Source organism: Oncorhynchus clarkii, unplaced genomic scaffold, assembly GCF_045791955.1.
Source record: "Oncorhynchus clarkii lewisi isolate Uvic-CL-2024 unplaced genomic scaffold, UVic_Ocla_1.0 unplaced_contig_14137_pilon_pilon, whole genome shotgun sequence".
Taxonomy (NCBI): Eukaryota; Metazoa; Chordata; class Actinopteri; order Salmoniformes; family Salmonidae; genus Oncorhynchus; species Oncorhynchus clarkii.
The window spans coordinates 1-71,844 of NW_027260864.1; the positions used below are offsets into that span (position 1 = coordinate 1).

Consider the following 71,844-nt stretch of genomic DNA (forward strand, 5'->3'; position numbering starts at 1 on the left):
CCATTAGAGGTCCTGGTGGTGTCTTATCCTTCTGTAGTTGCCATTAGAAGTCCTGGTGGTGTCTTATCCTTCTGTAGTTGCCATTTGAAGTCCTGGTGGTGTCTTATCCTTCTGTAGTTGCCATTAGAAGTCCTGGTGGTGTCTTATCCTTCTGTAGTTGCCATTAGAAGTCCTGGGAGTGTCTTATCCTTTTGTAGTTCCCATTAGAGGTCCTGGTGGTGTCTTATCCTTCTGTAGTTGCCATTAGAGGTCCTGGTGGTGTCTTATCCTTCTGTAGTTGCCATTAGAGGTCCTGGTGGTGTCTTATCCTTCTGTAGTTGCCATTAGAAGTCCTGGTGGTTTCTTATCCTTCTGTAGTTGCCATTAGAAGTCCTGGTGGTGTCTTATCCTTCTGTAGTTGCCATTTGAAGTCCTGGTGGTGTCTTATCCTTCTGTAGTTGCCATTAGAAGTCCTGGTGGTGTCTTATCCTTCTGTAGTTGCCATTAGAAGTCCTGGTGGTGTCTTATCCTTCTGTAGTTGCCATTAGAAGTCCTGGTGGTTTCTTATCCTTCTGTAGTTGCCATTAGAAGTCCTGGGAGTGTCTTATCCTTTTGTAGTTCCCATTAGAGGTCCTGGTGGTGTCTTATCCTTCTGTATTTGCCATTAGAAGTCCTGGTGGTGTCTTATCCTTCTGTAGTTGCCATTTGAAGTCCTGGTGGTGTCTTATTGTTCTGTAGTTGCCATTAGAAGTCCTGGTGGTGTCTTATCCTTCTGTAGTTGCCATTAGAGGTCCTGGTGGTGTCTTATCCTTCTGTAGTTGCCATTAGAAGTCCTGGTGGTGTCTTATCCTTCTGTAGTTGCCATTAGAGGTCCTGGTGGTGTCTTATCCTTCTGTAGTTGCAATTATAAGTCCTGGTGGTGTCTTATCCTTCTGTAGTTGCCATTAGAAGTCCTGGTGGTGTCTTATCCTTCTGTAGTTGCCATTAGAAGTCCTGGTGGTGTCTTATCCTTCTGTAGTTGCCATTAGAGGTCCTGGGGGTGTCTTATCCTTCTGTAGTTGCCATTAGAAGTCCTGGTGGTGTCTTATCCTTCTGTAGTTGCTATGTGTTAGCTTATCCATCTATACACCTGCTGTGTGTCCTTGATGCCAAACAGAGGACAACAATCTCTCAGTGGGGGAGGAGCAGACATATACTGACTTTCTGTCTCTCTCTCTGCAGCATACAGAAGGGTTTAAGAAGCGTTGGTTCACCCTGGACCACAGACGTCTCATGTACTACAAAGATCCCCTGGTAAGACTGGTTTCACACACACACACACACACACAGGCACACACATAGGCACACACACCGGCACACACACACTTCTCCCAGATAGGCTCTTATAGGCCAGTTACTAGAGAGGACCTCATGTTTTATATGCATCTGATTGATATCAAAAGGTTTGAAAGGACTTCATAATGACGGATGAAGTTTCCTCTTGCTGTATCAGGTCAGTACAACATGTTCTCTGTTAGTTTTAACAAGGAGCTGCTATGTAGAGGAGACTCGCTAGACAGTAATCTGATACTTCTATTAGAAGACCATCAAACCACACACACACACGCACGCACGCACGCACGCACGCACGCACGCACACACACACGCGCACACTCTCTCTCACACACACACACACGCACACTCTCTCACACACACGCACACGCACACTCTCTCTCACACACACGCACACGCACACTCTCACACACACACACACACACACCCCAAACCACGACTCCAAAGAGGCAGAGAACTCACTAGCACCCTCTCTCAAGTCACCTCACATCAACACCTAAACTAATATTGGCTAGATGTAACACTATGGAGATTCTGTAGAGTGTGTATGAGGGTGATGTCGTGCTCTACTTAGCGTGCCTGGTTTGAATCATTACACACAACGATGGAAAGTGAAAGCCCAGGGGAGCGTACTAGGGAGGGCCAGACCTGGCCACATGAGATAGAACAGACGAGGGGAGCCTCACACTACAGGCTCAGATGCCATATGTTGAATACAGCAACGTTAGGACAGCTGCCTTCATCAAGGTTTCACACTGGGGCTGTTACAGAGAACCATACACAGGCTGTAGTGAGGTGTGGAGCCCGTATGGAAATAAAGAGATTGAAGACTTCTTCTCCATCCTAAATGGCCCCCTATTCCCTTTATAGTGCACGGCAGGGTAGCCTAGTGGGTAGTGCGTTGGACTAGTAACCAAAAGGTTGCAAGTTCAATTCCCCGAGCTGACAAGGCACAAATCTGTCATTCTGCCCCTGAACAGGCAGTTAACCCACTGTTCCTAGATCGTCATTTGTTCTTAACTGACTTGCCTAGTTAAATAAAGGTCAAATAAAAACTCCTTTGGACCAGGGATCTTAAGGCTCTGGCCAAAAGTAGTGCACTATAAAAGGCATAGGGGGCCATTAGGGATGCAGCGTTGTCTGTTTGATGAAGTAGACCAAGTTGTGTAGCCAGCCAATGCAGCCAGCCAGAGACAGGCTTTGACCAGCAGAATATAAATACATGAGCAGTGTTAGAGATAAATGCTGTAAAGGTTTGAAGGAAGCGGGTCAGTGAATGGCAGTTTGAAGAAGTAGAGTGTGAGAATAAGTCACCGCTACAATGTAACAGTATGTATGTACTGTACAGAATGTAACGTGGCAGGTTAAGTTGTGTGTCGACTGTATATTGTTATGGTGCCTGTTCTCTAACCTCACCCCTCTCACCACACCCCATTTAACTCATCCTCACCCTGTCTACCTCACCCTACCTCACTCTCACCTCACCCTCCCCTACCTCACTCTCAACTCACCCCCTCTACCTCACCCTCCCTCCTCTACCTCACCCTCCCTCCCTCACCTCCCCTACCTCACTCTCACCTCTCTACCTCACTCTCACTTCACCCCCTCTACCTCCCTCTCACCTCACCCCCTCTACCTCACCCTCCCTCCCTCACCTCCCCTACCTCACTCTCACCTCTCTACCTCACTCTCACCTCACCCCCTCTATCTCACTCTCACCTCACCCCCTCTACCTCACTCTCACCTCACCCCTTCTACCTCACTCTCACCTCATCCCCTCTACCTCACCCTCCCTTACCTACCTCACTCTCACTCTCACCTCACCCCCTCTACCTCCCCTACCTTGCCAGGATGCCTTTGCCAAGGGTGAGGCATTCCTAGGGCACCAAGACCATGGTTACAGAGCTAGCCCTGGCCTTCCCGCCGGAACCCACTGCAACGGCGCCTGGCAACACGGCATCACCATAGTAACACCTGAGCGCAGCTTCCTGTTTACCTGCGAGACGGAAGTTGAGCAACAGGATTGGCTGAAACACTTCAATGATGTCATCAGCATCCAGATGTCCCCTCAGGAGTACTCCAGTAAGAGATTACAACCTCTTATTAAGGGTTTATATTTATTAACATCTATGTGTGTTTATAAGCATGCCGATGTCCCCTCAGGAGGACTCCAGTAAGAGAGGACCATGTTTTACTATTTATAAAGGGTTTATAAACATATATTGCTGTTATTGTTTGGTTATAAAGTGTTTATTAACATCTGACCTCATGTTTGTGTTTTGCAGTGGAGGCTATGTTCAGACACAAGCATTGATGGACCCTTCCTTCCCCCATCCTCCTCTCCTCTACCTGTCTTCTGTTCCTCCTCTCTCCTCCTCTCCTCTACCCGTCTTCTGTTCCTCCTCTCTCCTCCTCTCCTCTACCCGTCTTCTGTTCCTCCTCCTCCTCTCCTCTACCCGTCTTTTGTTCCTCTCCTCTCCTCTACCTGTCTTCTGTTCCTCCTCTCTCCTCCTCTCCTCTACCTGTCTTCTGTTCCTCCTCTCTCCTCCTCTCCTCTTCTGTTCCTCCTCTCTCCTCCTCTCCTCTACCTGTCTTCTGTTCCTCCTCTCTCCTCCTCTCCTCTACCCGTCTTCTGTTCCTCCTCTCCTCCTCCTCTCCTCTACCCGTCTTCTGTTTCTCCTCTCTCCTCCTCTCCTCTACCTGTCTTCTGTTCCTCCTCTCCTCCTCCTCTCCTCTACCCGTCTTCTGTTCCTTATCTCATCCTCTCCTCTACTTGTCTTCTGTTCCTCCTCTCTCCTTCTCTCCTCTACCCGTCTTCTGTTCCTCCTCTCTCCTCCTCTCCTCTACCCGTCTTCTGTTCCTCCTCTCTCCTCCTCTCCTCTACCCGTCTTCTGTTCCTCCTCTCTCCTCCTCTCCTCTACCTGTCTTCTGTTCCTCCTCTCTCCTCCTCTCCTCTACCCGTCTTCTGTTCCTCCTCTCTCCTCCTCTCCTCTACCTGTTTTCTGTTCCTCCTCTCCTCTACCCGTCTTCTGTTCCTCCTCTCTCCTCCTCTCCTCTACCCGTCTTCTGTTCCTCCTCTCCTCTACCTGTTTTCTGTTCCTCCTCTCCTCCTCTCCTCTACCTGTCTTCTGTTCCTCCTCTCTCCTTCTCTCCTCTACCTGTCTTCTGTTCCTTATCTCATCCTCTCCTCTACCCATCTTCTGTTCCTCCTCTCTCCTCCTCTCCTCTAACTGTCTTCTGTTCCTCCTCTCTCCTCCTCTCCTCTACCCGTCTTCTGTTCCTCCTCTCCTCCTCCTCTCGTCTACCCGTCTTCTGTTCCTCCTCTCTCCTTCTCTCCTCTACCCGTCTTCTGTTCCTCCTTTCTCCTCCTCTCCTCTATCCGTCTTCTGTTCCTCCTCTCTCCTCCTCTCTCCTCCTCTCTACCTGTCTTCTGTACCTCCTCTCCTCTAACAGTCTTCTGTTCCTCCTCTCTCCTCCTCTCCTCTACCCGTCTTCTGTTCCTCCTCTCTCCTCCTCTCCTCTAACTGTCTTCTGTTCCTCCTCTCTCCTCCTCTCCTCTACCCGTCTTCTGTTCCTCCTCTCTCCTCCTCTCCTCTAACTGTCTTCTGTTCCTCCTCTCTCCTCCTCTCCTCTACCCATCTTCTGTTCCTCCTCTCCTCCTCTCCTCTACCCGTCTTCTGTTCCTCCTCTCTCCTTCTCTCCTCTACCCGTCTTCTGTTCCTCCTATCTCCTCCTCTCCTCTACCCGTCTTCTGTTCCTCCTCTCTCCTCCTCTCCTCTAACTGTCTTCTGTTCCTCCTCTCTCCTCTTCTCCTCTACCCGTCTTCTGTTCCTCCTCTCTCCTCTCCTCTACCCGTCTTCTGTTCCTCCTCTCTCCTCCTCTCCTCTACCTGTCTTCTGTTCCTCCTCTCTCCTCCTCTCCTCTACCCGTCTTCTGTTCCTCCTCTCTCCTCCTCTCCTCTACCTGTTTTCTGTTCCTCCTCTCCTCTACCCGTCTTCTGTTCCTCCTCTCTCCTCCTCTCCTCTACCCGTCTTCTGTTCCTCCTCTCCTCTACCTGTTTTCTGTTCCTCCTCTCCTCCTCTCCTCTACCTGTCTTCTGTTCCTCCTCTCTCCTTCTCTCCTCTACCTGTCTTCTGTTCCTTATCTCATCCTCTCCTCTACCCATCTTCTGTTCCTCCTCTCTCCTCCTCTCCTCTAACTGTCTTCTGTTCCTCCTCTCTCCTCCTCTCCTCTACCCGTCTTCTGTTCCTCCTCTCCTCCTCCTCTCGTCTACCCGTCTTCTGTTCCTCCTCTCTCCTTCTCTCCTCTACCCGTCTTCTGTTCCTCCTTTCTCCTCCTCTCCTCTATCCGTCTTCTGTTCCTCCTCTCTCCTCCTCTCTCCTCCTCTCTACCTGTCTTCTGTTCCTCCTCTCCTCTAACTGTCTTCTGTTCCTCCTCTCTCCTCCTCTCCTCTACCCGTCTTCTGTTCCTCCTCTCTCCTCCTCTCCTCTAACTGTCTTCTGTTCCTCCTCTCTCCTCCTCTCCTCTACCCGTCTTCTGTTCCTCCTCTCTCCTCCTCTCCTCTAACTGTCTTCTGTTCCTCCTCTCTCCTCCTCTCCTCTACCCATCTTCTGTTCCTCCTCTCCTCCTCTCCTCTACCCGTCTTCTGTTCCTCCTCTCTCCTTCTCTCCTCTACCCGTCTTCTGTTCCTCCTTTCTCCTCCTCTCCTCTACCCGTCTTCTGTTCCTCCTCTCTCCTCCTCTCCTCTAACTGTCTTCTGTTCCTCCTCTCTCCTCTTCTCCTCTACCCGTCTTCTGTTCCTCCTCTCTCCTCTCCTCTACCCGTCTTCTGTTCCTCCTCTCTCCTCCTCTCCTCTACCCGTCTTCTGTTCCTCCTCTCCTCCTCCTCTCCTCTACCCGTCTTCTGTTCCTCCTCTCCTCCTCCTCTCCTCTACCTGTCTTCTGTTCCTCCTCTCTCCTCCTCTCTACCTGTCTTCTGTTCCTCCTCTCCTCCTCCTCTCCTCTACCCGTCTTCTGTTCCTCCTCTCCTCCTCCTTTCCTCTGCCCATCCTGGAGATCACCAAGACGTTTGAGTTAGATTAGGCTGTCCTTGCCTAAGTAAGACAGATGTACAAACACACTAGACTGCAGCAGGACCTGTCATCATGGTCAACCACTGTGCCTTACACTATGTCATTACTTTAATCTCTCAGATCAATGTGATTTAAATGTGTACTTTTAAAGTTCCCTATTAATATCTTAGAAATTGACATTTTAGATGGGTGAGTTTGGTTAGGAGATATGTAAAGATATACATTTGAATATAACTATGGATAATGTTCAACTCTCTTATGGGTGTGTATAAACAGATAGTGGGGTTTTTTGATAGTGCCATTTTGTGGTGTTTCAAGAATATGACAGATCTCTCTTTCTACATATCCTGTATGACCGAAGATATTTTAAGGTATTAGACAACCTATTTAGACTGAGGAGACATGCAAAGAACATCATTGATTGATACATACTTGTCATTCCTCCCATGTCGTGCTTTTATTTGTGTTATCAAGGGTGTTTTCCAATATAGAAGAAGATTGGTTGTAAATGTTCATGTTTGAGGTACTACAAACTATTTTTTATAAATCCGTACATTGGTCTCCTCTTGTTTTAAATATGTAAATGATTTGAAAATGACATCTAAAGAGTTCATGTGTAAAATATAGAGATCGAATGATATGTCAGTGTGTGTGTGTGTGTGTGTGTGTGTGTGTGTGTGTGTGTGTGTGTGTGTGTGTGTGTGTGTGTGTGTGTGTGTGTGTGTGTGTGTGTGTGTGTGTGTGTGTTTTAGCGCCAGCGAACCAGGGGTGTTTAAAACTGCACCCAGGTGTTTAAAGAGAGCAGGACCGGGGCTGAGGTGAATCACTCATAAATCCAAAGAGTCATCCTGGGTTACACCTATATGAGAGAGAGAGAGAGACGGGGAGAGAGAGAGAGAGTGAGGGGGACGGGGAGAGAGAGTGAGAGAGAGGAGAAACAGAGCAAGAGAGAGGTAAAGGGGACAAAGAGGAAGAAGGAAAGGGGTCAGAGGACAGAGAGAAGGAAAGAGAATAGAAGACTGCAGTTGAAGGAAAGAAGAAGACGGACACAACAAGACGCCTATGAAGAGCTCTGGAATTAAACACTAGAAGGGGCCCCAGTTACTCTATTGGAACAGCCCAACATTGACCTTTTGAGAGGTACCAACAATGACCATCCACCGTGCCAGTTGAGAACACAAGACAACCTAACCTCTGGATACAGTCTGAGAGCTTCTGAATCACCACAAACTGACCAATGACAACACACTGTCAACACAGGACATCAAGCTACTCCCAAGTCACCGCTGCGGTTCAAGTCCACTAGAAACTGAAGCGTCTGTCTGTTCTTCTGTATCGCCTGGGCTTCGTCCGGTACCCGCAGGAAGGAAAGGATCATGGGAGCTTGGAGGAGCTGGAGTGGGGACGTGGAAACATCGGGAGATAAGAGACACTCGATGAGGTGGACTTGTCAGCCATGTCCTGGTTCACCTTAAAGCTGCAGGTTAACAGTCGTAGTGGAACTGAAGCCACTGTTGAAGCATCACTACACACGGCCTGTTTTCCTATTGGATTTAGATTCAATTTAGATAAAGAGTCAGAAGGCCAAAGACGATTTATGTGTTTTCAAGTCAAATGTTACTTGTCACATACACAGTTTCCAGCAGGTTTAAAATGTGCAGTGACATGCTGACGTGCTATCTCCCTCAACAATGCAGAACAACGTGCTATCTCCCTCAACAATGCAGAACAACGTGCTATCTCCCTCAACAATGCAGAACAACGTGCTATCTCCCTCAACAATGCAGAACAGTTGTTGTTTTTGTCTGGTTCTGTCTGTTTTTCACTGGATCTTATGCAGTGCGCAAAGTCACTTCACATTCTTTATGATTCTCTATTCACTCCAACATGGAGCACTTTAAAATCCGTTTGGAATCCATAAGCAATTCTTTAAAATCAGTTTGGAATCCATAAGCAATTCTTTAAAATCCGTTTGGAATCCATAAGCAATTCTTTAAAATCCGTTTGGAATCCATAAGCAATTCTTTAAAATCCGTTTGGAATCCATAAGCAATTCTTTAAAATCCGTTTGGAATCCATAAGCAATTCTTTAAAATCCGTTTGGAATCCATAAGCAACTCTTTAAAATCCGTTTGGAATCCATAAGCAACTCTTTAAAATCCGTTTGGAATCCATAAGCAACTCTTTCAAATCTTTCTGAATACTAATAGTAATAACAGTTTATCCCAGTAAAGTGATCACTTCATTGTAGGGACGTGCTGGCCTTATTTATGAACTCAAACCTTTCCCCAACGATGAACCAGAGCCAGACACCCATCGTGACCTCCATCTCACCCCAGTCAGGGCATGGTTCTGGGGGCTCGGGCGGTGTCTCTGGAGGGGGTAGCTCCGGGGGTGGGGGTTTGTGGGTGACCTCTCTCCTCGGCGCTACCCTCCTAATCATGCTCGCCATGGGGGTGGCGGGTAACATCTACACCCTCTTCATCATGCGTTCCGCGGCTCTCCGCCGATCCGGCTCTATGTACGTCTATATACTCAACCTTGCCCTCGCCGACCTCCTCTACCTCTCTACGATCCCATTCGTCATCTGCACCTACTTTGCTCACGATTGGTTGTTCGGCGAGGCCGGTTGCCGGGTCCTCCTGAGTCTCGATCTCCTCACCATGCACGCCAGCGTCTTCGTCCTGGTCGCCATGTCGTTGGAGCGCTACCGGGCCGTGGCGAAGCCGTTTGACGCCCGGCGATCCAGCACGCGGGGACGGAAGGTAGTGGCGGCCGTCATCTGGTTCGCGGCGTTTGTCCTGACACTACCCATGATGATTATGATACGGCTGAGGGAAGGGAAGTGGAACGCGGCCGGGAACGCCAAGCGGATCTGTTACCCGACGTGGACCCAAGAGGCCTTCAAGGCCTACCTCACCGTCCTGTTCCTGACCAGCGTCCTCGTACCCGGTTTAGTCATTGTTGGTCTCTACGCTGGCCTAGCACGTCGCTATTGGACTGCTCAGGCTAGCTTGGGACGAAGCAGCCGTTCAGCGAGAAGACGAGGCTTAAATCAAAAGGTTGTAACAATGATTTTTTGTATCATTGTAGCGTACTGGGTGTGTTTCCTGCCTTTCTGGGGGTGGCAGTTGGCACAGTTATTTTCCCCGCAGTCCCTCGGGGCTCTGTCTCCTGCCACTCACAGTTACATGAATTTCTTTGTAACGTGTCTGACCTATGGGAATAGCTGCATTAACCCTTTGTTGTACACCCTCCTGACCCGGAACTATAAGGACTATCTGGCTCAGAAGGGTCAGAGCACAGGGTCAAGTAGGGGAGACCCGGCAGCCGGAGCACCCCTACAGGATCTATAATCAGAGTAGAGGTGACCTGGGGTCAGCAGCCGGAGCACCCCTACAGGATCTGTAATCAGAGTAGAGGTGACCTGGGGTCAGCAGCCGGAGCACCCCTACAGGATCTATAATCAGAGTAGAGGTGACCTGGGGTCAGCAGCCGGAGCACCCCTACAGGATCTATAATCAGAGTAGAGGTGACCTGGGGTCAGCAGCCGGAGCACCCCTACAGGATCTGTAATCAGAGTAGAGGTGACCTGGTGTCAGCAGCCGGAGCACCCCTACAGGATCTATAATCAGAGTAGAGGTGACCTGGGGTCAGCAGCCGGAGCACCCCTACAGGATCTATAATCAGAGTAGAGGTGACCTGGGGTCAGCAGCCGGAGCACCCCTACAGGATCTATAATCAGAGTAGAGGTGACCTGGGGTCAGCAGCCGGAGCACCCCTACAGGATCTGTAATCAGAGTAGAGGTGACCTGGGGTCAGCTGCCGAAGAACCCCTACAGGAAATATAGGAGAAGAGGGGGGAAAGTATTTTGACGTGACACAAGTAGGACCCATTATATTTGACTTAAATCCTTTTTATCCTGGGGAGGATAGGTCATCCATGCAGGAACTATAAAAGAGGGGGAGTTATTCTGACAAGAGCACTATTGCCAAAGCATTTCTGATACAGCATTTTTATCTTTTCACTCTGAGGAGTACCTTGGATTTGGTGAAAACATGAGGACATTTCTTTATAGCTGTTGGGGCAAGAGCAGCCTCCAAAACAAACAAATCGTTTTGTGAGTAGTTAGTGCAGCATAAACTTGCCCTAACAACATGGCTTACTCTAAACTCAGTAGTTTTTGTATTTTTACATCATCTGAATATTATTGGTATATAGTTAGTTATACAGGTGTTGGATCTTAATTTGTGCCAGTTTGCTACAGCAGGAAAATAATCCTGCAGCAACAGGAAAAGTGAATTATTATGTGGATTATAATTAATGGACGTTTTCTGTGGGGATTGATAGTTTTTTCGTAAGGGAAAATCAAGTTTGAAATGTCAAAGTGGAAATTACAAATTTAAGAAACATTTTTATGACTCAAAGGCTTGTTAAACCTCAAACCTCTAATTGTTTAATTTCACACATTACAGGAAAGTTGTCCTGCAACAGAGTGATCAGATTAAGATCCTACATCTGCAGCAATAGCTGTTTGACATATATTTTGCCAGGGGATTCCAGTTTGCATTCATCATGTCGGCTGCAGTATTTCTTGTGACATATTGACATGACATTTAACCAGTCACTATGTATTTCTGGTGACATATTGACATGACATTTAACCAGTCACTATGTATTTCTGGTGACATATTGACATGTCATTTAACCAGTCACTATGTATTTCTGGTGACATATTGACATGACATTTAACCAGTCACTGTGTATTTACTTCTTACTTCGACGTTGTTGTCATATTGCCAAAAATGTGTCAAGTTAATGTTCTTGGTTGGTTTTTCTCATCTTGTATTCTTTTATTACATGATTGTTCTAATAAAGTTTTGACAGATTGATTTAGAGGTAAAATGACTACGATATTGCCCTCTGCTGGCAAAGGTTTTAGAGTAAGTTAACTTTCACATACAAGTGTAATGTGTGGCAATCATGCCATCACATTTATCAGCGATTGTAAGAATGCACTGTGTGTCCTGTTGGTGGCTAGTTTCCTCACTCTAGGTGTCTATGATGGACCCCACTGACACACACACACACACACACACACACACACACACACACACACACACCTACCCCTACCTCAGCCCCCCCCAACACACACACACACACATTCCCTATCCCCCCTACACACACCTACCCCTTATCCCCCCCACACACACACACACACACACACTCCAGACCGCCGCCTCTCACCAGGGAATGTGGTCCCACCATGCAACATTCCAAAGCCTTGAGGCAGGTCTCTTCGTGTTGTCCTGTAAATTGTCTCTCAGGAATGTCTAGTGTTATTCATCCTGCCAAAATAGACTAACAGGACCTACAGAACCACAACACAGACTGGACAGCGTGGATACAGATTATATGAGCCATTTGGTCTGAATAACTTGAGTTGATTGATGTTAATACTAACAGGACCTACAGAACCACAACACAGACTGGACAGCGTGGATACAGATTCTATGAGCCATTTGGTCTGAATAACTTGAGTTGATTGATGTTAATACTAACAGGACATACAGAACCACAACACAGACTGGACAGCGTGGATACAGATTATATGAGCCATTTGGTCTGAATAACTTGAGTTGATTGATGTTAATACTAACAGGACCTACAGAACCACAACACAGACTGGACAGCGTGGATACAGATTATATGAGCCATTTGGTCTGAATAACTTGAGTTGATTGATGTTAATACTAACAGGACCTACAGAACCACAACACAGACTGGACAGCGTGGATACAGATTACAGTTGAAGTCAGAAGTTTACATACACTTAGGTTGGAGTCATTAAAACTCGTTTTTCAACCACTCCACAAATTTCTTGTTAAACTATAGTTTTGGCAAGTCGGTTAGGACATCTACTTTGTGCATAACACAAATAATTTTTCAAAACATTGTTTACAGACAGATTATTTCAATTCACTGTATAACAATTCCAGTAGGTCAGAAGTTTACATACACTAAGTTCACTGTGTCTTTAAACAGCTTGGAAAATTCCAGAAAATGATGTCATGGCTTTAGAAGCTTCTGATAGGCTAATTGACATCATTTGAGTCAATTGGAGGTGTACCTGTGGATGTACTTCAAGGCCTACCTTCAAACTCATTGGAAAATCAAAAGAAATCAGACAAGACCTCAGAAAAAAAATGTAGACCTCCACAAGTCTGGTTCATCCTTGGGAGCAATTTCCAAAGCAATTTCCAAACTGAAGGTACCACGTTCATCTGTACAAACAATAGTACGCAAGTATCAACACCATGGGACCACGCAGCCGTCATACCGCTCAGGATGGAGAAGTGTGCTGTCTCTTAGAGATGAACGTACTTTGGTGCGAAAAGTGTAAATCAATCCCAGAACAACAGCAAAGGAACTTGTGAAGATGCTGGAGGAAACAGGAACAATAGTATCTATCTCCACAGTAAAACTAGTCCTATATCGACATAACCTGAAATGCCTCTCAGCAAGGAAGAAGCCACTGCTCCAAAACCGCTATAATGTCACGCCCTGGCCTTAGTTATCTTTGTTTTCTTTATTATTTTGGTTAGGTCAGGGTGTGACATGGGGATTTATGTGCTTTGGCTTGTCTAGGGGTTTTTGTATGTTTATGGGGCTGTTTCCTTTCTAGGTAGTTGTGTATGTTTATGGGGCTGTTTTCCTTTCTAGGTAGTTTTGTATGTTTATGGGGCTGTCCCCTGTCTAGGGAAATTGTATGTCTATGGTTGCCTAGATTGGTTCTCAATTAGAGGTAGCTGTCTATCGTTGTATCTGATTGGGAACCATATTTAGGCAGCCATATTCGGGTATTTTGTGGGTGGTTGTTTCCTGTGTGGAAAGCTTGTGGAAGGCGACCTGAAACGTTTGACCCAAGTTTTAAACAATTTAAAGGTAGTGCTACCAAATACTAATATAGTGCATGTAAACTTCTGACCCACTGGGAATGTGATGAAAGCTGAAATAAATCACTACTATTATTCTGACATTTCACATTCTTAAAATAAAGTGGTGATCCTAACTGACCCAAGGCAGGGAATATTTACTAGGTTTAAATGTATTTGGCTAAGGTGTATGTAAACGTATGACTACAACTGTATACGAACCATTTGGTCTGAATAACTTGTTGATTGATATTAATTGTCCTTCAACCGACAGTTACTTAATTAAGTTAACGTTACTTAATCACTTTAACTGAAAGTTAGTTACTTGAGTCCAGTTTATGTCAATCAATATCTAATCAAAAGCTGGTCCTCTGTTAACTGAATTATATTTGTCCTATACACATGTGTGAAATGGATAAGTGTTTTTTTACCCAACTCCCCCTGAGACACTCAGAGAGACACCTATCAGAGAGGGAGGTCACAGCCAATGATCAACGACAACCCTGGAGCAACTAGGGTTAAGTGCCTTGCTCACAGCCAATGATCAACGACGACCCTGGAGCAACTAGGGTTAAGTGCCTTGCTCACAGCCAATGATCAACGACGACCCTGGAGCAACTAGGGTTAAGTGCCTTGCTCACAGCCAATGATCAACGACGACCCTGGAGCAACTAGGGTTAAGTGCCTTGCTCACAGCCAATGATCAACGACGACCCTGGAGCAACTAGGGTTAAGTGCCTTGCTCACAGCCAATGATCAACGACGACCCTGGAGCAACTAGGGTTAAGTGCCTTGCTCACAGCCAATGATCAACGACGACCCTGGAGCAACTAGGGTTAAGTGCCTTGCTCACAGCCAATGATCAACGACGACCCTGGAGCAACTAGGGTTAAGTGCCTTGCTCACAGCCAATGATCAACGACGACCCTGGAGCAACTAAGGTTAAGTGCCTTGCTCACAGCCAATGATCAACGACGACCCTGGAGCAACTAGGGTTAAGTGCCTTGCTCACAGCCAATGATCAACGACAACCCTGGAGCAACTAGGGTTAAGTGCCTTGCTCACAGCCAATGATCAACGACGACCCTGGAGCAACTAGGGTTAAGTGCCTTGCTCACAGCCAATGATCAACGACGACCCTGGAGCAACTAGGGTTAAGTGCCTTGCTCACAGCCAATGATCAACGACGACCCTGGAGCAACTAAGGTTAAGTGCCTTGCTCACAGCCAATGATCAACGACGACCCTGGAGCAACTAGGGTTAAGTGCCTTGCTCACAGCCAATGATCAACGACAACCCTGGAGCAACTAGGGTTAAGTGCCTTGCTCACAGCCAATGATCAACGACAACCCTGGAGCAACTAGGGTTAAGTGCCTTGCTCACAGCCACATGAACAGATGTTTCACCTTGTCGGCTCTGGGATTAGAACTAGTAACGTTTTGGTTACGGGCCCTACGCCCTAACCGCTAGGCTGCCAGCCATCCTTGATAGCTTGTTGCTCAGCCTTAGTCATGACTCAGCATAGAATAACATATTTCGTAAAGAGAGTTAGCATTGAATTGGTATCAACCACTACCACTACTAAAAAGATACTAAAATTCCTAGAAGGCCAAGTGTGAGTTCACTCCACTGATGTTCTAGTTCACCCAGGAGACAGACAGACAGACAGGAGGCAGGCAGGCAAACAGGCAGATAGACAGGCAGGAGGCAGGCAGGCAGACAGACAGGATGCAGGCAAACAGACAGACAGGCAGGAGGTAGACAGACTGACAGGCAGGACAGTGACAATAGACTGTATAAGTGAGTACACTGACCTAGTGAGTTCACAGTCAATTATTTTATGGTGGGAGACCATGGTTAACACCCAGGCTACACTAGTGTGTGTGTGTGTGTGTGTGTGTGTGTGTGTGTGTGTGTGTGTGTGTGTGTGTGTGTGTGTGTGTGTGTGTGTGTGTGTGTGTGTGTGTGTGTGTGTGCAGAAGAGGATTAACACCCAGGCTACAGTCTAATAAACAGTAATGTGTCTCGCTCTGATGATGTCATGCCTGACCGCTGTACGAGTATGGGGGGGGGGGGGGGGGTGAGAGAGAGAGGGAAAGAGAAAAAGAGAATACACTAAATCAAATCGAAGTTTATTGGCTGCGTACACAGATTTGCAGATGTTATTGCAGGTGCATTGGAATGCTTGTGATTCTATCTCCAACACTAGTGAGTAAGGAAATAAAGATTCAGCCTCTCGTTAAGGACATACCAAAAGTATTCAAAGATTATACAAAGGCCACATAAAGATATTGAAAACATTGTTTGCTTTCACGGAGGTTTTATTAACACATCTGGAATGGTCTCTCCACAGGTTTCTGGTAGAAGTGTGTTTGACAGTGGCGCCACCTAGTGGATTTTCCTCTCACTACACAACGTACACAATAAGAGCTCAGAGTTGGTATAAATAAATTCACAGGTATTGTTTCAAAGGATTTAGACAACTGTCAGAGGTTAAAGGTCAACCTCTATTTGATCTTGAAGCTGATGACCTTGACATCTCCGTCAACCATGATGTGTTTGTACTTGCAGTCGCCAAGGCGATTGGGGAAGTCCATCATGTGACCGTCTGGCAGCTTGATGTAGAACTGCTCATTGGTGAAGTTGAGGACCAGCTGGACGGAGGGATGAGAGAGAGAGAGAAAGAGAGAGAGAGAGAAATGTTTAGAATCTAATTTACCAGCCATGTGTCTTGTAGTCTGCAGTCTGTAGCAGTCAGGCACGGGAGGCTAGAATCTTTGAGGCAAGTTATAATGATCTACTGCTTCATTTCTGTAGACGTTATTTGAATGGCTCCTGGTTAAGGACTTATTTGTAATGATTCAATTCAACAGTTAGGCGGGCTTACACTGGCTTCCTAGTGAGCCAAATCTATGAGCCATTGAGATGACTCTATCAGATGTACTTATACAATAGATGCTGTTATAATCACCAGTGCAGACTAACTGTGGACTCTATAACTGTTACATATTATATTTGCAGTTAGAGTCAACAGACTGTGTGACCAGACTGACCTATGACCAAATGTTAGACTGGTGATTATTACCTTATCACACACACACGCGAGCACACACACACACCTTGAACTGCTCTCCATCCTGGAAGGGGAAGTGACCTTCCTTGAGTTCGTCTCCCCAGCTTCCTCCAGACAGAGAGTTACACACGATGTGCCCGTGGCTGAAACGAGGGTTGAAGTGGAGGGCGTAGTTGTCACTGTCGTGGCCGATGTTGATGGTGAAACTATGGGGGGGGGTAGAGATGGAGGAGGGGGGAGATTTAGAGAGAGTGAGAGAAAGATAGGGAGAGATGGGGGGAGATAAAATGAAACAGGAAATGAGATATGATAATTCAGTCCAAAAAAAGTAACACAATAAGTTCTCCATGAGCGTGGTTTGTTTTTGCTTAGCCAAATTGAATTGAAACCATGTCAATAACCATGACAACCTTTTGGTATGTATATTGTGGGCTGCAAAGGCCCCCAATGTGACATCCAGGGCTACAAACACCGAAACCAGTAGTTGAAACCAGTAGTTGAAACCAATAGTTGAAACCAGTAGTTGAAACCAGTAGTTGAAACCAATAGTTGAAACCAATAGTTGAAACCAGTAGTTGAAACCAGTAGTTGAAACCAATAGTTGAAACCAATAGTGACTTGTACGTGCACTGTTTGCAGTGTTTCCCATATACACTTGGTGGGCTGCGAAATACCCGAAAAGTACAATCAGGGCTACAAGCACCAAAACATTGAATTGAAACCAAGAGTGTCAGGGTTCTGCTAAATCTTGGGAGTGAGAAGTGAGTGAGGCACTAGGAGTGTCTCAAGGACTAATGCTAGGGGAAACACTGTGTTGGGTTTGGGTTGAATGGTGAAGTGTCAGGATCTTACTTAGAGGCTCCAGACTTGGTCTTCCCTGTGAACGTCATCTCCTGACCCTGCTTGAAGGACATGTTTTCCACACGGAACGTCTAGGAAGGAGAAATTAGACAACTAAGGGGTTAACAAATGGGATAAATGCACAGTAATAAGCGTCTTACTGCACTGAGCTCATAGAAAACAGTTACCTTGCCAAATGAACAGTGCAAATAGCAGAGACTAAGAGTAAATGAGAAGTGGGGAAAATAAATCTCATTGGTCTGCAGAGTTTGGTTCCCATAACAGGGATAATGTTCATCTCGGCCCAGTTGATATGACGATGGAGTTGACATGACGATGGAGTTGACATGACGATGGAGCAATTAACCTTTAGTTGATCATCCTTAAGTGTCAATGACATCAGTATGAACGTTGTATGACCTTTGTGTTTTTGAAAACGTTGTTCCCCATAACGGACATGTACTACCTCATAAACGTTACAGCTCAGGAGGCTGCTGAGGGGAGGACATCTCATCATTACGGCTGGAAAGGAGTGAATGGAAAAGTATCAAACACGTGGAAAACCATGATGAGTTCCACACCACTCCATTCATTCAGTTCCAGTCATTACTATGAGCCCGTCCTCCCCAATTAAGATGCCACCAGCCACCTGTGTTTTCCAGATTCGTATCAGCATGTCTGTGGTGCACATGGAACCACGGTAACAGAACCTACGGTCAGGTTATCTTGTTCAGTGTTAATGATCAACCTTATTGGGGTAGTGAGTGAAACACCCATGGGCAATAAAACCATATCCTGGTCCCAGATCTGTTTGTACTAGACGACTCCTACGGTCATTGTCACGCCATGTTTGCACAATCATATCTGGGATCAGTCATAAAATACCGAACACAGGGTCATAAAAGCAGCGAAACAGGACCTAAACGTTGTTTGAATGCTGTTTGACCGTTGAGATGGTCAGGAAGTGGTCACAAGGAGACAGTGAAGTCATAAATGGTTTACAACAGTGAGACTAAAAAAAATAGAGGATGAAACTGGTGATTCAAAGACGAGCTAAGACCCTACCACACCCTCTGTCTGTACTACAATCCGTGGTGTGTGTGTGTGTGTGTGTGTGTGTGTGTGTGTGTGTGTGTGTGTGTGTGTGTGTGTGCGTGTGTGCGCGTGTGCACGTGTGTGCGTGTGTGTGTGACACTGCATCGTCAATGATGCTATTGACATTCACATAATACCTCCCTTCAAACAATCATTGATTGGATCTAATAAATGGTAGTCATTGTGTCCTCTGTATCAGTGGGTCAATGTCCCTGGTATCACATGGTAATAGTCACGTAGAAGATATGGTAGTTAGACCCTGGGCCGCACCTTGGAACACTGCATCACCTGTCTCTGTATCTCAGATCAATAATGACGTTAATCATCAAACAGGTGGAGTCTCCAGTCAATTCTCAAAAACTCTGTAATTCGTTGGGGATAGAATCCATTGACGTTGTACATTTCTTGTGGTTCAAAGCAACAAAGTTAGACACATTTATATTGTGACACAGAATATTTCTAGACTGCTGAACTATTGGGTATCCTACGGTCTACAACCCTAATCTAGCTCACCTGATTCTAATAATTAGCTGGTTTATAAGCTGAATCAGGTTAGTTACAACTGGGATTGGAGTGAAAACCTACAGGATGGTAGCTCTCCAGGAACAGAGTTTGAGTAGAAACCTACAGGAGGGTAGCTCTCCAGGAACAGGGTTGGAGTGAAAACTTACAGGAGGGTAGCTCTCCAGGAACAGGGTTGGAGTGAAAACCTACAGGAGGGTAGCTCTCCAGGAACAGGGTTGGAGTGAAAGCTTACAGGAGGGTAGCTCTCCAGGAACAGGGTTGGAGTGAAAACCTACAGGAGGGTAGCTCTCCAGGAACAGGGTTGGAGTGAAAACCTACAGGAGGTTAGCTCTCCAGGAACAGGGTTGGAGTGAAAACCTACAGGAGGGTAGCTCTCCAGGAACAGGGTTGGAGTTAAAACCTACAGGAGGGTATCTCTCCAGGAACAGGGTTAGAGAGCCCTGATCTAAAGGCTGTAGAATATACAGGTGTCATCCTCTTACTTTTTACAACCTTGAATCCAACTAATCTCCAGACTCACCTCTCACAGTAATTCAAAGTACATCAAGATAAGGAACACTATTGTAAAAGACTACAAAGAATCACATTTGGATTTTATGGACTGCCCCTGTAGTAGAAAGATAATATTGGCAATGAAAGTAATTTAATCACAGACTCATGTTAAATTCCAGTTGTCCCAAGGTTATGTGTACTGTGATAATAATAATAATCATGATAACACAGTATCAAGGCAAAACATCAATTTCAGGAGCTGCACACAAACTTTACCAGCTAACTCCCTGTCCCTCTACCTTGTATTGATGTGCCTTTGAAAGGGAGGTGTTTAAACAATGTATCTGATATGCTGTAGTGTGTAGATAGTTTGAAAGCAGAGAAAGTTGATAAAATAATAGTTCTGAATGAATTACAGTCATACATACCATCTTGGCGGACTTCTCAATGAAATCTCAGCAGAAAAAGCCTGAAAAGTGACAAAGTTTTCATTTTACAGTCTGGTATTGTAGAAAGGGCAGGGTTTAGAATTTTGTACTGGCGAATAAGAGAAGGAGTTGTAAAAGTGGTGACCAATCAGGGCCAATAATATCACTAGCCTACATTTCCAACCAAGCAATAGAAGGAAGCAGTGAAGGCTGCTGAGGGGAGGACTGCTCATAGTAATGACTGGAATGGAGTCAATGGAATGGTATCAACCACATGGAAACCATTCCAGACATTATTCCAGCCATTAACATGAGCCATCCTCCCCTTAGCAGCCTCCACTGGAAGATAGTCACATGTATTTGGAGTGAGTTGCCAGAGAATGTACCAAATGGCACCATATTCCTTATATGTTGTTTTTTATCGGGGCCCATAGAGCTCTGATCAAAAGTAGTGCACTATGTAGGGAATATGGTGCCATTTGGGACATATTTCTCAACAGGGTGGAGGGCTCTATCTATTAGATGTTTTTCCCTTTTCTTTTTTCATTCTTTCTCATTTCATTCTTCTCCCTTCCAGCCTGTAGTAGGGTGTTTCTGAGTCTTACACAACAAAACTGGACATTTTAGTGATTCATTTGATCCTTTCGAGTACAGTCAATGTAGGTGTCCATGCACTGTATTTTGACCAATGAAACTGCGATCTAGTGGTAAATATAGTTACTACACACATTACTTACCATACAGTATTATAATACTTTATTCAAATATTTGCTGTAAGGCGTTTCTATAATCGTGCACACACTATATTACGTGTGCATATGACTCATTGAAAGAGAGTCAAAACTCTAAGCGAAAAATGTATTGATTTTCTGTTTCAGTGAAATAATTCCATTCTGTGTTGAACACCTGTCAACGTTCAAGAACGGAGGGTAGCCAATCCTGTTTCTGTATTTAACATAGGGGCGGGCCACACTCATATAGGCTACCTAAAGCAAACCTTCTATGTACACTGCTACTTCTGGTATGTGGAATTTATATGTTTACTTAACATTACTAATACAACATGAATTGCTACGTAAAGAACGTTTTAGCCTAATTTAAACCGTAAGCAGTTGCTGTACACAATTGTTGCATGCATTGCATCATAATATGTTGGTGTCAGTAGCAAGCTTGATTTGTGAGCTAATGTTAGCTTAGCTATGTTATGCTAGCAGTTTGCAATTTAATTACTTTTTCTGAAGGTTTGGGGAGATGGCGTCGTTGGCAGCAATAGAGCCAGGGCTAAGCCCGGGGACATTACCGAAAGAGGAATCAGTAGTACCAGTTTCTATATTCGCACCGGACTGTGGGGATGACCTTTCAGGGACAGAGTGCTTCGAAGACGGAGAGAATGTTAACGGCGAGTCCGAGGATCATTTAGACTTTACTAGCAAGGTAGGCCCTGCTCTCGACTCAGCTAAAGCTAGCTACATGGCATATGCATGCGTAGATTTCAATTTTACATCAGCTTTAACAAAAATATGTTGCTATTTTTTTTATGAAAATGACAATTTTATAATGACATTTAATATGGTTGAAGTATGACCGGACATGTATCTTTTCGAGTGACCAGTACCCACCAAAACATGCAATGGTGAATGAATGACACGTATATAGGTGCCACTCTGTGTAGACACAACAGTTGGCGAAAGAACCAAGGATGATTTGACCAGATCATCCAGTCCTCGGGGGCCTGATTTGGTGTCACACTTTCCTCCACCCCTAGCAAACACAGCTGATTTAAACTAGTTTTATTCTAAACTGAAGACCATTATTAGTTGATTATTGGAGTCAGGCCTGAAACCTGTATTTATCTTGCAAATATAATTTATTTCAAATAATAAAGTGTGGATTAAACATCAGTATGTTCATAATTGCATGAATCATCATGCATGTGCACATTTACAACCTGGTCAGGCTTGCCAGAAACTAGGCTACGTCATTGTAACGTCAACAAACGACCCAGGCCTAGCTTCTAGCTACTTGCTTCAATATTTGAATGCTGTCTGTCTGGCCGTTCTTACTTTGTTTTGGTAGTGTTATTCTGCCCTGTCCTCTACTGGACATAAACTGTAATGTTTTTTTATTTTATTTACATTGTAAATTTAGATGTATCACAGAGTCCAGTTTACAATAAAATGTTGTTGTAAACACTTATCTAAGTTTCTGTCAATTATCAAACAACCATAACACCAGTGAATGAACCTAAACATATATTTTCTCTCTTTCCTAGCTGACTCTGGTCAGCCCCACAGGAGAACAGTATGACTCGTTACTACGGCAACTCCGAGAGAGGATGGATGAAGGATGTGGGGAGACCATTTATGTGGTGGGAGTGGGCTCAGGTGAGAAGGGATAACCTACTTTCCTACCTTATATCCGGGCCATATACCTAAACCACACAACAGAACACATGGTGCTCATGTGTAAACATCTCCAATAAACACAGATCAATGGTGACCCCCTTACAGAACACAGACCTGATGTCCCAGATCAGTTGTGCTTTTTGTCAGTTGTTTAAACACAAACAGATCTGAGACCAGTCAGGCTGGTCCCAGATTGCAGGTTGACTAGGCTACTCGTGCGCAGGTTGACTAGGCTACTCGTGCGCAGGTTGACTAGGCTACTCGTGCGCAGGTTGACTAGGCTACTCGTGCGCAGGTTGACTAGGCTACTCGTGCGCAGGTTGACTAGGCTACTCGTGCGCAGGTTGACTAGGCTACTCGTGCGCAGGTTGACTAGGCTACTCGTGCGCAGGTTGACTAGGCTACTCGTGCGCAGGTTGACTAGGCTACTCGTGCGCAGGTTGACTAGGCTACTCGTGCGCAGGTTGACTAGGCTACTTGTGCGCAGGTTGACTAGGCTACTCGTGCGCAGGTTGACTAGGCTACTCGTGCGCAGGTTGACTAGGCTACTCGTGCGCAGGTTGACTAGGCTACTCGTGCGCAGGTTGACTAGGCTACTCGTATTGCCTGGGGTTAGTTGGCCTGGGGTTAGTTGAACCTACATGCAGTTCAACACAGAGAGGGTGCATCAGTTGTCACAATATAAGAGGTATTTTCGTATTATGTATTATAAGTGTATTATAAGCAACAACAACAAAATGTTTTAATGGTTTTTCTTTACCGATGCATGCTACATTTGGATCGGTCTGGAGTCCACTGAGCGATGTACTTGTATCGGTCTGGAGTCCACTGAGCGATGTACTTGTATCTTAAACACTTGAATTGGGAACCAAGGCATATCGGTGTATGTAACATCCTTAGCCAGTTAAGTCTGAGAAACACTAGCTAACTTGTTTATCTTGATTTAACCCTTTAATGGTCAGTTGGCAAAACGACAAGCCTCCACCTTCTCAGCTTCTGCTCCATTGTTCCTTTAATTTGCCCAAACTTTAATGGAACTACTATAGCTACATTACCTGATGTAAACTGGGAATGCAGTCAAGTGCCCTGTAATTAAGGCCTTATGTCTGGGTAAAGACACAGCATGGGCGTTCTCAGAGTAATGGGCCGTGTGGTTAGTGTGACTTTCTATCTCCTTACATCCACCCTCTCTCCTGCTTCCCCCCGTTTCTTCATCAGACGGAGGTGACTATGGTCTGGACGAGGGGGACATGGAGGCGTCAGTGGCCACGGTTCAATCCCTGTGTGAGCAGATAGAGGCAGACATGATCCTGCTGAGAGAACGTAGCGACGCAGGGGGGAAAGTACGAGACTACCTCATCCGCCGACGGGTCGGAGAGGAGGACTTCCTGGAAGTGAGGTGAGGGTGGGGAGTTAAAGACGACCTCATCCGCCCGACAAGTCGAGAGAGGGAGAATGGGATGCCAGGAGGGGGGGACATTCGTCAATTTATTATTAGGTCTCAGAGGGAGAAGAAGTTGGTTTGCTGTCAGGATCAGTGTTCTGCAACATTTGGTGTTGCACATAACAGCTCTCTGTCCTTTAACTTCTCTCTCCCCTTCCCATACAGGGTGGCGGTGGTGGGTAACGTGGATGCCGGTAAGAGCACCCTGCTGGGGGTGTTGACCCACGGGGAGCTGGACAACGGCAGGGGGTTCGCCAGGCAGAAACTCTTCCGACACAAACATGAGATGGAGAGCGGCAGGACCAGCAGTGTGGGGAACGACATCCTGGGCTTCGACCAGGAGGGACATGTAAGATAATGACTTGGGGTTGACTTAGGAGTCTCTAAGGACATTTAAGTTAGATACGGATGACATAGGCAGGAGACGGAGAGTGACAGGACCAGCAGTATTCAAAACGTAAACAAAGCTGACTTAGAGCCGGGTCCATTTTGACCCTAGCGTGTTGTCCAGCACTCTGATTTAAACCAACCTCTCTCGGTCTCTGCTCCTAGGTGGTGAATAAGCCAGATAATCACGGGGGCAGTCTGGACTGGACTAAGATCTGTGAGAGGTCCTCTAAGGTCATCACCTTCATAGATCTGGCCGGCCACGAGAAGTACCTGAAAACCACTGTGTTTGGAATGACCGGACACCTACCAGACTTCTGTATGCTCATGGTGAGAGACGGGGGTGGTGTGTTTGTGTTTTCGCTCACACATGGTCAGTTGCTTATCACCACAGACATTTACTGTGTCAGTGACTTTGCTCATCCTCTTTCTCTCGTTCACTCTTCTACATCTCTCTCCTTCCTTTCCTCTCTCTCTCTAGGTGGGCAGTAATGCAGGTATTGTAGGGATGACCAAGGAGCATCTAGGTTTGGCTCTAGCCCTGAATGTACCAGTCTTTGTAGTGGTCACCAAGATAGACATGTGTCCAGCCAACATCCTAGCAGGTGAGAGATGGACTGTGGAACCTGGCCCTGTTCAGATCATTAAAACATGATAATCGTAGTGAAATGTAACTTCTTTTTTAATTTTTTTTGGAAAGCACCAGTTCCTCCCCGTTAGTCTGTTTGTTTAACAAATGAACACACACAATGTGTGTTAATAATTGTGTGTGTATTTCCCAGAGACACTGCATCTGTTACAGAGGTTACTGAAGTCCCCAGGATGTAGAAAGATCCCCGTACTGGTTCAAAACAAAGATGACGTTATCGTCACTGCATCCAACTTCAGCTCAGAGAGGTAAATAGCACTGAATTAACAGTTTCCTTGTGGTTTTGGTGGTCCTTTTCCTCATTTCATCTGAACAGTTTGTGTGTAAGATGGCGCCGACAGGCATGGCAGCTCTGCTTCTAGCTCCTAAGCAAATTTGCAGTATTTTTGTTGGGATGTGTGTTATTTCTTACGATATTGGCCCAGAATGTTTTTTGTGTTATTACATACAGCCAGACAACTTTTGGATATCAGAGCGGCGGTAACTCCCCAGCGACCCAAACAGAAATGAGACTTTTCTGAATTGCATCCTTTGTTTGCAACCCCCAAGGCAACTAAATGTATCCCAGAGGCTGCTCCAAAACATCACCGGGCAGAAGAGGTGTTTGGAGTGGACTTCTATATTCTAACACGGGAGGCGTGCACACCATCCACCGACTCCGAGTATATTACTCGCTAATGTTCAGTCCCTGGACAATAAAGTAGATGAGCTCAGGGACTGTATGTTACTCGCTAATGTTCAGTCCCTGGACAATAAAGTAGATGAGCTCAGGGACTGTATGTTACTCGCTAATGTTCAGTCCCTGGACAATAAAGTAGATGAGCTCAGGGACTGTATGTTACTCGCTAATGTTCAGTCCCTGGACAATAAAGTAGATGAGCTCAGGGACTGTATGTTACTCGCTAATGTTCAGTCCCTGGACAATAAAGTAGATGAGCTCAGGGACTGTATGTTACTCGCTAATGTTCAGTCCCTGGACAATAAAGTAGATGAGCTCAGGGACGGTAACATACTCTGTTTCATGGAATCATGGCTCTCCATATAGACTGTCCCTGTCCATACAGCCAGCTGGGTTCTAGGCACATCACGCAGATGGGAATAAGGAACTCTCCTAGAAGAAGAAAGGCGGAGGTGTATGTTTCATGAGGAGGAGGTGAGGGCCCTGGCGGAGTGGTCCTAGGGAAATCACCTCAACGTCAACAAAACAAAGGAGCTGATCGTGGTCTTCAGGAGACAGGGAGCACACCTCCCATCCACATCAACAGGAATGCATTGGAGAAGGTGAAAAGCTCTCCCTGCTCTCTGTCCTCGGTTCCTTAGCGTACTCATCACTGACAATCTGAAATGGTCCACCCACACAGATAGTGTGGCGAAGGCATTGTAACAGCACCTCTTCAAACATAGGAAGCTGAAGAATTGTGGCTTGTCCCCTAAGAACCTCACAGCTGCACTGCCTGCAACCGCAGAGCTCTCCATAGGGTGGTGCGGTCTGCCCAACGCGTCACTGGGGAACCACTGCCTGCTCTCAGGACACCTACAGCACCCGATGTCACAGGAAGGCCAAAAAGATCTTTCCTGAACTTCGTCACTGTCACTAGCTGGCTACCACCCGGTTACTCAACCCTGCACCTTAGAGGCTGCTGCCCTATACACATAGACATGGAATCACTGGTCATGTTAATGTTTACATAATGTTGTACCCATTTCATATGTTAATATACTGTATTCTTGTCAATGCCACTCTGACATTGCTCATCCTAATATTTATATATTTCTTAATTCCATTCTTTTATTTTGAGGTTTGTGTGTAATGTTGTGAATTGTTAGATACTACTGCACTGTTGACGCTAGGAACACAAGCATTTCGCTACACCCGCAATAACGATCTGATTTTTTTTTTGTATGTGACCAATAACATTTGAATTGATTTATGGGTAACGTATGTTGTCTTAATCCTCCACTCTTTCCTTTCTCTTCTCCCTCCTCCCCTCTCTCTCTCTCTGTGTCTCTCCCCCTAGGATGTGTCCAATCTTCCAGGTCTCCAATGTGACAGGAGACAACATGGATCTTCTGAAGATGTTCCTCAACCTACTGTCTTCTAAAACCTCCTATAGAGAAGATGAGCCTGCCGAGTTCCAGATCGATGACACCTACTCAGTACCGGTTAGTACACACCACACACACACAACCATCAGCACCACACACACACACTAATCATTTAACAAGCTGTGTTGTATTGACGTCTCCTATCTGTCCTCAGGGTGTGGGCACAGTAGTGTCCGGCACTACTTTACGTGGATTGATACGACTGAATGACACGCTGCTGCTCGGCCCAGACCCCCTGGGCAGTTTCCTCTCCATCGCTGTCAAATCTATCCACCGCAAGAGGATGCCTGTCAAAGAGGTCCGGGGAGGACAGACCGCCTCCTTCGCGCTCAAAAAGGTGTGTTTTTACGCGTCTGATTGTAAGGCTACAACCACACAGAGACACAATAACACAGATGAAGTGGTACATGCATTCATAAATTGTCTGCTTTTGTGTCAAAAGATGAAGTCAGCAACTTTCAAATAAGTTGCAGATGTAAAAAGATGGACCATTTGTTTTTCTCCAGAAAATTCTCTCCATAATCCATTAATGGATGACTCCCATTGGGAAAAAACATCCTCAATCAGCACATTTCTGACAGTCTGTCCTAATGTTTCTCTCCTCTTCCCCTCTCCGGCCCCTTTTTCACCCCCCTCCCTCTTTCTTCTCCTCCAGATCAAGCGTTCCTCCATCAGGAAGGGGATGGTGATGATCTCTCCCAGACTAACACCTCAGGCTACCTGGGAGTTCATGGCTGAGATACTGGTCCTGCACCACCCCACCACCATATCCCCACGATACCAGGCTATGGGTGAGCGGCTTTCAAACGTGTGGGTGTGTTCATGGTTGCTTGTATACTGTGGCGATGCTCAATTTAGCATTAAAGTTTCAGCTATATTCATATTAGGCCTTTGTCTTGTCACACAATCACACAAAAATGGGACCCGTCCAGTTGCTATGCCACTGGTATGTCAATAGTTATTTTTCTGACTTTCTCTCCCTCAGTGCACTGTGGCAGCATCAGACAGACAGCCACCATTCTGACCATGAACAGAGACTGTCTACGTACCGGGGACAAGGCCTCAGTCCACTTCAGATTCATCAAGACCCCCGAGTACCTCCACACAGACCAGAGACTGGTGTTCAGAGAGGGACGCACCAAGGCTGTGGGCACCATCACCAAGGTCTGGGGTTATGAATGGTCATACGTTTATAAAAGGTCATGGAGCATTAAACCCCCTTAGAAACATTTCACAATGTTACAATAACTCACTGTCTCTTCACCAGCTTTGTCGTGTGTGTGTGGGGTCAAGTGTTATGAAGGGCTTATACCTTTATTCTAAAGCGTCCCAGACTACCTCCTAACTAACTCCACCTGTACGTGTGTCTCTCCAGCTGCTCCAGTCAGTCACCAAGGCCCAGCAGGCCAAGATGCAGTCCACTAAGAAGGGCACCACGTCAGCCAATGAGGAGGCAGGATCGGCACCGCGGCCTGACAGCCCCAGCGCAGGACAGCTACCGGTGAGCTACCGGGGTAGGGAGGGGCTTAGACTGAACAACTGGTTAAGAAAGGGACTACCCTGCGTTCATAACCAAGATGGAAGGTGGTATTTACCACATAGGACTGGGAAAGATCCACTTGAACGACCCTCCTACTGGTAATTACTAGTGGGGAAACTCATCTATCATCCCTGAGCTCTGACTTCTCCCACATCCTGACCTCTGTCACCTACTAAGGAAATGACCTATAACAGCATTTTTGTCAGTTAAAGGCAACAGCAAAACATTATTTATAAAAATAGTTTATCTATGAATATGTTTTTTTTAATATGACTTGGTTTACAAGCAAGATTATGGTGGATGCAGCTTGTTGGCCATTAGCCAATCAGCTTTTCTCAACAAGTTCAAAGCACGTGAATGCATCCAACTGGTATTCACGACTTCACAACTGGCAATTAACGCCTTCCCACTTGGTTATGAATGCAGCATTAGACATGAAGGAGGGGCTTAGACAGAACACTTGTGTACAGCCACGACACAGGACAGCTACTGCTCAGCTACCTGGAGGCCGAGGCTTAGAAACAACACCTGGAGGAGGGAGGGTCTTGGACAGAGATGTAATTCCCAATTCTACATGTCAGACAATCATCTGTTCTACACAAACTATTTCTAACTAAGGGAGGGGGTTAGAGAACATCCTGAAGTAAGAGGTCAAAAAATGACTTGCTAGAAGAGTAGGAGGAAAGTTAAACTCTGCATTGTGTGTTGAGTGACTGAATGGTGTGTGTGTGCAGACCTGCCAACATACAGCATTCTCTGTCCATGTAAGAGATCTGAGTTAATAGTACACAGAAATGAAAGTGGCCTGAATTTTATTTTTTAAATTTGAAATAAAAATACATCCACTGAGTGACTCTAACATCCTGATTCTCGAGCTGCACCACACAGACATGTACGGAGTTTGTGTCAACGGACATGGAGATTAATACATTGTTATTGGATGTACAGTTGAAGTCAGAAGTTTACATACGGTTAGGTTGGAGTCATTAACTTATTTTTCAACCACTCCACAAATGTCTTGTCCTAACCGACTTGCCAAAACTATAGTTTGTTAACATCTACTTTGCATGACACAATTCATCCAACAACTGTTTACAGACAGATTGTTTCACTTTTAATTCACTGTATCACAATTCCAGTGGGTCAGAAGTTTACATACACTAAGTTGACTGTCTTTAAACAGCTTGGAAAATTCCAGAAAATGATGTCATGGCTTTAAAAGCTTCTGATAGGCTAATTGACATCATTTGAGTCAATTGGAGGTGTATCTGTGGATGTATTTCAAGGCCTACCTTCAAACTCAATGCCTCTTTGCTTGACATCATTGGAAAATCAAAAGAAATCTGCCAAGACCTCAATGTTTTTTGTTGTAGACCTCCACAAGTCTGGTTCATCCTTGGGAGCAATTTCCAAACTGAAGGTACCACGTTCATCTGTACAAACAATTGTACGCAAGTATAAACACCATGGGACCACGCAGCCCTCATACCGCACAGTAAAAATAGTCCTATATCAACATAACCTGAAAGGCTGCTCAGCAAGGAAGAAGCCACTACTCCAAAACCGCCATTAAAAAAAAAGCCAGACTACGGTTTGCTACTGCACATGGGGACAAAGATCATACTTTTTGAAATAAAAATAGAACTGTTTGGCCATAATGACCATTGTTATGATTGTAGGAAAAAGGGGGAGGCTCGCAAGCCGAAGAACACCATCCAAACCGTGAAGCACGGAAGTGGCAGCATCATGTTGTGAGGGTGCTTTGCTAAAAGATGGCCTGGTGCACTTCAGAAAATAGATGGCATCACGAGGTAGGACAATTATGTGGATACTTGAAAGCAACATCTCAAGACCTCAGTCAGGAAGTTCAAGCTTGGTCGCAAATGGGTCTTCCAAATGTACATTGACCCCAAGCATACTTCCGAAGTTGTGTCAAAATGGCTTAAGGACAACAAAGTCAAGGTATTGGAGTGGCCATCACAAAGCCCTGACCTCAACCTATAGAAAATTTGTGGGCAGAACTGAAAAAGCATATGCGAGCAAGGAGGCCTGTTATTCAGTTATTACACCCACACTGCTCGCCCTCGTCAACAAGCGTCTGTGTTACCAAGGGCTAAAATAGAACTCCTTTCTATTTCTGATGCAGATCACGCTTCAAGTCCTGCCTCTCCCATCTCCTCATTGGTTTATAGAAGCAGGTACCCACGTGCCATCTCCTCATTGGTTATACCCACGTGGGTGATTGAAAGACCAAGCAACGCAGGTGTAGAAGCACGGTGGCTAGGAAAAACTCCCTAGAAAGGCCAGAACCTAGGAAGAAACCTAGAGGAACCAGGCTATGAGGGGTGGCCAGTCCTCTTCTGGCTGTGCCGGGTGGAGATTATAACAGAACATGGCCAAGATTTTCATAAATGACCAGCATGGTCAAATAATAATAATCACAGCAGTTGTCGAGGGTGCAGCAAGTCAGCACCTCAGGAGTAAATGTCAGTTGTCTTTTCATAGCCGATCATTAAGAGTCTCTCTACCGCTCCTGCTGTCTCTAGATAGTTGAAAACAGCAGGTCTGGGACAGGTAGCACGTCCGGTGAACAGGTCAGGATTCCATAGCTGCAGGCAGAACAATTGAAACTGGAGCAGCAGCACAGCCAGGTGGACTGGGGACAGCAAGGAGTCATCATGCCAGGTAGTCCTGAGGCATGGTCCTAGGGCTCAGGTCCTCCGAGAGAAAGAAAGAGAGCATACTTAAATTCACACAGGACACCCGATAAGACAGAAGTACTCCAGATATAACAAACTGACCCTAGCCCCCCGACACATAAACTACTGCAGCATAAATACTGGCGGCTGAGACGGGAGGGGTCAGGAGACACTGTGGCCCCATCCGATGACACCCCCGGACAAGGCCAGACAGGAAAGATATAACCCCACCCACTTTGCCAAGGCACAGCCCCCACAGACATGCTGAGTGCCATTGTTACCAAGAAGGTTTCAATGATTGCCAGAAGAACTGTTTGCCACAGAGAAGTCTACCCTGATGCCCTGCTGCGTAAGGCTAAATCTGCTAGCTACCAGGCAAATCTGTCTAGGAAATGACTTCCTGAACAGATTTGTTCTCACTCGCTGTTTCCTATCATAGCTTTTCCGTTTTTAATTATGGAGAACATGTTTATTTCATGCTCTGCTTCAAACATTTTTCATATCAGTCATTTTTTTTTATTGTGGATGAGACATTTGTAAATTTTGTACCTAAACAACTTGTTATTTGTTTAATAAAATTACTCCAAGAATAATGGTCCTTTTGTGTTCTTTCTAATCAGATATTGTTAGTGACTTTTACCATGTGTGTAAATGGAATGCTGTCAAGAGTATTCCACACTTTTTATAGACCTGATGTGGTACAATTCTATACTTGCGATCAGACTCACAAACAGCGGGGGGGGGGGGGGGGGTAACCCCAATTTGGCGCGTGCGTATGGTACTCTAAAATATGCTGTGTGCGTATTGTACTCTAAAAGTTGGACAGGTTGGTGTGTGTCGTACCAGCAGCTTTCTTCTCTTTTCCAATATGCTGGCTAATCTCTCTTCCGATGCCCCTCCATCTCGTTTCACTCTTTCTTTATCCTGCGCTTTTATGATTGTTCATCACCCGGTCTTTCACAATCCCTCTTTTCAAAATGTCCTCCCTTTCCTTGACCCTCACACTCGTCTGCCAATATCCCTCTCTGCCGCTCTCAATTTTCATTCCACTTACCGGTACATCTTTTTTCCTCCTCATCCCACTTTCGTTCACTCCTCTCCTCCATTATCGTCGGCCCCATCACTCGTTCCTCTCATCTTTCCTGACCTCCGTCCATTAAACTTGTCTCCCCGTCCCCTCCTTAACACTTTGCCCATCCGTCACTCTTTCGTTCTCCTTCACTCTCTCTCCCTCGTCTGTCTGGTTGTCTGTCTGCGTCAGACAGTGGGGGAGGAGGAGACGCTATGTAAAGACGGCAACAAAGAGAACCAGGTAAACGGAACGAGGGAAGGAAACACCAGTTTGTCTTAAATGGAAGTCATGGCAGTACTTCTTTATCCCAACACTAAAGAGTGTTTTCCTGTGCAGCATGAACTTCGACTTCTAAAAGTACTGAAAAGGTTATTTACTTGAATGAAAACATTAAAATGATGTTTAAGCCTGAACTAATGTTGTGTAATAAAAAAAGTTAAATTAAATTTTCAATGAGAATTTCTCTTTTTTTTTTTTAAGTAAAAAAAGTTTCTAAAAGTTAGAGGTGGTCATAAATTGTGTGCTTGGCTTAACATTTAGTAACACTTGTTCTGTTGTGACTGTTCTCCTCCAGCCCAAGTCAGGAGGTGGAGGCAGGAGGAGAGGGGGTCAGAGACACCGAGGAAAAGCCCTGAACAGCACAGCCTCACCAACATCACAACAACACACACCAGCTGCAGCAGGAGTGGGCACCACTGCCTAACCCCCCCCCCCACACCATCTCCTCTCCTTCCTCTCTCGCTACTCTCGTCTACATCCACTCTTCTATATCTCCTCCTCTACATCTGGTTTTGTAATCATTCTTGTTCCAATTAGGGGAGAAGGAATGAATGTAGCAAAGAAAAGGGGGACGAGAAGTGAAACATGCGTTAATCCTAAATGACACAGCTTACCATGTCCATCCCAGTTAGATCACCATTACAGAGTAGTTCTAGAACATCGTTAAAAGTCACTATGGCTTCTATGGCAACTAACGACTGAACTGGCTCCTGGAAAATAGCAGAAAGAAGCAGTTGACTCAATCTAACAGACACGGTGTAGTAATAGAAACGAACAAGGTTTTTATTACAGATTCATTATGTAGACAGGAAACGAATGGTGTTCAGGCACTGAGATCTGTTGTCTTAAGGGGTCGTCATCCAGTAATAATGACTGACTCCTGATTCAATCTAACAGGAAATAAATGGTGTCGTTCACAAGGTTTAGATGAAATCTAACAAACCGGACATGGCATAGGAGTCATAAGGTTTATATTTGTTATTCCATTCGTCATTATTTAGACAGGAGAGGAATAGTGTACTCCAAGGTCTCCATTCAATCTAATAGAACAGGATAGGTGTAGTTCAGACACGGGATAGTCCTACCTAACCAACCCCAAGGACAATGTTCACTAGGCTCATACACTGCCATCTGACTATACATAAAACAGTGGTTCTGAAACATTTGGATCAGGACTCACTGTAGGTCATGTTTTGTTCTATTTTTGCCCTGGCTGTATTTTAATAGGAAAAACAACTAATTTGGGCCTTGGAAAACCTGGTATACAAAACCTATCATTTAGATGTGTGCCTTTTAGATATCTGCCCAAAAAAAGCATTGAGTGGAAACGATGAAAGCTGTGTTTTTAAATAGTGGATTTTGGTCTTGTAGCTCACTTCATTTCTCCATTGTTCAAATGGGTGCAAAGTTCGTTCAAAGTTCTGTCCATCTTTTGCAGTCAGAAATGTTGACGCGTGCTGAAAAACACAGACCGCATATCTGTTCTATAATTAATTTCAATAGATTTGGGAATCGTTGCTCCGCTACCCTTGTAGCGTGTTCTGTGTTGGATCATTTATTTGGCTTTCATAGATGAAAGGGTTTGGAAAATCCAAGAAGGCTAATGCGGCTTAAAAGTATTTCAGGAGGATTTAGAAGTTTTCCATGTTATCCTCCATACCCTCTCAAGGACATTGTTTGAGCCCAAAAACGCAGGCGGAATAGTAGTTTTAAGATTTGTTGTTTTATTCAGTTTCTAGTCATGCACACCTTCTATAAAATTTGTTGGCGGAACTAGGGTTTTTGGGATTGAAGATTTTAGGTTAATCCATTTCCATACTTGATATGATTCAAATTTATTTTTTCTAAGCTTTGATATGGTTTTATCAGTTGGTGTGAGCATTTTTATTTTGGGTTTGGATTGGGACAGGTTTCAGTGGTGGAAGGCTTGGATTGGTTGTTACCACCAGGCAGAAGTTACACTTTAGTACAAATCTAGGATCAGTTTATCCAATGTCGTGGTAATTTCCTGTATTACTAAATGATGAGTTAAAAACCACACACCAGTCAGAGTTATACTTAAATGTCATCTTTTAATAATATGAGCTTCACCATAGCCCTGTGACTCTCAGATCAATTCAGTGTCTATAAATGAATTCTCTGAGAGTGTCAACATAATGGCAACTGAGATCTTTTATAGCAAAGATCCACCCCCTAGTCAACGTGACAAACCACAGATATTAGGAACTTCACAAAAGGCCCGTTACTTACAAAAAGGAGTATCCCATAGCCAGATAGCATTTAGCTATAAATTATTGTTCAGTTTGGTCTCTTAGACAAGGTTCTACTTCTTGTTCTTGGTACTTCCTAGTACCAAAACATTACCTCATCCAATGGCATATATCAATTGTCAATTCTAGATACTCCCATCTCAAATACACCCCCTCCTGGACAAGCTCATGGAGGAGAGTGAGCCTCTAGGTCATATACTAGGTCAAGAGAAGGGCAACATCAGAGGGGTAATACAATGGTTCCAGACACTGCCATACTCCTCCCCCCAATGGGAAAAGGAGGGAGTGATTGGAGATGGTGGAGCCCTTCACATGGTTTAGGAATAGTTAGACACATTCAAATATGAAGACAATCCTGACCTCTCCCCTCTCTGGGCCCCAAGTGACTATCTCACATAAGCATATTCTGAAAGTAAATTAAAACATATTTATCAATGTTACCTAACTAATTCTGATTCAGCTATGACACCAATCACAGATGTTATCCTTTAGTATTAGAGAGGGAAACAACTGACCTTAGATCCGGTCTAAAGGTAACCTAATTTTATTTCTTATTCTCTGCTTTTATGATGGATGTTGATCTCAATACATTCAACAACCATTTTATTTTTTTTAACTAATATTAGTGTATACATTTTCTTTTTGAATGGACCGAGTGACACATTTTTGTGTCTGCATCTTATGTACAAAAATGAAAGTTGTGCCGAAAGAAAAAGAAAGCCCTTTAACTTAACACAGTGGTGCCAGTTTGTTGTAAATCCTTTTAAATAAAGATGTTTCAGAGTATCAACATGTTGTGGTCATATTTTGTCAATACTGGGTGTACCATCTGGCTACCAGCACTTCTATAAGGGGCCAGTTCACATTTCAGATGCTTGTGCTGATCTAGGATCAGGTCTCCACCTTTCCATGTAATCTTAATGATTGTGCTCTAAAAGGCAAACAGATCGTAGATCAGCACTCTTGCTCTAAGCTTTATGAATACGGGTAGAGGTCTAGGCTTTGGTTTAGAGAGAGCACTGAGGGAGCTGTAAGGTTGAGGGACGAGGCCTACTTTTCCTTTTATAGGTGAAACGAGGAACGAGAAACCACTGACTTCAGTCGTGAGTTTTGCAGGTGTCCAGGTACACTGCATACAGATAGTCAATCACTCAAACACACACACTGTCCACACAAACACACACACTGTCCACACAAACACACACACACACACTGTCTACACAAACACACACTTCAGTTGTATTTGAAACAGTGAGAACAAGGGGATGTGGCTTTGATATGATTGAATAAGGAGTTTATTCAGGCCACTGTAGATTTATTGTCTTCACATCAAATGCTTTATGAAGCCAATAATAACCGAACCGGATGCAGCCAGAAATTGCCGTCCACGTTTGAGTAAATGGGAGGCCTTTTCAAATAACGCTGTCACACAGTAAAGTGAGTAGGAGCGGGAGAGGTGGGGTGAGAGAGTACTGAAACGCACAACACGACCTTGAAGCGCCCGCTCGCTGCTCCGTTCAACAAATCACTCATCGATCCATGGCTTTGCATTAAAGAGAGATGTTCCATTTCATACTGGAGTGGTGAAAGCTGAGCTTTGAAAACAGGGTAAGAGGTTCACTATGGAATAGTATTATTGACCTGCTACTCTGAATCAAACGTGGACGGACATTTCTGTCTGCATCCGGTTCGGTTATTATTGGCTTCATAAAGCATCTGATGTGAAGACAATAAATCTGCAGTGGCCTGAATAAACTCCTTATTCAATCATATCAAAGCCACATCCCCTTGTTCTCACTGTTTCAAATACAACTGAAGTGTGTGTGTGGTGAGGTGTGTCACACAATAGATGTGTAACTACTGTTGTATTTTTTTTTTGTCTTCATCCTGTTAATTTATATAACATACCAGACCTTACCATATCTCACTTTTTATACAACCTACCAGACCTTACCATATCTCACTTTTTATACAACCTACCAGACCTTATCATATCTCACTTTTTATACGACCTACCAGACCTTACCATATCTCACTTTTTATACAACCTACCAGACCTTACCATATCTCACTTTTTATACAACCTACCAGACCTTACCATATCTCACTTTTTATACAACCTACCAGACCTTATCATATCTCACTTTTTATACGACCTACCAGACCTTACCATATCTCACTTTTTATACAACCTACCAGACCTTACCATATCTCACTTTTTATACAACCTACCAGACCTTACCATATCTCACTTTTTATACAACATACCAGACCTTACCATATCTCACTTTTTATATAACATACCAGACCTTACCATATCTCACTTTTTATACAACCTACCAGACCTTACCATATCTCACTTTTTATATAACATACCAGACCTTACCATATCTCACTTTTTATACAACCTACCAAGCCTGTAACAAAAGCCCTTATTTGCTTCCAGGTCAAAAGTAGTGCCCTACATAGGGAAAAGGGTGTCATCAATATAGCTATTAGTGTTAATGGATTGGTTAGCTGGTAGCACCTGTTCTCAGATAGGTCTTAATGCTACATAGGATTAGGTGACATGTCCCGTTACAGTAGCAAAATGTGTTATTAGAGTAGTGCACTACACAGGGAATAGGGTGTCATGTAGGATGAAGGGATAGTTCATGTCCCCTTAAAGGTGCATGGCATTAGTACAATCTGATAATTATAATAAACCCTTCTAGTAATTTAGGATATCTATGATCTGGGAGTAGTGCACCACATAGTAGTAGTGCACTACATAGGGAATAGGTTGTCATTTAGGATATAGACATGGTTATTTCCCCCCTTGTAGTAGCATCAGGTGTTATTAGAGTGCTGGCAGCACCTGTGCTTATTAAGAAGTCTTCAACACCTTGGCTGGAGTCTTCTCACTGTGATGTCACACCTTCTGTTTCACTTCCACTACACCTGACGGAGCAATCTCTCTCTCTCTCTGTCTCTCTCTCACTCACTCACTCATTCACTCACTCACACACACCCACACATATTTTGTGAGCAGTGTGCACATAACCTATCTTCACTTGAGAGCCATGTCTGCCTACGGCGGCCTTTCTCAATAACAAGGCTATGCTCACTGAGTCTGTACATAGTCGAAGCTTTCCTTAAGTTTGGGTCAGTCACAGTGGTCAGGTATTCTGCCACTGTGTTCTCTCTGTTTAGGGCCAAATAGCATTCTAGTTTGCTCTGTTTTTTTGTTAATTCTTTCCAATGTGTCAAGTATTTATCTTTTTGTTTTCTCATGATTTGGTTGGGTCTAATTGTGCTGCTGTCCTGTGGCTCTGTGGGTTCTGTTTGTGTTTGTGAACAGAGCCCCAGGACCAGCTTGCTTAGGGGACTCTTCTCCAGGTTCATCTCTCTGTAGGTGATGGCTTTGTTATGGAAGGTTTGTGAATCGCTTCCTTTTAGGTGGTTGTAGAATTTAATGGCTCTTTTCTGGATTTTGAATTCTTGGATGGTGAGAGGACCCCAGACCTCACTACCACAACCAGAACCATAGTTGAAGTGTACCTATGATGAAAATTACAGGCCTCTCTCATCTTTTTAAGAGGGAGAACTTGCACAATTGGTGGCTGACTAAATAATTTTTTGCCCCACTGTATACTGTACATATATGATATACATCGATCAAGTGTTTAAACTCCACCAACGAAACTAGATCATCACATTTTAAAATGTTCAGGAGAGAATTCCAGGACCACGGAGCTAAGTAAATAAAACTACTTCTACCATGACCTGTTCTAATGTTTGGTACTGTTAGAAGCAAATGAGAATGGGACCATAATTGATATTTATTTACCGACCTGACTAAAAAAGAACAGCAATAAAATTGCATTTTACCCAATATGGCCTTACAAATCCGTGTATACTAGTGTTTAACTTCTTGATTCTACTTGAGACGCATATGTCTCAAGTAGGCACCTGGAAATGCAAATGCGCTACGCTAAATTCTAAATGTACTCGTTAAAACTCAAACCTTGATCAAAATTCACAAGCAGGGTATTGAATTAAAGCTACACTCGTTGTGAACCTAGCCAACAAGTCAGATTTTTAAAATGCTTTTCGGCGAAAGCATGAGAAGCTATTATCTGATAGCATGCACCACCTCAAAATGCATGAATGCGACGTAAACAAAGACTCTGCTTATCCGACGCAGCACAAAACGCAGAAATAAAATATAAAACATTCATTACCTTTGACGAGCTTCTTTCTCGGCACTCCTATATGCCCCATAAACATCACTATTGGGTCTTTTTTTTCGTTTAAATTGGTCCATATATACCCAAAATAGCTTTCTATGGAAGCTGTGTCATTCAGAAAAAAACATCGTTTTTAAACGCTGCGTCATTTTTTAAAATTAAAAAAGTCGACGATAAACTTTCACAAAACACTTCGAAATCCTTTTGTAATCCAACTTTAGGTATTAGTAAACGTTTATAATCTATCAAAATGATTACAGGGCGATGTATATTCAATAGCTCCTCGTCTGCAAATCAATGGCTGCCCATGTCCACATTTACAGCGTCCTGGTGGAGACTGGAAGAAACGGAAGCCAGATAGTTGGATTTTCCAACAAAAAATTCAATTGAAAATGACGACAATGGCGACATCGTGTGGAATTTGTATGAATTGCATACAGGTCGATATTACATTTTGTCCTCTTTTAACAACCCATGAAAGTGACTTATGGAAATTATTTTTAGCTTTCAGAGAGCAGTTTTTCTTGCGTTTTTCAATGAAACACACAATCTGTTATAGTCACAGCCGTGATTTAACCCGTTTTAGAAACTTCAGAGTGTTTTCTATCCACACATACTAATCATATGCATATACTATATTCCTGGCATGAGTAGCAGGACGCTGAAAAGTTGCGCGATTTTTAACAGAATGTTCGAAAAAGGAGGGGGTAGAAGTAAGATTAAGCCTACGCAAGGTCAATGACGACCAGCCAACAGCCAGGTAGAGATCACGATGATGTATTAGACGTTTTTGATTTGTAATGAACCTGAGGGCTGCATGATACACTGAATCAAGTGCTCTCGGGGTAGTGGCTGAGGCCTGCATATATATAACATCACTAAAATCTAAAACCCCCAGTAATGTACATCGTACCAGCTCCTTCCTGGCCTCCAAAGAAAAACAAGCCTTATGTCGGTAATAAAAACCTATTCTCAGCTTGAGCTTCCTTATCAAGTTCTCTACATGCACAGTGAAGCTCAGCTTATCATCAACCCACACACCCAAATATTTATACACTTTAACTTGCTCTATAGTATGTCCAGCCAATTTAGCAATGGCATGATTAGTAACATGCCTGGCATTTGAAAATACCATGCATTTTGTTTTATGTAGATGTAGGTAGAGTTATCAAAGTGACTATGCACAAATGACAACAGAGAGTGGTGTGGAGAGGGGAGGGGGGATTGGCAATGCAAATAGTCTGGGTAGCCATTTGACTAGATGTTCAGGAGTCTAATGGCTTGAGGGTAGAAGCTGCTGTTGGCCCCAGTGATGTACTGCGCTGTACGCACTACTGTCTGTAATGCCTTGCGGTCGGAGGCTGAGCAGTTGCCATACCAGGGAGTGGTGCAACCATGCTCTCGATGGTGCAGCTATAGAACCTTTTGAGGATCTGAGGACCCATGCCAAATCTTTTCAGTCTCCTGAGGGGGAATAGGTTTTGTCGTACCCACTTCACGACCGTCTTGGTGTGTTTGGACTATTCTAGTTTGTTGGTGATGTGGACACCAAGGAACTTGAAGCTCTCAACCTACTCCACTGCAGCCCTATTGATGAGAATCTTTTGGGGCGGTATGCAAATTGGAGTGGGTCTAAGTTTTCTGGGATGATGGTGTTGATGTGAGCCATGACCAGCCCTGCAAAGCTCTTCGTGGCTACAGACGTGAGTGCTACTTGTCAGTCATTATTTAGGCAGGTTACCTTAGTGTTCTTGGGCACAGGCACTATGGTGGTCTGCTTGAAACATGTTGTTATTGCAGACATGGAGAGGGAGAGGTTGAAAATGTCAGTGAAGAAACTTGCTAGTTGTCCAGCGCATGCTCGCAGTACACGTCCTGATAATCCATCTGGCCATGCGGCCTTGTGAATGTTGACCTGTCTAAAGGTCTTATTCACATTGCCGTGATCACACAGTCTTCCGGTACAGCTGATGCTCTCATGCATGTTTCAGTGTTATTTGCCTTCAAGTGCACATAGAAGTCGTTTAGCTTGTCTGGTAGGCTCGTGTCACTGGGCAGCTCTCAGCTGTGCCTTCCTTTATGGTCTGTAATGGTTTGCAAGCCCTGCCACATCCGATGAGCATCAGAGCCAGTGTAGTATGACTCGATCTTAGTCCTGTATTGACGCTTTGTGTGTTTGATGGTTTGTCGGGGTGCATTGCGGGATTTCTTATAAGCTTCCGGGTTAGAGTCCCGCTCCTTGAAAGCAGCAGCTCTAGCCTTTAGCTCAATGAGAATGTTGCCTGTAATCCATGGCTTCTGGTCACTGTGGGGACAACGTTATGTTGTGGAAATTTCCTGTATTACCAAATCATGAGAGTGCAAACCACACACAAGTCGGAGTTATCATAAAGTCCATCTTTAATTATATGAGCTTCACCATAGCCCTGTGACTCTCAGATCAATTCAGTGTCCTAAATTAATTCTCTGAGAGTGCTTACAAAACAGTCCTTAGTATCATTTATAGCCAAGACACACCCATCTCAAGTCACATGACGAATAACAGATCTTAGGAACATTATACAAAGAACATTTTACCAGAAAAAGGAGTATCCCATAATGTATAGCATTAGCTATAAATTATCGTTCAGTTTGGTCTCCTAAACCAAAGCTCTTATCTCGTTCTTGGTACCACTTAGAACCAAAAACATTACCTCATCCAATGGCATATATCAAATACACCCCCTCCTGGACAAGCTTACAGAGAGACGTGACTGGCGCACAGACATTGTGGAGCCAACCTAACTGGTTCCCCATTAATCACACCATCCCTTCACATGGTTTAGGAATAGTTAGACACATTCACAGATAAGACTAACCCGACCTCTCCCCTCTCTGGGCCCAAGTAACTTTCTCACATAAGCATGCTTATGAAAATTAATAAAACATCTTATTTATAAATGTTACCTAAAGGATTCTGATTCTGCCACGACAGTTATCAATGCACTTATTGACAAAGCCAATGACAGATGTGGTGTACTCCTCAATGCCATTGGGAGGAATCCCAGAACATATTCCAGTCTGTGGAGCAAAACAGTCCTGTAGCTTAGAATCTGCTTCCTCTGACCACTTTTTTATTGATCTAGTCACTAGTGCTTCCTGCTTTAATTTTTGCTTGTAAGCAGGAATCAGGAGGATGGAATTATGGTCAGATTTGCCAAGTGGAGGGTGAGGGAGAGCTTTGTGTGCATCTCCGTGTGTGGAGTATAGGTGGTCCAGAGTTATTTTTCCTCTGGTTGCACATTTAACATGTTGATAGAAATTAGGGAAAACTGATTTAAGTTTCCCTGCATTAAAGTCCCCGGCTACTAGGAGTGCCGCCTCTGGGTGAGCGTTTTCTTGTTGGCTTATGGCCGAATACAGCTCATTCAATGCTATCTTATTGCCAACCTCTGAATGAGGTGGTATGTAAAACAGCTATGAAGAATACAGATGAGAACTCTCTCTGTAGGCAGTGTGGTTTACAGCTTATCATGATATACTCAACCTCAGGCAAACAATAGCTCGAGACTTCCTTAGATATATGCATCAGCTGTTATATACAAAAATACATAGTCTGCTGTACATCATATAACCAGCTGGCTGTATGTTGATATTGTCGTCGTTTAGCCACGACTCAGCATAAGATGTTACAGTTTTTAATGTCCCGTTGGTAGTTTAGTCTTCCCCGTAACTCGTTGATTTTATTGTCCAAAGATTGCACGTTTGCTAGCAGAATTGAGAGAAGTGGGGTTTTATTCGATCGCCTTCGAATTCTAAGCAGGTAGCCCGCTCTCCGGCCTCTCTTTCTCCGCCTCCACTTCACACAGATCACTGGGGCCTGTTCCTGAGAGAGCCGTAAATCCTCCGCCTCCGTCTTTTCGTGGTAGCAGGGTGGATATAACTACTTTTGTGTTGGGGAAAGTAGAAGAAGCCTTTTCAATCACTCCTTTGAGTGCTGTGGCCACCCTTTCCTGCTGTGCTCTCAGGTCGTTTGAGCCTGTGTGTATCATTATATGGCTAAGTGATCCTAGTTGATCCTCAGACAGAAGGTCTAGGGCGCAGAGTTTAGACACACTGTGTTTGGGAAAAAGTTTTTCTTGTATATATTTGCCATTTGAGACCATATGGAGTACAATCTGTGTATTGTGCATGTCCTCAGTGGGGTGTCAGGAGGGCTATCAGGGTGGCTGACAGGGAGATGTCAGGAGGGCTATCAGGGTGGCTGACAGGGGGGTGTCAGGAGGGCTATCAGGGTGCCTGACAGGGGGGTGTCAGGAGGGCTATCAGGGTGGCTGATAGGGGTGTGTCAGGAGGCCTATCAGGGTGGCTGACAGGGGGGTGTCAGGAGGGCTGACAGGGAGGTGTCAGGAGGGCTATCAGGGATGTGTCAGGAGGGCTATCAGGGTGGCTGACAGGGAGGTGCTCAAAGGAGGTGAGATCCCCTGGGCTTGGGGTTCTTCATTTGTCTGACCCGCTGTGATGTCGACGTGGTCAGGGTCTGGTGTGGACTGTTCTGCCGTGGTGTCAAGACTTTGGTCAGGAGCTGAGGTGGGCTGTCCTGCTGGCTTCTCTACAGGGGTGGCCAGCTCTCTAGTGGGTTGTTCTCTGCCACACACAATCCCCCTCACGCTCTCCTCCAGCAGTCTGATCCTCTCCTCTAGTGCTCTGTTCTTCTCCTCCTCCTGCTTTTTCTCCTGTTGAAGTTGTCTCACCACAGTCCAGAGTGCAGATATGTCTCTCTCTACCTCCAGCTCTCCGGGTCTGGTTAAGGGGTGTTGTTGTGCTGGACTGTTGTCTGAGTCTGTGCTGACTGGAGTGTAATCACCTGCTGTTCCAGCTCCACCTACCTTACCTCCAGCTGGGTGAATCTATCCTTCATTTCAAGGGAGTAGTAATCTGTGCTGGGAGGTTGACTTTCCACTTGGCGTTGCTCTGTGGGGTTATATAATGAAGAGGTCTGGTCTGACACGCTCGGAGTGGGGGTATCTTTCTCAAGGGAGAGCTTCTCCTGCTGGGCTAATTCTTTGATTAAGTGAAAGTCCAGCTGAAACTCTTTGTACCAATACTGTTCCAGACTTATAGAGATTTATATTAGAGTCCTCGTTGTCAAGAATCCTGAGTTTCCACCCCTCGGTACAGCCCCCCCCCCCCCCCCCCCCCCCCCCCTCTTAACAGAGGGATAGTTTGCTAATATAGCACTGTACCATACCAGGGGATGGTCTGCGTAGAAGATGAGGTTGCTGATGTTCCCATTTTTATAATAGTCAGCAAAATGTGTCTTTTGATTTTCCATAAGGAGCTTCATTTTGTGATCTTTTCTTGCCTTATCGTTCTTTACATACACAGAGTAATGTATTTTAATTACCTCTGAACAGCGGGAGGCAGCTTCTATTGCCTCTCCATTTGGTTGGAGTAGACTGCCATTGTTGGGGTTTGACACCTCTCACTTGACCCGTCAGTGCTAATTGAAGTTGTATCAAGCTTGGTAGTCTTAACTTAGCATTCAGTCCTTATAAAGTAATGTCATGTATTTGTCTTCTTGGCTTTTGGGAAACAAAACATAGCTTCAGATTAAACATTACTCACTCAGTTCCAGGTTGGATGGTGTTTTCAGGTTTCTGTTGTTTTCCAGAGCATTTGCTGTATTGCTATGGAATAAAAATGTTTGGTAGTTTTATGCCTTCCAGGTGATTCTGTAATTCCGTCCAAAATCAGGTTGTAGGTTTTGAGTTTTGATTTGGAGTGAAGGTTATGTTGTAGAGGGTAGCATCCTGTATATGTTCCTAACAAAAAAAATCCAAGTTTATCTAACTCTAAATCTATATTTTTTAAATTACATGCTGAAAAATGCAGGCGCTCATCTGCTCATGACCTCTTCTCTCTCATACAGACAGACAGACAGACAGACAGACAGACAGACAGAACGAGAGCGAGCCCTTCACTGCTCTCCCTGCCAATTCATTAACTGAGAATTAGTGCCTGACATTTGGACCGTGGCATCCATTGTTTTTTCAGACCTAACAGGAGTAACTTTGGGGCTTTCTGGCCCAGGCTGGGCGATAAAGAAAAGGTTCACACTGTTATTCAGGAAAACACCAATTAGATAGCGGACAGCTGGCTACCAGCATAGGAACAGAGAGAAAAAAAAGCCTCCATTTTGGCTGCAACAAAATAGAAGATATTCTTCAACTCTGCTCCCCTCTGGAACAAAGTCCTTCCATTACAGTAGAGCTGCCAGGTCGCAATGCAACTAATCAGAAAACACACACCATCCCATCCTCACAGGCATTGCTTATTCGCCTTTCCTCCTCTCCTCCAACCAGTCTTATAAATAAGTAATCTTTTCATTGGTTCTTTATGTCCCCCTGCCTCAAATCTGACCGACTCAGGGGGTTTTATGCAGGGGTAATTTTGTGCTGCCTGCCGGGAGGGGAAGTCATATTTTCATGTTCTTTAGAGGAGGTCTGTGGTTGGTTGGCCTCTATCCAGACTAGACCCGATGTAGAGGGTCGAGTCATTGCCACAACCATTCAGTAGATAGATAGTGTGGCTTATTCTGTGCCTAGTGTTCCGTGCCCTCTGTCTCTCTGTCTCTCCGTCTCTCTCCCTCGCTCTCTCTCTCTAATGAGCTACTGTAATGGACATCTCTCTCCTCTCTATTCTCTATCCATTCACATAGCTACTGTAATGGACATCTCTCTCCTCTCTATTCTCTATCCATTCACATATCTACTGTAATGGACATCTCTCTCCTCTCTATTCTCTATCCATTCACATAGCTACTGTAATGGACATCTCTCTCTCTCCTCTCTATTCTCTATCCATTCACATAGCTACTGTAATGGACATCTCTCTCTCTCCTCTCTATTCTCTATCCATTCACATAGCTACTGTAAAGGACATCTCTCTCTCCTCTCCTCTCTATTCTCTATCCATTCACATAGCTACTGTAATGGACATCTCTCTCTCTCTCTCCTCTCTATTCTCTATCCATTCACATAGCAACTGTAATGGACATCTCTCTCTCCTCTCTATTCTCTATCCATTCACATAGCTACTGTAATGGACATCTCTCTCTCTCTCCTCTCTATTCTCTATCCATTCACATAGCTACTGTAATGGACATCTCTCTCTCCTCTCTATTCTCTATCCATTCACATAGCTACTGTAATGGACATCTCTCTCTCCTCTCTATTCTCTATCCATTCACATAGCTACTGTAATGGACATCTCTCTCTCCTCTCTATTCTCTATCCATTCACATAGCTACTGTAATGGACATCTCTCTCTCTCTCTCCTCTCTATTCTCTATCCATTCACATAGCTACTGTAATGGACATCTCTCTCTCCTCTCTATTCTCTATCCATTCACATAGCTACTGTAATGGACATCTCTCTCTCTCTCTCCTCTCTATTCTCTATCCATTCACATAGCTACTGTAATGGACATCTCTCTCTCTCTCCTCTCTATTCTCTATCCATTCACATATCTACTGTAATGGACATCTCTCTCTCTCTCCTCTCTATTCTCTATCCATTCACATAGCTACTGTAATGGACATCTCTCTCTCTCCTCCTCTCTATTCTCTATCCATTCACATATCTACTGTAATGGACATCTCTCTCTCCTCTCTATTCTCTATCCATTCACATATCTACTGTAATGGACATCTCTCTCTCTCTCCTCTCTATTCTCTATCCATTCACATATCTACTGTAATGGACATCTCTCTCTCTCTCCTCTCTATTCTCTATCCATTCACATATCTACTGTAATGGACATCTCTCTCTCCTCTCTATTCTCTATCCATTCACATATCTACTGTAATGGACATCTCTCTCTCTCTCCTCTCTATTCTCTATCCATTCACATATCTACTGTAATGGACATCTCTCTCTCCTCTCTATTCTCTATCCATTCACATATCTACTGTAATGGACATCTCTCTCTCCTCTCCTCTCTATTCTCTATCCATTCACATAGCTACTGTAATGGACATCTCTCTCTCTCTCCTCTCTATTCTCTATCCATTCACATATCTACTGTAATGGACATCTCTCTCTCTCTCCTCTCTATTCTCTATCCATTCACATAGCTACTGTAATGGACATCTCTCTCTCTCCTCTCTATTCTCTATCCATTCACATATCTACTGTAATGGACATCTCTCTCTCCTCTCTATTCTCTATCCATTCACATATCTACTGTAATGGACATCTCTCTCTCTCTCCTCTCTATTCTCTATCCATTCACATATCTACTGTAATGGACATCTCTCTCTCTCTCCTCTCTATTCTCTATCCATTCACATATCTACTGTAATGGACATCTCTCTCTCCTCTCTATTCTCTATCCATTCACATAGCTACTGTAATGGACATCTCTCTCTCCTCTCTATTCTCTATCCATTCACATAGCTACTGTAATGGACATCTCTCTCTCCTCTCTATTCTCTATCCATTCACATATCTACTGTAATGGACATCTCTCTCTCCTCTCTATTCTCTATCCATTCACATAGCTACTGTAATGGACATCTCTCTCTCCTCTCTATTCTCTATCCATTCACATAGCTACTGTAATGGACATCTCTCTCTCCTCTCTATTCTCTATCCATTCACATAGCTACTGTAATGGACATCTCTCTCTCCTCTCTATTCTCTATCCATTCACATAGCTACTGTAATGGACATCTCTCTCTCTCCTCTCTATTCTCTATCCATTCACATAGCTACTGTAATGGACATTTCTCTCTCCTCTCCTCTCTATTCTCTATCCATTCACATAGCTACTGTAATGGACATCTCTCTCTCTCCTCTCTATTCTCTATCCATTCACATAGCTACTGTAATGGACATCTCTCTCCTCTCTATTCTCTATCCATTCACATAGCTACTGTAATGGACATCTCTCTCTCCTCTCTATTCTCTATCCATTCACATAGCTACTGTAATGGACATCTCTCTCTCCTCTCTATTCTCTATCCATTCACATATCTACTGTAATGGACATCTCTCCTCTCTATTCTCTATCCATTCACATATCTACTGTAATGGACATCTCTCTCTCTCTCCTCTCTATTCTCTATCCATTCACATAGCTACTGTAATGGACATCTCTCTCTCTCTCTCTCTCCTCTCCATTCTCTATCCATTCACATAGCTACTGTAATGGACATCTCTCTCTCTCTCTCTCCTCTCTATTCTCTATCCATTCACATAGCTACTGTAATGGACATCTCTCTCTCTCTCCTCTCTATTCTCTATCCATTCACATAGCTACTGTAATGGACATCTCTCTCTCCTCTCTATTCTCTATCCATTCACATATCTACTGTAATGGACATCTCCCCTCTCTATTCTCTATCCATTCACATATCTACTGTAATGGACATCTCTCTCTCTCTCCTCTCTATTCTCTATCCATTCACATAGCTACTGTAATGGACATCTCTCTCTCTCTCCTCTCTATTCTCTATCCATTCACATAGCTACTGTAATGGACATCTCTCTCTCTCTCTCTCCTCTCTATTCTCTATCCATTCACATAGCTACTGTAATGGACATCTCTCTCTCTCTCCTCTCTATTCTCTATCCATTCACATAGCTACTGTAATGGACATCTCTCTCTCCTCTCTATTCTCTATCCATTCACATATCTACTGTAATGGACATCTCTCTCTCTCTCCTCTCTATTCTCTATCCATTCACATATCTACTGTAATGGACATCTCTCTCTCTCTCTCCTCTCTATTCTCTATCCATTCACATAGCTACTGTAATGGACATCTCTCTCTCCTCTCTATTCTCTATCCATTCACATAGCTACTGTAATGGACATCTCTCTCTCCTCTCTATTCTCTATCCATTCACATAGCTACTGTAATGGACATCTCTCTCTCTCTCCTCTCTATTCTCTATCCATTCACATATCTACTGTAATGGACATCTCTCTCTCTCTCTCCTCTCTATTCTCTATCCATTCACATAGCTACTGTAATGGACATCTCTCTCTCCTCTCTATTCTCTATCCATTCACATAGCTACTGTAATGGACATCTCTCTCCTCTCTATTCTCTATCCATTCACATAGCTACTGTAATGGACATCTCTCTCTCTCTCCTCTCTATTCTCTATCCATTCACATATCTACTGTAATGGACATCTCTCTCTCTCCTCTCTATTCTTTATCCATTCACATAGCTACTTTAATGGACATCTCTCTCTCCTCTCTATTCTCTATCCATTCACATAGCTACTGTAATGGACATCTCTCTCTCTCTCTCTCTCTCTCTCTATTCTCTATCCATTCACATAGCTACTGTAATGGACATCTCTCTCTCTCTCTCCTCTCTATTCTCTATCCATTCACATAGCTACTGTAATGGACATCTCTCTCTCTCCTCTCTATTCTCTATCCATTCACATAGCTACTGTAAAGGACATCTCTCTCTCCTCTCCTCTCTATTCTCTATCCATTCACATAGCTACTGTAATGGACATCTCTCTCTCTCTCCTCTCTATTCTCTATCCATTCACATAGCAACTGTAATGGACATCTCTCTCTCCTCTCTATTCTCTATCCATTCACATAGCTACTGTAATGGACATCTCTCTCTCTCTCCTCTCTATTCTCTATCCATTCACATAGCTACTGTAATGGACATCTCTGTCTCCTCTCTATTCTCTATCCATTCACATAGCTACTGTAATGGACATCTCTCTCTCCTCTCTATTCTCTATCCATTCACATAGCTACTGTAATGGACATCTCTCTCTCCTCTCTATTCTCTATCCATTCACATAGCTACTGTAATGGACATCTCTCTCTCCTCTCTATTCTCTATCCATTCACATAGCTACTGTAATGGACATCTCTCTCTCTCTCTCCTCTCTATTCTCTATCCATTCACATAGCTACTGTAATGGACATCTCTCTCTCCTCTCTATTCTCTATCCATTCACATAGCTACTGTAATGGACATCTCTCTCTCCTCTCCTCTCTATTCTCTATCCATTCACATAGCTACTGTAATGGACATCTCTCTCTCTCTCCTCTCTATTCTCTATCCATTCACATATCTACTGTAATGGACATCTCTCTCTCTCTCCTCTCTATTCTCTATCCATTCACATAGCTACTGTAATGGACATCTCTCTCTCTCTCTCTCTCTCTCTCTATTCTCTATCCATTCACATATCTACTGTAATGGACATCTCTCTCTCTCTCCTCTCTATTCTCTATCCATTCACATAGCTACTGTAATGGACATCTCTCTCTCTCTCCTCTCTATTCTCTATCCATTCACATAGCTACTGTAATGGACATCTCTCTCTCTCTCTCTCCTCTCTATTCTCTATCCATTCACATAGCTACTGTAATGGACATCTCTCTCTCTCTCCTCTCTATTCTCTATCCATTCACATAGCTACTGTAATGGACATCTCTCTCTCCTCTCTATTCTCTATCCATTCACATAGCTACTGTAATGGACATCTCTCTCTCTCTCCTCTCTATTCTCTATCCATTCACATATCTACTGTAATGGACATCTCTCTCTCTCTCTCCTCTCTATTCTCTATCCATTCACATAGCTACTGTAATGGACATCTCTCCTGTAATGGACATCTCTCCTCTCTATTCTCTATCCATTCACATAGCTACTGTAATGGACATCTCTGTCTCCTCTCTATTCTCTATCCATTCACATAGCTACTGTAATGGACATCTCTCTCTCCTCTCTATTCTCTATCCATTCACATAGCTACTGTAATGGACATCTCTCTCTCCTCTCTATTCTCTATCCATTCACATAGCTACTGTAATGGACATCTCTCTCTCTCTCTCCTCTCTATTCTCTATCCATTCACATAGCTACTGTAATGGACATCTCTCTCTCCTCTCTATTCTCTATCCATTCACATAGCTACTGTAATGGACATCTCTCTCTCCTCTCCTCTCTATTCTCTATCCATTCACATAGCTACTGTAATGGACATCTCTCTCTCTCTCCTCTCTATTCTCTATCCATTCACATATCTACTGTAATGGACATCTCTCTCTCTCTCCTCTCTATTCTCTATCCATTCACATAGCTACTGTAATGGACATCTCTCTCTCTCTCCTCTCTATTCTCTATCCATTCACATATCTACTGTAATGGACATCTCTCTCTCCTCTCTATTCTCTATCCATTCACATATCTACTGTAATGGACATCTCTCTCTCTCTCCTCTCTATTCTCTATCCATTCACATATCTACTGTAATGGACATCTCTCTCTCTCTCCTCTCTATTCTCTATCCATTCACATATCTACTGTAATGGACATCTCTCTCTCCTCTCTATTCTCTATCCATTCACATAGCTACTGTAATGGACATCTCTCTCTCCTCTCTATTCTCTATCCATTCACATAGCTACTGTAATGGACATCTCTCTCTCCTCTCTATTCTCTATCCATTCACATATCTACTGTAATGGACATCTCTCTCTCCTCTCTATTCTCTATCCATTCACATAGCTACTGTAATGGACATCTCTCTCTCCTCTCTACTCTCTATCCATTCACATAGCTACTGTAATGGACATCTCTCTCTCTCTCCTCTCTATTCTCTATCCATTCACATAGCTACTGTAATGGACATCTCTCTCTCTCTCTCTCTCCTCTCTATTCTCTATCCATTCACATAGCTACTGTAATGGACATCTCTCTCTCTCTCTCTCCTCTCTATTCTCTATCCATTCACATAGCTACTGTAATGGACATCTCTCTCTCTCTCTCTCCTCTCTATTCTCTATCCATTCACATAGCTACTGTAATGGACATCTCTCTCTCCTCTCTATTCTCTATCCATTCACATATCTACTGTAATGGACATCTCTCCTCTCTATTCTCTATCCATTCACATATCTACTGTAATGGACATCTCTCTCTCTCTCCTCTCTATTCTCTATCCATTCACATAGCTACTGTAATGGACATCTCTCTCTCTCTCCTCTCTATTCTCTATCCATTCACATAGCTACTGTAATGGACATCTCTCTCTCTCTCTCTCCTCTCTATTCTCTATCCATTCACATAGCTACTGTAATGGACATCTCTCTCTCTCTCCTCTCTATTCTCTATCCATTCACATAGCTACTGTAATGGACATCTCTCTCTCCTCTCTATTCTCTATCCATTCACATATCTACTGTAATGGACATCTCTCTCTCTCTCCTCTCTATTCTCTATCCATTCACATATCTACTGTAATGGACATCTCTCTCTCTCTCTCCTCTCTATTCTCTATCCATTCACATAGCTACTGTAATGGACATCTCTCTCTCCTCTCTATTCTCTATCCATTCACATAGCTACTGTAATGGACATCTCTCTCTCCTCTCTATTCTCTATCCATTCACATAGCTACTGTAATGGACATCTCTCTCTCTCTCCTCTCTATTCTCTATCCATTCACATATCTACTGTAATGGACATCTCTCTCTCTCTCTCCTCTCTATTCTCTATCCATTCACATAGCTACTGTAATGGACATCTCTCTCTCTCTCTCCTCTCTATTCTCTATCCATTCACATAGCTACTGTAATGGACATCTCTCTCTCTCCTCTCTATTCTTTATCCATTCACATAGCTACTTTAATGGACATCTCTCTCTCCTCTCTATTCTCTATCCATTCACATAGCTACTGTAATGGACATCTCTCTCTCTCTCTCTCTCTATTCTCTATCCATTCACATAGCTACTGTAATGGACATCTCTCTCTCTCTCTCCTCTCTATTTTCTATCCATTCACATAGCTACTGTAATGGACATCTCTCTCTCCTCTCTATTCTCTATCCATTCACATAGCTACTGTAATGGACATCTCTCTCTCTCTCTCCTCTCTATTCTCTATCCATTCACATATCTACTGTAATGGACATCTCTCTCTCTCTCTCTATTCTCTATCCATTCACATAGCTACTGTAATGGACATCTCTCTCTCTCTCTCCTCTCTATTCTCTATCCATTCACATAGCTACTGTAATGGACATCTCTCTCTCTCTCTCTCTATTCTCTATCCATTCACATAGCTACTGTAATGGACATCTCTCTCCTCTCTATTCTCTATCCATTCACATAGCTACTGTCTTGACCTTAATGATTTGTCATGGCTATTAAAGGGAGAGCTCTCAGGGTCGGAATACGCGATGAATGGCTCTATTATCAACTACACAGTTTACACAGACGGACATCCTAACTACTACAAGCTGACAGTATTTACTAAGACACACAGGGAATATTTACTAAGTCATGCCCAGAGATGCCGTGTATACGTGTGTGTGTGTCGAGTGCATATCATCACATTCTATTGCCCTAACCAACAACGTTGCCCATCCTGCTGTAGAATTCACTGTTACAGACATCCCATCCTGCTAGCTGTAGAATTCACTGTTACAGACATCCCATCCTGCTAGCTGTAGAATTCACTGTTACAGACATCCCATCCTGCTAGCTGTAGAATTCACTGTTACAGACATCCCATCCTGCTGTAGAATTCACTGTTACAGACATCCCATCCTGCTAGCTGTAGAATTCACTGTTACAGACATCCCATCCTGCTGTAGAATTCACTGTTACAGACATCCCATCCTGCTAGCTGTAGAATTGACTGTTACAGACATCCCATCCTGCTAGCTGTAGAATTCACTGTTACAGACATCCCATCCTGCTAGCTGTAGAATTCACTGTTACAGACATCCCATCCTGCTAGCTGTAGAATTCACTGTTACAGACATCCCATCCTGCTGTAGAATTCACTGTTACAGACATCCCATCCTGCTAGCTGTAGAATTCACTGTTACAGACATCCCATCCTGCTAGCTGTAGAATTCACTGTTACAGACATCCCATCCTGCTAGCTGTAGAATTCACTGTTACAGACATCCCATCCTGCTAGCTGTAGAATTCACTGTTACAGACATCCCATCCTGCTAGCTGTAGAATTCACTGTTACAGACATCCCATCCTGCTAGCTGTAGAATTCACTGTTACAGACATCCCATCCTGCTAGCTGTAGAATTCACTGTTACAGACATCCCATCCTGCTAGCTGTAGAATTCACTGTTACAGACATCCCATCCTGCTAGCTGTAGAATTCACTGTTACAGACATCCCATCCTGCTAGCTGTAGAAATCACTGTTACAGACATCCCATCCTGCTGTAGAATTCACTGTTACAGACATCCCATCCTGCTAGCTGTAGAATTCACCGTTACAGACATCCCATCCTGCTAGCTGTAGAATTCACCGTTACAGACATCCCATCCGTCCTGTCAGAAGAACCAGTGGAAACCTTCTGTTTGAAGAAGAAGCTGTATAATGTACAGAATGATGTGTGTGTTTGTACAGACTTGAATAATGGCTGTTGTTTTTAGCTGTAGGACGGAGTACACACACACACACACACACACACACACACACACACACACACACACACACACACACACACACACACACACACACACACACACACACACACACACACACACACACACACACACACACACACACACACACACACAGGGAGAGAGAGAGAGATGGATGTGTCTGTCTCCCTCACTGTTCATCACAGCATGTTTAATAGTGGATCTAATAATGTTGTAAATGTCAGTGCATATTGTAGTTAGTCTCTATTGTTAAGTGTTCATTGTTCTGTTTTACAAGGTGGATACACATTGATGATGGACGAGGTGAGTTACCCACGGCAATGTAGAGCACTGAGACATCAAGGGGTGGATGGAGGAAGGAGAAGGAAGGAAGGAAGGAAGGAAGGAGGGGAGGGGAGGGGAGGGGAGGGAGGAAGGAAGTAATGAAGGAAGCAATGAAGCAATGAAGGAGGGAAGGGAGGAAGAAATTAAGGAAAGTTCAGCATCTTTATTTAATATTAATCTGCTGGAAAATTGAATTGTCAACAGAGAAAATGAATGAGATGAGTGAGGAACTTGAGGAGAGAAAGAGAGATTTGATTGAACTTTTTTGACAAAACAAAACCAGCCTTGACAAAAACAATAGACAACTCAGCATACACACATTTCAACAATCATTAATGTCCTCACACAGAACCACGTTCCCTCCATAACCTCAGAACCACGTTCCCTCCGTAACCTCAGAACCACGTTCCCTCCATAACCTCAGAACCACGTTCCCTCCGTAACCTCAGAACCACGTTCCCACCGTAACCTCAGAACCACGTTCCCACCGTAACCTCAGAACCACGTTCCCTCCGTAACCTCAGAACCACGTTCTCACCGTAACCTCAGAACCACGTTCCCTCCGTAACCTCAGAACCACGTTCCCTCCGTAACCTCAGAACCACGTTCCCTCCGTAACCTCAGAACCACGTTCCCTCCGTAACCTCAGAACCACGTTCCCTCCGTAACCTCAGAATCCACGTTCCCACCGTAACCTCAGAACCACGTTCTCACCGTAACCTCAGAACCACGTTCCCTCCGTAACCTCAGAACCACGTTCCCTCCGTAACCTCAGAACCACGTTCCCTCCGTAACCTCTCCCATCCTGCTGTTTCCCAACATACTTTCTCATTTCTCAAACTGCACTGTCCTGCCTCTTTCTGTAGCCCACATTTGCTCAATATTTAGATAATAATGCAATTGATTCATCCACTATCTTAACGATGGAGGGTCGTTAGATTTCCAGTTTTTAAGCAAAGTTTTTCCAAAATGATTGAGGAAAAATGTCAAACCCATCGGCTGTCTCACCACACCTTCATATGCCATGTCTTGAAGTATGCAGATAGACAGATTAAAAGTACATTTATACAACTCCTGACAGACAACTTTACAGCACTTCCAGAAGGCTTGAATAATAAAGTCACTGTTAGTTTTGCACTTAAGACATGACTCTGACCTTGTGCTGTAGAATTTGTGAATTTTGTCTCTTCTATAACAAATTCTGTACATTAGTTTATACTGGATTAAGGGCACATTTTCATAAACTGTCATTTCATTAGTTATGTGTTATGCTTTGTTTAAATGAGGAGTAGAAATAGGAAGACAAAAGACAGACAGACAGACAGACAGACAGACAGACAGACAGACAGACAGACACAGACCCAGACAGACAGACAGACAGACAGACAGACAGACAGACAGACCCAGACAGACAGACAGACAGACAGACCCAGACAGACAGACAGACAGACAGACAGACAGACAGACAGACCCAGACAGACAGACAGACAGACAGACAGACAGACAGACAGACAGACCCAGACAGTCAGACAGACAGACAGACAGACAGACAGACAGACAGACCCAGACAGACAGACAGACAGACAGACAGACAGACAGACAGGCAGACCCAGACAGACAGACAGACAGACCCAGACAGACCCAGACAGACAGACAGACAGACAGACAGACACACACAGACAGACAGACAGACCCAGACAGACAGACAGACAGACAGACAGACAGACAGACAGACCCAGACAGACAGACAGACAGACAGACAGACAGACAGACAGACACAGACAGACAGACAGACAGACAGACAGACAGACAGACCCAGACAGACAGACAGACAGACAGACAGACAGACAGACACACACAGACAGACAGACAGACAGACAGACAGACAGGCAGACCCAGACAGACAGACAGACAGACAGACAGACAGACAGACAGACAGACAGACAGACAGACCCAGACAGACAGACAGACAGACAGACAGACAGACGGACAGACCCAGACAGACAGACAGACAGACAGACCCACCCTACTCTGGTATTGCTTCCTCCTGTCTGCTCCTAAGGGCTTGACCCCTGTGTCTTCCACTCCCTGTCCCAAATGGATTCCTCTGGTTCCGGTCTCCCGGGGCAACAGTAGAACTCTGACTGTGACCTCTGGTTGGTTGAGCCATGTTTTCTCCTCTCCTCTAGCCTTTACAAGATTCATGTTCTGTTCCAGGTCCACCGCAGAAAGTCAACTTCGATCTCCAAACATTTTCCCTTCTCATTTTTCTGCTATTTCCCCCTTCTGTGGATGGCTGCTCTGCAGTGGGTGTGGGAGGGCTGAGGATGAGGATACAGCTCATTAATTCTCCCCTGTTCTTTCCTTCAACCAGCATCTCCTCCTCTTCAACCCAGTCTTTCCTTTTCCCTGTTTTTCTTGACTTATTTTCTCTCCTGAGGTGCTGCTGGAGACGTCCCTTGGTTTTCCAACGGGTTCCCTTGCCTTTAATAAGTTTATACTGTAAATACAACATCAATATCTATAATATCATTCATGGAATATTTCTAATATAATACATGGGTTATATAGCACATATAACCAATAGGGATGTTTTCAGCCTCTAGTCCCCAGGCATTTTGCACCGCAACAAAGCAACAATGTCAGGCATTGAGAAACTATGGAATGTGTCTGTAAAGGGAGAAAGAGACCCGACTGTGAGTGAGCTCCTACACTGCATCAGACTAAACTATGTGATTAGCCCAGGTATCTCCAGTGTGTTCTCTGTGGCACACACACACAACCACCCACCCACCCGCACACGCACGCAACCACCCATGCATCCACCCGTGCATCCACCCGTGCATCCACCCGTACATCCACCCACCCACAAACACACAAACTAAGTCAGTTGGAAAGAAGTATCGATCTGTGTCCCCTGCCTTGTGGCATCTATGAAGAAGTCAACTGTGGTGTGTTTTAACTAAAGCCTAGAGGCCACAGCTCAGTCTATAGGGTCCTGGCATTTAAACCACAGTCATGTCTGATCTACTCAATTTAGAAAAACAACGCTATGACTCAACGTATCGATCGAAATGTGTGTGCACGTTTGTAGTGGCGGGCTGTGTGTGTGTGTGTGTGTGTGTGTGTGTGTAGTAAGGGGGGCGTGCATGCGTGCATTCTTGTGTGACGTCGGTTACCTTACCAATAGTTGAAAGACCAGCAAGGATTTTTTTAAATTTATTGTCAGACTGCCTTTAATAAGAAACATTGTTATTCAGCAGACAGACAGCAGTTTCTGACATGGAATCCATTCTATGCATGGCCTTTGACATCAACACCTCCTTTTACAGAAATGGGTTCAATTCAGAGAAGGTATGACCACAGAATTTGGAATTAGAATGAATCAATAGGATCTCTATGGTAATGACTCACAGTTTGTTCTGAAACAGAATGTTGGTTCTGAAAGGAAGAGAATGGACTTTCACATTGAACTGGTGTGGTGAAGTCAGGTCTTAGACTCTAGGTTAAGATAGACAGAGTATGAGCAGATATTGTGAATGGGTATGGATTATGGTATTGCATTTTTGTGTAGAGACTGAGAGTATGTACTTTAAGGCTACAATCTGGGATTTGTATTAGCCCTGCCGCTGGGAACAAAAGGATCGGTCCAATATCCCAGATTGCACCTTTAAAGGCAGCCTTCGAGTGATTGACTGTTTTTTTGGTGAGAAGTTCCACTAGCTAATAATTTGCTCAGCTGAAATTATACAGTGTTGTAGAATGACTGAATTAGTGATTGCTAATACAGATGAATTACTTCATAAGTATATATATAGTACTTTAAGGAATGGAGTGAAACAAACCAATCAATCTCTCTTCTCTGTTTTCCCATCTATCTCCCCTCTCTCTCCCTTCTCTCTCTCTCTCTCTCTCTCTCTCTTCCCTCTCTCCTCTCTCTCTCTCTCTCTCTTCTCCTCGCTCTCTCCTCTCTCTCTCCTCTCTCTCTCTCTCTCTCCTCTCTCTCTTCCCTCTCTCTCTCCTCTCTCTTCCCTCTCTCTCTCTTCTCTTTATCGCTCTCTTCATATTTTCTCACTATATCTTCATTCTCATATTCACTCCTCTAACGGAAATCTCACTCAACCTCTCCTTCCCCTCCCTCCTTCATTCCTTTCCTCCTTTTCTTAGTTCCCCTCTTTATTTCTTTCAGAATATGAGATCTGTCAGATCTGAGAGGGAGTAATCACCATGGAATCAATCTGAAGAACATGATTAGGCTGGAGAGAGATTGGGGGAGAGTGATAAAGAGAGAGGGGGAGAGAGATGAGATGGGAACAGGGAGAGAGATAGAGGGAGGGAGGGGCAGAGAAAAAGATGGAGGGAGAGAGAGCAAGAGATGGGAACAAGGAGGGAGAGGGAGAGAGGGAGGGGCAGAGAAAGAGATGGAGGGAGAGAGAAAGAGAGAGAGAGAGAGAGAGAGGACATGGCGAGAGATGGAGGGAGGGAAGGGGAGGGGGAGATAGATAGATGGAAGTGAGACAGAGAGTGAGAAGGGGAGGGAGAGAGAGAGCGACACAGGGAGGGAGGAGGGAGAGAGAGAGAGAGAGAGAGAGAGAGAGAGAGAGAGAGAGAGAGAGAGAGAGAGAGATGCAGGGATAGAGAGAAGAGCAATGACAGAGATAGTCAGAAATAGGAGGTGAAAGGATGGGTGATGGAACGGAGAGAAAAACAAGTCTTGGGAGGAGAGGTGGAACACTAATTGGCTGAAAGAACAGAGAGAGGGAGAGAGTGATAGAAGGCTAGTTGTGACGGTATAGACAGGAAGAGGACACCATATGAAACATTAGTAGAGGGAAAGGACAGTTTAAAAGCATTCAGAATGTTATCTAGTCTAAGCAAGACTCCCAGAGGACTGACTGTCTGTCTTGTCAATGTGGACATACTTTGAAAAAGGTATTTGAAAGTCTGAGGAACAGTTTTTGATCTTGTCTTGAACAAAACTTTCTACAGAATAGTAAAACTCAATAGACAAAGATAGAACTGATGTTGTCAATAATTGTCTCATTAAAGTTCCAATTCCTAAACACAGCAACATCACAAAGGGCTGTACGGTTTCCACCAAACAGATGCTCAAACATTAGAAACATCAAACACAAAGTCCCAGACAATACATAAAAGATTGGTTTTGATGGCTTTGATGAGTTTGCAGTATTTCCAGGTGTCTACAAAGGCTTATTTTAACCGAGGTGTCCGTCTCTCCGCTTCTATGACTATACACTTTATACAAATCCTCCCCTGCACTTCTCCAACATAAACAACTACGTAGAAGTTATGGAGTGTGCCTTTAATGGCCCACCCTGTGAAACTTACAGTCATTTGCAGTCAAGTGGCGGGGTCACCATTTGGTTGCGTTTCAAGTGATGGACTGGGTCTTTAAAGCCCACAGAGAAAGAGACCTGGATGTGAGTGAGCTCCTGCATTGCATCAGACTAAACTATGTTTTTGTTGAGTCAGGTAGATTTTGAAGGAAATGCCAGCAGTCAGAAGTCCCGGATAGATAAAGCTGTCGGATTGTCAAAGAGATAACACTGATGAAAGGAACCAGCTCAGCACCAAGAACAGAAGAGGAGAACTCAAGGACGGAGAGAAGGAGATAGAGGAAGAGAGAGAGAGATGTTTGAGATATTTCTGATCATAAAATCGTGATGTACAGAATCGTTAACATAATGTATTTATATCTCTCTATGTTGTTCATCTCTTCACAAGCAGGTGTCACTGTTCTGTGGCTTTTGACCTGCACAAGGCTGTGTGTGTGTGTCATGTGTGTGTGTGTGCGTGTGTGTCACACACACACATGACACATGACACACACACACAGCCTTGTGCAGGTCAAAAGCCACAGAACAGTACATCTACATGGCAGGCAGCCCTAACTGGATAATGGCTGTTACCTGGGGCTGCTCATATATTACTGTCATATAATGGTTTCACACACACACACACACACACACACACACACACACACACACACACACACACGCTAGGACCGAGTGCAGGTGGATGAACCATCTAGAGCTCCTACTCCCAAGTCAAAGCCTCACTCTCCTCTTCCCGCCAAATCAATAGCTTCTTTCTTTCTTTTCTCTCTACCCTGTGGCCCTCTGCTCTCTCCCTCCCCTGCTTTCTCTTCGTTCACATTAGTCTCCTTCCTGAACCTCCTCTCCTCTCTTTCTTCCCATCTCTCCCCTGGATCCATTCTCTTGCCCTTCCCTGCCGTCTCTACTCTCTTCACACCAATTAACACCGCGTGGCTCTATGCGGTCTCTAGGAAGGTGAGTTCCCACCTTCCACGTCGTACATTATTTTCCACAGAGCACATAGCCTCTCGTTGATTATCCCATACTTCTCTCAATTCATTTCAACATTGAGAGTAAGATGCCTGCTTGCGCTGTACACAATGACTAAATATCAACAACATTGTTTCCTTTTGGAGAAGCAATATGAAGCTGCCACAGTGTCCATACTGATAACATATATCTCTCCCCCTCCCTACCTTCCCCTCCACTCCTCTCACTACAGGCAACACTGATGTCGCTATGGGGGATAGCAGTCTTTAGTCTGCAATCAGGATTCAAACACCTCTCCCTCGCCCTCTCTGTCTCCCTCTCTCTGTTTCCCTCCCTCTCTGTCTCTTCCTCTCTTCCTCCCCACTCTCTCCCTCACTCTCTCTCTTCCTCCCTCCCTCTCTTCGCTCCTTCCTCTCTCTTCCTCCCTCTCTCTCTTCCTCCCTTCCTCTCTCTCTCCCTCCCTCCCTCTTCCTCCCCCCTCTCTCCCTCCCTCCCTCATCCTCCCCCTCTCTCCCTCCCTCTTCCTTCCCTCTCTCTCCCTCCCTCTCTCTCTCCCTCTCTCTCTTCCCTCTCTCTCTCTTCCCCTCTCTCTCTCTTTCTTGACGTGCTGTGCCTATATACACACTACTCTCTCTCTCCCCTATCTTGCATCCTCTCTCTCTTCCTCCCTCTCTCTCTTCCTCCCTCTCTCTCTCTTCCTCCCTCTCTCTCTCTCTTCCTCCCTCTCTCTCTTCCTCCCTCTCTCTCTCTTCATTGACGTGCTGTGCCTATATACACACCACTCTCTCTCTCTCCCCTATCTTTCATCCTCTCTCTCTCCTTCCATCCCTCCTCCCTCTTTCTATATCTGTTTCTCTGTCTATCCCCTCTCCCCCCTCCTCATTTGCTCCCTCTCTCCCTTCCTCCCTGAACATGCTGTGTTTTCATCTCTGTGATGATCTCGATGTCAGTGTCCCCCAGGAGAGTGTTGAGAGTTCTTAGTGAGGAGGGGTGAGTCACAGGTATAGACCAGCACTACACAAGGATAAGAATCATACCAAATGACACCCTATTCCCTATGTAGTTTACTACCTTTGACACCCTATTCCCTACGTAGTTCACTACCTTTGACACCCTATTCCCCATGTAGTTCACTACCTTTTACACCCTATTCCCTATGTAGTTCACTACCTTTGACACCCTATTCCCTACGTAGTTCACTACCTTTGACACCCTATTCCCCATGTAGTTCGCTACCTTTGACACCCTATTCCCTATGTAGTTCACTACCTTTGACACCCTATTCCCCATGTAGTTCACTACCTTTGACACCCTATACCCCATGTAGGGCACTACTATTTTGGCAATGGGACACATCTCAAATGGGCCTCTATTCCCCATGTAGTGCACTATCTTTGACACCCTATTCCCTATATAGTGCACTACATTTGACAAGAGGCCCTCTGGTGCACTCTTAGGGGAATAGGGTGTCACTAGACCTTAGCCTACTGAAGGTAATGTATTACCAGTGCAGGTTACAGTCACAGGGCTAAGTGTAGTGACTCTCACCTACACCAGGGGGGGCTGTTGTATACTAGTGTTTGTGTATTTTAGTGTGAGAGAGTGTCATCTCTATTTCCCTAGAAACAGACTACTCTCACTCTCACTTCCAGATATCAGACACACGAGAGCCACAGAAAGTCCAACTCTGATTTAATTTGAGGGAATAGAAAGGATTATAGTGCTTATATATCACCTTAGATGAAACATACCACTTTAGATGAAGCATGCCACCTTAGATGAACCATACCACTTTAGATGAAACATGCCACCTTAGATGAAACATACCACTTTAGATGAAACATTCCACCTTAGATGAAACATACCACTTTAGATGAAAAATGCCACCTTAGATGAAACATACCACTTTAGATGAAACATGCCACTCTAGATGAAACATACCACTCTAGATGAAACATGCCACTCTAGATTAAACATACCACTCTAGATGAAACATAACACTCTAGATGAAACATACCACTCTAGATGAAACATACCACTCTAGATGAAACATACCACTCTAGATGAAACATATCACTCTAGATGAGACATGCCACCTTAGATAAAACATGCCACTTTAGATGAAACATGCCACTCTAGATGAAACATACCACTTTAGATGAAACATGCCACCTTAGATGAAACATACCACTTTAGATGAAACATGCCACCTTAGATGAAACACGCCACCTTAGATGAAACACGCCACCTTAGAAGAAACACGCCACCTCAGATGAAACTCACCACCTTAGATGAAACTCGCCACCTTAGATGAAACTCGCCACCTTAGATGAAACTCGCCACCTTAGATGAAACTCGCCACCTTAGATGAAACATTCCACCTTCGAAGAAACATGCCACTGGTAAGATTGAAGGGAACGAAGGACAAATATTACTCTGCATAATATCGGCAGTGGGATAATGTGAGTTATATTTTAATTCAAAACAAAATCCTCTTCTCAGAAAGAAGCTATTAAATAAATAAAAATCACACACACACAGAGAGAGAGAAACACACACAGGGAGAGAGAGAAACACACAGAGAGAGAGAGAGAGAAACACACACACATGCCTCGCAGAAAATAATTATATAAATATCTCACATTTTAAAAGGCGTCCGCTAATCAACCTTGAATAAGAGATCACATTAAATCCCAGATGCACCATGGAACTCTCACCACTAATTCCATGACACTCGTTCACACCTTCACACACTTACCTCCGGCCACCATTTGTACATCTACAGGCAGCCCTAACTGGATAATGGCTGTTACCTGGGGCTGCTCATATATTACTGTCATATAATGGTTTCACACACACACACACACACACACACACACACACACACACACACACGCACACGCACACGCACACGCACACACACATACACGCACATGCACACGCACACACACACACACGCACACGCACACACGCATGCACACACACACACACACACTAGTGTTATATGAGAGGGTAATAGGGAAGAAGGAAGCTCATGGCGTTAAATATTCCTATTTCTTGCTTTGCTCCTTACTAGCTGTAAAAAGTGTGTGTGTGTGTGAGAGCGTGTGTGTTCCCGTCAGCGAATATGTGGGTAAGTGTAGGAGGGAACTTTTTTACATCTTACTAATTAACAGGAGGCTTTCCTTCAAGGGTGAGTGGTTTGTATAGAACTCAACTGCCTCGCAAATGGCATCCTATCTCCTATGCACTCCTTTGGATAGGGCTCTGGTCAAAAGTAGTGCACAACAGTGCCTTCAGATTTCGTTGTGTAACAATAATAATAATTCTCACCCATCTACACACAATACCTGTCACGACCGTCGTCAGGGAAATGACCGGACCAAGGTACAGCGTGGTGAGCGTACATTTCTCTTTTATTTAGAATGTCGCCAACAAAAACAAGAAACAACATAAACGGCCGTGAACCTCACTAGGGCTATACAGGCCACTAACAAAGTCAACTACCCACAACTAAGGTGGAAAAACAGGCTGCCTAAGTATGATTCCCAATCAGAGACAACAATAGTTGGTGGTTGAAGATATCCCTCTAGTGGTGTGGGGCTGTGCCTTGGCAAAGTGGGTGGGGTTATATCCTTCCTGTTTGGCCCTGTCCGGGGGTATCATCGGATGGGGCCACAGTGTCTCCTGACCCCTCCTGTCTCAGCCTCCAGTATTCATGCTGCAGTAGTTTATGTGTCGGGGAGCTAGGGTCAGTTTGTTATATCTGGAGTACTTCTCCTGTCTTATCCGGTGTCCTGTGTGAATTTAAGTATGCTCTCTCTAATTCTCTATTTCTCTCTTTCTTTCTCTCTCTTGGAGGGCCTGAGCCCAAGGACCATGCCTCAGGACTACCTGGCATGAGGACTCCTTGCTGTCCCCAGTCCACCTGGCCGTGCTGCTGCTCCAGTTTCAACTGTTCTGCCTGCGGCTATGGAATCCTGACCTGTTCACTGGACGTGCTACGTGTCCCAGACATGCTGTTTTCAACTCTCTAGAGACAGCAGGAGTGGTAGAGAGACTCTTAATGATCGGCTATGAAAAGCCAACTGACATTACTCCTGAGGTGCTGACCTGCTGCACCCTCGACAACTACTGTGATTATTATTATTTGACCATGCTGGTCATTTATGAACATTTGAATATCTTGGCCATGTTCTGTTATAATTGCCACCCGGCACAGCCAGAAGAGGACTGGCCACCCCTCATAGCCTGGTTCCTGATTTTGCCTAGCTCTATTTCGTTTCTTTGTATCCTAAAAAACTCCCTGGTCCTTGCCTTTGACAAGCATACCGATAACATGATACAGCCAACACCATGCTTGAAAAAATGAAGAGTGGTTCTCAGTGATGTGTTGTATTTGCCAAGACATAAAGTTAATTTCTTTGCACATTCTTCAACATTTTACTTTAGTGCCTTGTTGCAAACAGGATGCATGTTTTGGAATATGTTGTATTCTGTATAGGCTTCCTTCTTTTCACACTGTCATTTAGGTTAGTGTTGTGAAGTAACTACAATGCTGTGGATCCATCCTCAGTTTTCTCCCATCACAGCCATTAAACTCTGTAACTGTTTTAAAGTCACCATTGTCCTCATGGTGAAATCCCTGAGCGGGTTGCTTCCTTTCTGGTAATATTATGGGGTATTCTGTAGGCCAGTGACAATTTACATTCGGTTTAAATGCAGGCTGTAACACAACAAAATGTGGGAAAAGTCCAGCAGCGTGAATGCTTCCTGAAAGCGCTGTATAATAACTGGGTGCCATTTGGAACGCTACTAGAAAGTGATGGATTAAGAGAGGGGTGTGGTTATTATCCCCCACTAAATGATGCTACTTAAGAGTCGTGTCATAAATCAGGTCCTGGTAAATGATGTTCCCCCTCCCACTGGTTGACAGGTGGAATATTGGGCTATATGTTCTAGGCCCTGTTAAGCACTGTATGGGTTGCATTTTTCACACACACAACGTTTATTGACACACACAGAGACACACACGCAAACACGCAGGAAGCCACACAAGCACATACACACACCCACACACACAAAGCTGCTATAGACTACCAAGTGCTGACGGTCCGTTTCTGGATGACAGGAAAATGCTTGATAATGTCTGTGATATCAACAGAGAGGTACATGTTCTGGATTATTTAAATATTGACTGGCTTTCGTCAAGCTGCCCACTTAAGAAAAACCTTCACACTGTAACTAGTGCCTACAACCTGGTACAGGTTATCAGTCAACCTACCAGGCTATTTACAAACAGCACAGGAATTCAATCACCAACATGTGCTGATCACATCTTTACTAGTGCTGCAGAAATGTGCCTTAAAGCAGTATCCAAATCCAACGGATGAAGTGATCACAATAGTAGCCATATCTAGGAAAACCAATATAGTGTATAAGAGGTCATACAATAAGATTTGCAGCGATTCCAATGTTGTCCAATATTTGTTGGTCTGTGGTGTGTAATGAGGTTCAACCAGACGCTGCACTTGACACATTTAGGAAATTGCTTATTCCAGTTGCTAATAAGCAGCAGCCATTAAGAAAATGACTGTAAAACTGTTAAATCCCTATGGACTGATGAGGAATGAAAAATGGATGGTTGCACAACCGATTGGCAAAAGTACTGCAAATTGAGAAATCATGTGACTAAACTGAATAAAAAGAAACTACACTATGAAACAAAGATAAATTACATAATGAACGATAGTAAAAAGCTTTGGAGCACCTTAAGTGACATTTTGGGCAAAAAGGCAAACTCAGCTCCATCATTCATTGAATCAGATGGCTCATTCAACACAAAACCCACTGATATTGCCAATAACTTTAATGATTTCTTTCATTGGCAAGATTAGGCAATTTAGGCATGATTTGCCAGTAACAAACGCTGACACTACACATCCAAGTATAACAACTGATCAAATTATGAAAGACAAGCATTGTTATTTTGAATTCCGTAAAGTGAGTGTGGAAGAGGTGAAAAATGATTGTTGTCTATCAACGATGACAAGACACCGGGGTCTGACAACTTGGATGGAAAATGACTGAGGATAATAGCGGATGATATTGCCACTCCTATTTGCCATATCTTCAATTTAAGCCTACTAGAGAGTGTGTGCCCTCAGGCCTGGAGGGAAGCTAAAGTCATTCCGCTACCCAAGAATAGTAAAGCCCCCTTTACTGGCTCAAATAGCCCATCAATCAGCCGGTTACCAACCTTAGTAAACTTCTGGAAAAAATTGTGTTTGACCAGATACAATGTTATTATACTGTAAACAAATTGACAGACTTTCAGCATTACTGATTATTGGCTGAGAGAAATTGTGTCACGTTCTGACCTTAGTTCCTTTGTTTTGTCTTTTGTTTTAGTATGGTCAGGGCGTGAGTTGGGTGGGTTGTCTATGTTAGTTTTAGTATGGTCAGGGCGTGAGTTGGGTGGGTTGTCTATGTTAGTTTTAGTATGGTCAGGGCGTGAGTTGGGTGGGTTGTCTATGTTAGTTTTAGTATGGTCAGGGCGTGAGTTGGGTGGGTTGTCTATGTTAGTTTTAGTATGGTCAGGGCGTGAGTTGGGTGGGTTGTCTATGTTAGTTTTAGTATGGTCAGGGCGTGAGTTGGGTGGGTTGTCTATGTTAGTTTTAGTATGGTCAGGGCGTGAGTTGGGTGGGTTGTCTATGTTAGTTTTAGTATGGTCAGGGCGTGAGTTGGGTGGGTTGTCTATGTTAGTTTTAGTATGGTCAGGGCGTGAGTTGGGTGGGTTGTCTATGTTTGTTTTAGTATGGTCAGGGCGTGAGTTGGGTGGGTTGTCTATGTTTGTTTTAGTATGGTCAGGGCGTGAGTTGGGTGGGTTGTCTATGTTAGTTTTAGTATGGTCAGGGCGTGAGTTGGGTGGGTTGTCTATGTTAGTTTTAGTATGGTCAGGGCGTGAGTTGGGTGGGTTGTCTATGTTAGTTTTAGTATGGTCAGGGCGTGAGTTGGGTGGGTTGTCTATGTTAGTTTTAGTATGGTCAGGGCGTGAGTTGGGTGGGTTGTCTATGTTTGTTTTAGTATGGTCAGGGCGTGAGTTGGGTGGGTTGTCTATGTTAGTTTTAGTATGGTCAGGGCGTGAGTTGGGTGGGTTGTCTATGTTAGTTTTAGTATGGTCAGGGCGTGAGTTGGGTGGGTTGTCTATGTTAGTTTTAGTATGGTCAGGGCGTGAGTTGGGTGGGTTGTCTATGTTAGTTTTAGTATGGTCAGGGTGTGAGTTGGGTGGGTTGTCTATGTTAGTTTTAGTATGGTCAGGGCGTGAGTTGGGTGGGTTGTCTATGTTAGTTTTAGTATGGTCAGGGCGTGAGTTGGGTGGGTTGTCTATGTTAGTTTTAGTATGGTCAGGGCGTGAGTTGGGTGGGTTGTCTATGTTTGTTTTAGTATGGTCAGGGCGTGAGTTGGGTGGGTTGTCTATGTTTGTTTTAGTATGGTCAGGGCGTGAGTTGGGTGGGTTGTCTATGTTAGTTTTAGTATGGTCAGGGCGTGAGTTGGGTGGGTTGTCTATGTTAGTTTTAGTATGGTCAGGGCGTGAGTTGGGTGGGTTGTCTATGTTAGTTTTAGTATGGTCAGGGCGTGAGTTGGGTGGGTTGTCTATGTTTGTTTTAGTATGGTCAGGGCGTGAGTTGGGTGGGTTGTCTATGTTTGTTTTAGTATGGTCAGGGCGTGAGTTGGGTGGGTTGTCTATGTTAGTTTTAGTATGGTCAGGGCGTGAGTTGGGTGGGTTGTCTATGTTAGTTTTAGTATGGTCAGGGCGTGAGTTGGGTGGGTTGTCTATGTTAGTTTTAGTATGGTCAGGGCGTGAGTTGGGTGGGTTGTCTATGTTTGTTTTAGTATGGTCAGGGCGTGAGTTGGGTGGGTTGTCTATGTTTGTTTTAGTATGGTCAGGGCGTGAGTTGGGTGGGTTGTCTATGTTAGTTTTAGTATGGTCAGGGCGTGAGTTGGGTGGGTTGTCTATGTTAGTTTTAGTATGGTCAGGGCGTGAGTTGGGTGGGTTGTCTATGTTAGTTTTAGTATGGTCAGGGCGTGAGTTGGGTGGGTTGTCTATGTTAGTTTTAGTATGGTCAGGGCGTGAGTTGGGTGGGTTGTCTATGTTTGTTTTAGTATGGTCAGGGCGTGAGTTGGGTGGGTTGTCTATGTTTGTTTTAGTATGGTCAGGGCGTGAGTTGGGTGGGTTGTCTATGTTAGTTTTAGTATGGTCAGGGCGTGAGTTGGGTGGGTTGTCTATGTTAGTTTTAGTATGGTCAGGGCGTGAGTTGGGTGGGTTGTCTATGTTAGTTTTAGTATGGTCAGGGCGTGAGTTGGGTGGGTTGTCTATGTTTGTTTTAGTATGGTCAGGGCGTGAGTTGGGTGGGTTGTCTATGTTTGTTTTAGTATGGTCAGGGCGTGAGTTGGGTGGGTTGTCTATGTTAGTTTTAGTATGGTCAGGGCGTGAGTTGGGTGGGTTGTCTATGTTTGTTTTAGTATGGTCAGGGCGTGAGTTGGGTGGGTTGTCTATGTTAGTTTTAGTATGGTCAGGGCGTGAGTTGGGTGGGTTGTCTATGTTTGTTTTAGTATGGTCAGGGCGTGAGTTGGGTGGGTTGTCTATGTTAGTTTTAGTATGGTCAGGGCGTGAGTTGGGTGGGTTGTCTATGTTAGTTTTAGTATGGTCAGGGCGTGAGTTGGGTGGGTTGTCTATGTTTGTTTTAGTATGGTCAGGGCGTGAGTTGGGTGGGTTGTCTATGTTTGTTTTAGTATGGTCAGGGCGTGAGTTGGGTGGGTTGTCTATGTTAGTTTTAGTATGGTCAGGGCGTGAGTTGGGTGGGTTGTCTATGTTAGTTTTAGTATGGTCAGGGCGTGAGTTGGGTGGGTTGTCTATGTTAGTTTTAGTATGGTCAGGGCGTGAGTTGGGTGGGTTGTCTATGTTTGTTTTAGTATGGTCAGGGCGTGAGTTGGGTGGGTTGTCTATGTTTGTTTTAGTATGGTCAGGGCGTGAGTTGGGTGGGTTGTCTATGTTAGTTTTAGTATGGTCAGGGCGTGAGTTGGGTGGGTTGTCTATGTTTGTTTTAGTATGGTCAGGGCGTGAGTTGGGTGGGTTGTCTATGTTAGTTTTAGTATGGTCAGGGCGTGAGTTGGGTGGGTTGTCTATGTTAGTTTTAGTATGGTCAGGGCGTGAGTTGGGTGGGTTGTCTATGTTAGTTTTAGTATGGTCAGGGCGTGAGTTGGGTGGGTTGTCTATGTTAGTTTTAGTATGGTCAGGGCGTGAGTTGGGTGGGTTGTCTATGTTAGTTTTAGTATGGTCAGGGCGTGAGTTGGGTGGGTTGTCTATGTTAGTTTTAGTATGGTCAGGGCGTGAGTTGGGTGGGTTGTCTATGTTAGTTTTAGTATGGTCAGGGCGTGAGTTGGGTGGGTTGTCTATGTTTGTTTTAGTATGGTCAGGGCGTGAGTTGGGTGGGTTGTCTATGTTAGTTTTAGTATGGTCAGGGCGTGAGTTGGGTGGGTTGTCTATGTTAGTTTTAGTATGGTCAGGGCGTGAGTTGGGTGGGTTGTCTATGTTTGTTTTAGTATGGTCAGGGTGTGAGTTGGGTGGGTTGTCTATGTTAGTTTTAGTATGGTCAGGGCGTGAGTTGGGTGGGTTGTCTATGTTAGTTTTAGTATGGTCAGGGCGTGAGTTGGGTGGGTTGTCTATGTTAGTTTTAGTATGGTCAGGGCGTGAGTTGGGTGGGTTGTCTATGTTAGTTTTAGTATGGTCAGGGCGTGAGTTGGGTGGGTTGTCTATGTTAGTTTTAGTATGGTCAGGGCATGAGTTGGGTGGGTTGTCTATGTTAGTTTTAGTATGGTCAGGGCGTGAGTTGGGTGGGTTGTCTATGTTAGTTTTAGTATGGTCAGGGCGTGAGTTGGGTGGGTTGTCTATGTTAGTTTTAGTATGGTCAGGGCGTGAGTTGGGTGGGTTGTCTATGTTAGTTTTAGTATGGTCAGGGCGTGAGTTGGGTGGGTTGTCTATGTTAGTTTTAGTATGGTCAGGGCGTGAGTTGGGTGGGTTGTCTATGTTAGTTTTAGTATGGTCAGGGCGTGAGTTGGGTGGGTTGTCTATGTTAGTTTTAGTATGGTCAGGGCGTGAGTTGGGTGGGTTGTCTATGTTAGTTTTAGTATGGTCAGGGCGTGAGTTGGGTGGGTTGTCTATGTTAGTTTTAGTATGGTCAGGGCGTGAGTTGGGTGGGTTGTCTATGTTAGTTTGTCTATGATTTTCTATTTCTGTGTTTGGCAGCTGTCAATCGTTGTCCCTGATTGAGAACCATATTTAGGTAGCCTGTTTTCCATTGTGTTTTGTGGGTGGTTATATTCTGTTTAGTGTTGTGTTGCATCTTACAGGACTGTTCGTTGGTTGTTTTTTGTTTTCAGTGTTCGTTCAAATATTTAAAATATGGACACTTACCACGCTGCACCTTGGTCCTCCTCTCTATCTCCAGACGACAACCGTTACAAATTGCTGATAAAAAACTGTTTACTTTAATGACATTATCGATCATATTCTGCTGATGGAAAAACATATCTGTTATGGCTTCATACCCCCTGTCTACCTGTCTAACAGATCACAGAGGGTGTTCTTTAATGGAAGCCTCTCCAACACGATCCAGGTAGAATCAGGGATTCAGCTGTCTGAATGACTCAACACTATTGACGTCAGCTACTACAGAGAGTGAAATCACTGCAACACTTAATGAAGAGCTGTGGTTTGTTTCAGAATGGGTGGCAAGGAATAAGTCAGCCCTAAATATTTTAAAAACTAAAAGCATTGTATGTGGGACAAATTATTCACTAAAACAATACACCTCAACTAAAT

At 44.3% G+C, this 71,844-nt stretch overlaps 4 protein-coding genes across 6 annotated transcripts; 3 read left to right on the forward strand and 1 right to left on the reverse strand.

Moving 5' to 3' along the window:
• Positions 1 to 1,200: 1,200 nt before the first annotated feature.
• LOC139401965 (arf-GAP with dual PH domain-containing protein 1-like) lies at positions 1,201 to 3,847 on the forward strand (the record flags this gene model as incomplete). Its single annotated transcript, XM_071145991.1, has 3 exons — positions 1,201 to 1,272; positions 3,162 to 3,393; positions 3,597 to 3,847. Coding segments are annotated over 3 exons (333 nt in total), but the record flags the coding sequence as incomplete, so codon positions are not given.
• A 3,987-nt stretch (positions 3,848 to 7,834) lies between these two features.
• Positions 7,835 to 9,757, forward strand: LOC139401964 (urotensin-2 receptor-like). The gene has a single exon (XM_071145990.1). It carries the CDS (start codon positions 8,653 to 8,655, stop codon positions 9,736 to 9,738), a length of 1,086 nt encoding a protein of 361 aa, XP_071002091.1. The 5' UTR covers positions 7,835 to 8,652; the 3' UTR covers positions 9,739 to 9,757.
• A 5,706-nt stretch (positions 9,758 to 15,463) lies between these two features.
• On the reverse strand, positions 15,464 to 19,854 carry LOC139401963 (galectin-2-like). Its single transcript, XM_071145989.1, has 4 exons — positions 19,772 to 19,854; positions 17,244 to 17,323; positions 16,438 to 16,597; positions 15,464 to 15,972 (listed from the first exon to the last, which is right to left on the reverse strand). Exons 1-4 carry the CDS (start codon positions 19,772 to 19,774, stop codon positions 15,826 to 15,828), a joined length of 390 nt encoding a protein of 129 aa, XP_071002090.1. The 5' UTR covers positions 19,775 to 19,854; the 3' UTR covers positions 15,464 to 15,825.
• Positions 19,855 to 20,431: 577 nt separating this feature from the next.
• Positions 20,432 to 35,408, forward strand: LOC139401966 (GTP-binding protein 1-like). 3 transcript variants are annotated; one of them, XM_071145992.1, is made up of 16 exons: positions 20,432 to 20,478; positions 20,732 to 20,792; positions 21,013 to 21,205; positions 22,044 to 22,155; positions 23,395 to 23,575; positions 23,786 to 23,969; positions 24,173 to 24,337; positions 24,489 to 24,612; positions 24,790 to 24,904; positions 26,675 to 26,819; positions 26,917 to 27,099; positions 27,418 to 27,553; positions 27,748 to 27,926; positions 28,138 to 28,263; positions 32,263 to 32,313; positions 32,648 to 35,408. In XM_071145992.1, the coding sequence occupies exons 1-16, from the start codon at positions 20,460 to 20,462 to the stop codon at positions 32,774 to 32,776; spliced, it is 2,103 nt and encodes a 700-aa protein (XP_071002093.1). In that variant the 5' UTR covers positions 20,432 to 20,459; the 3' UTR covers positions 32,777 to 35,408. The 3 variants fall into 3 exon arrangements, with proteins under 3 accessions (XP_071002093.1, XP_071002095.1, XP_071002094.1); XM_071145994.1 differs by having other exon boundaries at positions 32,267 to 32,313; XM_071145993.1 differs by lacking the exon at positions 32,263 to 32,313.
• Positions 35,409 to 71,844: the final 36,436 nt, after the last annotated feature.

Excerpts from the sequence above, each read along its gene's own strand:
- LOC139401964 (XM_071145990.1), top strand. The coding sequence starts at position 8,653 with ATGAACTCAAACCTTTCCCCAACGATGAACCAGAGCCAGACACCCATC.
- LOC139401963 (XM_071145989.1), bottom strand. Across the intron at positions 16,598-17,243 it reads ACCAAGTCTGGAGCCTCTAA|TTTCACCATCAACATCGGCC; the intron begins GTAAGATCCTGA and ends CCCCCCCCATAG. Across the intron at positions 15,973-16,437 it reads AGGATGGAGAGCAGTTCAAG|CTGGTCCTCAACTTCACCAA; the intron begins GTGTGTGTGTGT and ends CCCTCCGTCCAG.
- LOC139401966 (XM_071145992.1), top strand. Across the intron at positions 24,613-24,789 it reads TCCAGCCAACATCCTAGCAG|AGACACTGCATCTGTTACAG; the intron begins GTGAGAGATGGA and ends TGTATTTCCCAG. Across the intron at positions 32,314-32,647 it reads ACGGCAACAAAGAGAACCAG|CCCAAGTCAGGAGGTGGAGG; the intron begins GTAAACGGAACG and ends GTTCTCCTCCAG.